The sequence below is a fragment of the Halyomorpha halys genome, unplaced genomic scaffold, assembly GCF_000696795.3.
Source record: "Halyomorpha halys isolate HHAL.00 unplaced genomic scaffold, Hhal_1.1 Scaffold343.1, whole genome shotgun sequence".
NCBI classification, from domain to species: domain Eukaryota; kingdom Metazoa; phylum Arthropoda; class Insecta; order Hemiptera; family Pentatomidae; genus Halyomorpha; species Halyomorpha halys.
Genome location: NW_027109758.1, coordinates 1,412,981 through 1,464,937, shown reverse-complemented (window position 1 = coordinate 1,464,937; position 51,957 = coordinate 1,412,981). Strand labels below are relative to the sequence as shown.

General features: G+C 32.4%; 4 protein-coding genes and 1 long non-coding RNA gene across 8 annotated transcripts in view; 3 read left to right on the top strand and 2 right to left on the bottom strand.

The window, feature by feature from the left end:
• The window catches only part of LOC106681490 (uncharacterized), a 12,725-nt gene extending 6,616 nt beyond the window's left edge, over window positions 1-6,109 (top strand). The window contains exons 2-3 of the long non-coding RNA XR_001343257.2: window positions 4,488-4,542; window positions 5,868-6,109. This is a non-coding gene — a long non-coding RNA (uncharacterized lncRNA). The remainder of the gene's footprint in view (window positions 1-4,487; window positions 4,543-5,867) is intronic.
• On the bottom strand, window positions 1,966-10,565 carry Orc2 (origin recognition complex subunit 2; the record flags this gene model as incomplete). 3 transcript variants are annotated; one of them, XM_067047953.1, is given in 8 exon segments in its annotated part: window positions 1,966-2,209; window positions 2,286-2,418; window positions 4,073-4,278; window positions 5,845-6,038; window positions 6,346-6,582; window positions 8,402-8,611; window positions 9,583-10,025; window positions 10,171-10,565. In XM_067047953.1, coding segments are annotated over 7 exon segments (1,318 nt in total), but the record flags the coding sequence as incomplete, so codon positions are not given.
• Window positions 10,566-15,333: 4,768 nt separating this feature from the next.
• LOC106681488 (myotrophin) lies at window positions 15,334-20,603 on the bottom strand. 2 transcript variants are annotated; one of them, XM_014421827.3, is made up of 4 exons: window positions 20,398-20,601; window positions 20,035-20,145; window positions 19,758-19,841; window positions 15,334-17,077 (listed from the first exon to the last, which is right to left on the bottom strand). In XM_014421827.3, exons 1-4 carry the CDS (start codon window positions 20,464-20,466, stop codon window positions 16,991-16,993), a joined length of 351 nt encoding a protein of 116 aa, XP_014277313.1. In that variant the 5' UTR covers window positions 20,467-20,601; the 3' UTR covers window positions 15,334-16,990. The 2 variants fall into 2 exon arrangements, with proteins under 2 accessions (XP_014277313.1, XP_066904052.1); XM_067047951.1 differs by lacking the exon at window positions 15,334-17,077 and adding an exon at window positions 17,167-17,311 and having other exon boundaries at window positions 20,398-20,603.
• Window positions 20,604-27,155: 6,552 nt separating this feature from the next.
• On the top strand, window positions 27,156-40,667 carry LOC106681517 (lysosomal proton-coupled steroid conjugate and bile acid symporter SLC46A3). The gene is made up of 8 exons (XM_014421863.2): window positions 27,156-27,371; window positions 29,536-29,830; window positions 33,634-33,926; window positions 35,903-36,004; window positions 36,080-36,217; window positions 36,309-36,392; window positions 37,715-37,871; window positions 40,429-40,667. Exons 1-8 carry the CDS (start codon window positions 27,188-27,190, stop codon window positions 40,541-40,543), a joined length of 1,368 nt encoding a protein of 455 aa, XP_014277349.1. The 5' UTR covers window positions 27,156-27,187; the 3' UTR covers window positions 40,544-40,667.
• A 2,930-nt stretch (window positions 40,668-43,597) lies between these two features.
• LOC106681474 (probable peptidoglycan muropeptide transporter SLC46) overlaps window positions 43,598-51,957 on the top strand; it is a 15,970-nt gene continuing 7,610 nt past the window's right edge. The window contains exons 1-6 of the mRNA XM_014421798.2: window positions 43,598-43,825; window positions 47,367-47,661; window positions 49,354-49,646; window positions 51,116-51,217; window positions 51,289-51,426; window positions 51,541-51,624. Coding sequence (XP_014277284.1) covers window positions 43,642-43,825; window positions 47,367-47,661; window positions 49,354-49,646; window positions 51,116-51,217; window positions 51,289-51,426; window positions 51,541-51,624 — 1,096 coding nt within the window. The 5' untranslated portion in view covers window positions 43,598-43,641. The remainder of the gene's footprint in view (window positions 43,826-47,366; window positions 47,662-49,353; window positions 49,647-51,115; window positions 51,218-51,288; window positions 51,427-51,540; window positions 51,625-51,957) is intronic.

Below are 51,957 nucleotides of genomic sequence, written 5' to 3'. Positions count from 1 at the left end.
AAGAAAGGGTATGTAAGGTAATGATCTGTATAGGGGGATGGAAAAAGATTGCAGAGAATTTTGTGTAGATGGGGTACGGTTTTTATAATTGTAAAAGAGTTTGTCGATGATTTTTGGAGGGAAGTTGTTGTTTAAGAGAATTTGTTTAATGCGGAGATAGTTGTCATGAAATTGGGAAACTGAGAGAGAAAAACCACAATGAATAAGATTTTTGGCTGTGTTTAGTTTATGATGGTAAGGATGTTGGGAGTGGCAATTTAAAAGTCTTTCTGAGTTAAGTTGGTTTTGTGTACCAATCGGTGGATATGGTATTATTGGCGTTTTTTATGATGAGGAGGTCAAGAAATGGTAGAGAATTGTTAGTTTCCGATTCAACTGTAAAACGTAAGCGAGGATGGTAGGAATTGAAGGCAAATAAGATATCGGTGATTTTATTGGGATTCAGTATTAAGAGGAGGTCGTCAACATATTTTTTAATAAAAATGATGTCAGTAGTGAACTGTGGGGTACCATACAATTCCACGAATATCAATCAATTAAAATTTTGTACTATTCAATTATCAGTTATCAATTTTTATCATTTATGATTTAATTCAATATTTTGTATAATTCTAAATTTGTTTGTATACTATTCCTTTTCAATTGTATGTTACTCTAAATGTTGTTGTTATCTCTTTTGTTCCTGATGAAGACCTGAAACTCAGGTCGAAACGTCGGCATAAAATAAATAAATATGGTTTTGTTTATTTATGTTGTTCTTTGCTGACCACACCCCCCAACAAACTTCTCCAATAACATACTAGAAGTGTTCACTTGCGAGAAAATTTTTTTAAAATAGAAACCTGGCTGAAATCTATAACAGCATAACAATACAGAAATAAAAGTGGAAAGGAGTGGAACTCAATACGATTTCTTCACAATGATAATGTATACATATGTACAATAAGTACTGCATTGGCCTGCTACCCAATTTCTTTAACTTTCCCATGAAATGTCTTAGATTTTCTGAATTGTACATAAACAAATTGTGATTTTTTATTTTATTTTTTCTCCTTCACAAGTTTTTTCATTCAGTTTCCTTGGTATAATTCGCAAAGCTGTCAAATCTATAAGTTTTGTTTCTTATTTTGTCTCAAGCTTTGAATTCTAAATGATGAATGCTTTTAATTCAATTTACCTTAATGTTTTGGTTACTTCCAAAACATTTCCCTATATCAAAGGTCCATTCTTTCTTGGTTAAACCATACATTTATGATAACATTATAAATGCAGCTGGGCAGTTGGTTTGATTCCTCCACAGTATGAAAATCTCAGCAACAGGCAGCCCAGTTTATTTAGTGTTATTTGAGGACAAGAAAGCCTCTGGAGAGGTTGAAGGAAGGAATGCTTGTTATTTTTCAATGTCAAAATTGCTTAGCTTGCACCTTCTATTCAAAAAATTTAAAAGTTAGAATTTAATTTATCTTTCCTCCTGTTTTTACAGAAGCGAAATGTGGCCTCTTGCACTAAGAGAAGAGCATCTTAGGGTATTTGAAAATAAATTATTACATAAAATATTCGGATTGGAAAAAAAAAGAGTTAACCTTAGAATTTGAAAGGGATTGAAGGGGCACAACTCCAATCGAGGGAACTGTACCCTAGAAATATTATTCAGGTTATAGCATTGCAGCGAATAAGATGGGAATATAAGGTTGTAGGGCTGAGTAACAAACAGGTGTCTAGAACACTAATAAGCAATGAAACGACGGGTAAATATCCCGAGGGTAGACCAAAGTGACGGTGGGAGCATTGCCTCAAGACTGATCTGGTAGATTTGGGTCTGGATGGGTCTCATAGAGTAGATGTGTGAAGTCAGCGACTAGTGGTATCAGTATCGAACCTTTAAGTTTGTTTATTTTTTTACTATGAAGGATCTCAGACAGCTATATACTTTAACTAAAAACAATTAAGATAAGCATAACTTACACAAGGCACTGTTTATGTGGTCAATTGTAGCAATCATATGAATTTTTTCAAGCCTAGCTAGCTCAGCAAAACCTCCTTGAGCCTTGTCATTTTGAAAAGGCTTGCCATCTAGATTTGAGATTACAATGAAGATTCTCTTTGTTTGTTTACTTTTCAACTTATCACTGATCACCTCTACTATCTCATGAAGTTGAGTAGGAACATTTTGAATATTCAGCATCTCAGAAGCAATACCATCTAAAATCTAAAATAATTATTAAAAGTATAAAAATAATGTTAATTATATATACATACATATTCATTTTAACTAGGATAATTACCTGTTTTATAGAAGTGTCAGGAAAGTAACCATTGATATGAATAACCTGACTGTTTTTCAGATATTTAGAAAGGAATGCATTCAGGATTTTTCTTTTAGAACCAAGTCCATAAAGCAATACATTGTAACCTTCACTAAAAAAAAAAGTTAGGGAATTAAGACCAGTTCAATGCTAGGTTAAACGCACTATACACCATATCTTGAACACAAATTACCAGCATTTGATTTAACAGCAGCAATTTAAAGAAAGTATATTTTGGGTACCGGACCAAGCAGGACAAAAATTTAAATGAGAATGACGCGATTGTTCTCAGCGACATAGAACAAAACCCTGTAATTTTAAGTGCATACAAATTTGCACCTATCACATCTGTAGATATACTAATATCATTCTCTAATTAAGAAATATTTTAAATGACGAAAAATTTGGATTTACAGAATCAAATTTAGAAATCCATCTTATAATAAATTTTAATCCGGGACAAATTGTTGACCAATTCATTTGTATTTTATTTATTTTCTCCATCTTCTCAGTTAATTTTTAAAAACAGTCATTTTGTGTATTATCCACTTCATATCACTTTTATATGTTAAATATTGTCTCACGTAGTGTTTCTTATATATTACATATAAATTCATGTATTTTCTGTTTCTACTTTGTAATTATTTGTTTTAATTATTGTTATATTAATTTGTGTTTGACTTATTTATTGTTTTATTACTATAAATTATTATCCTTTTTAAATCCCATTATTGCTGTTTTTTTTTACTAAAGTTTTCATTATTTTGATATATTCTTAACTGTTTTAATTAAAGATTAAAAATAATTTCTGTTTAAATTTTGATCCCTTATCCTATTTACTGCTTATTCAGAGTCTTTTTCAGAGCACATTACTATATTTATACTGTCTTATTGTATATTTGAAAATTTTCAGCTGTATATTTTATAATTTTTCACTGCATAATTAGTATGTTTTTTATCGCGTTTTATATATAACATATTCTGGGGAGTTTTACTGCATAAAATAGTTGGTCGGTCATAACCTAAGGCCATAAAGTGATTCGCCCCAATCCCCAATGAAATGGATTCGTTAGGGTTTTGTTTATCTTTCAAGCAAGTAAAGTCAACATTTATGATCCAATTAAAGCAGTCATAATAATAGGGTAGTTTATAACTCACAACAACAGAAAATGTATTAGTGAAATTTATTTATGTAGTGAGTAAATTTGTAAACATTTTTGACCATTATAATTAATAAAACAAAATGTTCAATGCTTTGGCTAAAACACCATCTTCTGAAACAAAATTTGGAGTTTTAGCCGAGACGTCGAACATTTTGTTTTATTAATAAAACTGGTAAAATAATTTTACCTTTATAATTAAAAAAAATATTGTTCTGTAGAGTATCTCAAATTTATATATATATAAGGGTATAATTCAAGAATAATATTTTATCGAATTATAATTTCTCATAAAAATGTCCAAGAGCTTTTATTATTGTGATACTATGATAGTAAATTTTTGTCACCTTGTGATTCAAATATCAAATTCAACTTATATCTACTGTTAGTTCACGTCTTTCTTCACTTCAATGCACCTTCATGCTTGTAATATATCCAATAAATGAAGTAATTATTTATAATTACAGTTATAAGAAATTTCGTATATTTAATTATAAGAAATAAAGAAAGTTATAGTCTTTAATTAAAAAAAAAAATTTTTTTGAGAGAGAGAAATGTTTCAATATTGATTAGAAAATGAATCAACAAAAAAAAAATAGTACTGACCTAAAACAAAACAACCAATGTCTGAAAGAATTTTTTATTCCTCCATTCAGAAAACCTAGAGATTTTTCATGAGTAGTTGGTACTGTTTTCAGCAAGGCTGTCAGCTGGCTATGTGCTAACCTAGGAGTTTTTAATTGTTTGAGAGTGTGGCTAGATGTCATAATTTTTGAATATTGACGGTCGAAATAGTCTTCAGAAGTAAATACCTGTAAATAAAGAAAAATTCAATAGAAAACTTCAAATTGTACAAAGAAATTATGTAAATAAGTTTTACAAAAGGAATAAATACCAGGAAATGAGGAAGTAAAATGAATCACATTTATTACAATTCCTTAATATCTTATATAGTAAAAAGGACAAAATAACTTGAAATATGACCATAAAGAAACCTGCTGAAAACCACATTTTGTTTCAGACAAATTCAGAACCGATAAAAGAATGCACCTGCGGTAACTAGGAATGAGGAGGAGGTAAGTTAAAAATGTATAGTTAAAATAAGTCTCTTTCTAACTGTGCCCCACAGTTTCACCTATGTTAAATATGGCTTACATAAGCCAGTTTCATACACACTATGAATACATGAGCAAGTGCATCTGATTAACTGAACAGCTTCCACAATTTACAAGACAAAAATAATTCGACAGAAAGTGCCTTCTTCTGTTTAATCACTGTTTTAAACACAATGGAAAAATACAAAACATAACATACATTTATTATACTTTATTTAAAAAAAAAAAAAAAAAAATCGAGAACAGATTTAAGAAAACAATAGCTTAATTGAGGCAATAGATTGAATTTTCAGAATCCTCGAAATCCATTTCTGTGCTTTCTAAAGTTTCTGTATTATAATTTTAAAAGTTGATAGCAACAATAAATGGGGGCTAATTTCAAACGTTGATGTATTATTTACAAAACTTTACCAGTTGATTTCTAGGAACAAGTTTTTAAGCTGCTGCCTCAATTACACACTATAGTTTGAATAGTGCATAAGCTTCCATGATTACTAAGTTATCTTTACAATTATAGACATGCTTTTTATTATATTAGTATGGGTATATTCCTCTGAGTCAGAGAGTGTGATGTTATCAAAGCTAAAATATTTCCCATTAAACGTCAAGTCAGACTGGTATTTTATCAAACCAGCAAACTCAACTCTTAAGCTTTATTTATTGGCATAGATTAATTACTAAGTTTTTAATTTCAGGATTTTTTTGAATTGGCAGTTAAGTCCTATTTTAAAAGTTTGTGATTTCTAGAAACCTTAAAAAGTTTTTAACTACATGTACTTGTAATTTTAATACTATTATGCTCAATTTAACTAAAATAAAAATTTGATTATCTTACATAACATTTTTTGGAATTCATCACACCAAAACTTCACCAATTCTATATGAATATTTTTAAGCCACAGAGATAAAGTATAAATCAAATATCTAGAGGTATATATGAAACGATAAGATTCAAAACCAACCAATCTTTAAGAGCTCTTACAGGCCATTTTTACAGGAGACACCAAAAATATGATTCTACCCTATTAGATCAAACCCCATGAGTTTGAGTCCATTTATACTATGGACTGAGGTGTTTATGGGCAGATGTCCTTTGCTATTACTAGGCTGATGTAATACATTGGGACCTCATGAAAAATAAAATAAAAACATTTTGAGAACAAAACTTGGCATGACAGCCAACACCTGGAATTAACCACAATAATTTAAAGCTTTATTATAATAAAACACATTATTAATAATAAATTACTTATAACTACTAACATAATCTTTTATTTGCTGCCTAGATTTCTTAGGTGGTGTTGGGTATTTAGTGTCTTCTTCCTGCTGTTTAAAAGTGTCTGAAGAATCTGAATCGAATTCCGATTCACTATCGGAGCTACTAGATGGAACAAAGTCACTACCACTATCCTCTAGTAACCTATCCAATTCCTGTTTTGCTGCTTCATCAACAAGTCCTAAAAATGGTTAGAAAATATCATAAATGAAACTAATACGCTAAAACACAATAAATGGATTTTATAGGGCACCTTTAAGATTAATTATCACATAGTCAATTAAGATTAAAATATTTTAATATGCCATTTATTTGTAATAGGAATAATCATTATTTAAGGATTATAAAAATATAAAGTAATTCAAAAGACACCTAATCACAAAGGTGTTACTGAGACAGAAACAGTAAAATATTAAATTTCAACAAATAAATATTATTAATAGGAATAATATCTAAAAATTAGAAAATGGTTAGGTTACTAAACTTACTTTTCCTAAGTTGATTTCTCAAACTGTAGGGCGTTTTTGAGCAATCAGTTTTCATGGCTTCAGATGAATTAGGACTCCATATTGTCTTAGATATTTTACCCTTAGGAGTTTCATTAGTCTTGGGCAGAACGTCTCCACCAGTTTTATTGGTCAATCTGTTCTGACGCTTTGGAGTTCTGAATGAAAATATATCTTTTCCATCAATATCATTAGGTTCAAACAACTTTCCTGGAACCACTGAAAATCATTGCATATGTTAAATGGATTAAGTTGTAAGAATAATTATTTTTTCTTCACAAATCTTACCTATGTAATCTTTATTAAAAGCATAGAGATGGTATGAATAAAATAAATATACAATTATTAAAAGTGGTAAAAGGTTTTCAATAATAAAGTATTATTTAGACCATTTAACCCAAAGAAAGATGAATCACTAGAACTGGAGAAGTCTGGTTATAAAATACAGAATTGTGAAGCGTACATCAGGTAAATATGATAAAATCACTTTCTAGTGCAAAGTTACAACAAACGATGGTTGACTATTTTCACATTTTACGAAAGCACATTCTATGTGGGTGTAACTTGGGAACTAATACAATTTGAGTGCTAACTGGGTTGGAGAGAGGCCAATATGTAGGCAGTGATTGTTGGTGGTATTTGTAAAAGCCTTTAGTTTCAAGGCTTATGAAGGTGTAAGAATTGACCTCCATAATAACACAACCTGAAACAAACACAAAATACAATACTTTGGGTCCTTTTAGGACAACAATAGAACTTTTGCATTTCTTTCTTGTTTTATTAATCCTAGCATCAAACTTCTTGTTTAATAGAATAAATGACAAAATGGATATAAGCAATGGATTTTAAAAATATTTAGGAAGAAAAAACATAAATAATTATTTAATTCTTGTTTTATATATATATATATAGTCACACTTGGTTCTGAGTCTCCTGTTTCAATCTCCTCGTCGGCACAATTCTTATTTCTTCAATTATTATGTATTGGTTTCCAAGACATTTTTCATCTTTTCTAAACTGTTTTTAGACTGAATGATTCAAAATAAGATTGATGGGCCGCTTAATCTTCTAGTTAGAGGTGGTTTAACTAATATTTTACTTATAGTGAGCAGAAACATATGCTATTTTTGTAAGAACCTTTTTTTTTACTAAGAGAGAATATTTTTCCACAGAACAAATGCCTTTACTACAGCAATATAGATCCAGTTCATAAACTGGATTGGGCATCTGCTGGTTTGTCTCTTGCAATTATATTCGCTGAACATTTTGTCAAGTGTGTCTACTGCTCCCTTTGATGTGAACTTGTAGATTTTACAGTATGCTCTACAACTGCCTAACATCAATCACACATTCATCCAATACTTGACAGATTTGGATTTCATATATTTTACTATTGTTACTAATAATTAACCTTCATCATACCACGACCTGAAACATACACATAATACTGTGGGGTCCTTTTAGGATAACAATAGAACTTTTGCATTTCTTTCTTTTTTTATTAATCCTAGTATCAACATTCCGTCTTGCTAAAGAGACGTCCATAAGAACCCACTCCTGTTTTTTCCCCTGTCTCTCAAGTTGCATTTTTCCGTTTCTACAAGTACCCTCTGGTAAGTATGATTCACACATTAAGTAAGTACTTTTAAAAAATGTTTGTTCACATATATCTGGAGGGACCCAATAGAGTTTTTGGTTGGAAAAAAGGAACTATGTAATGCAGTGTCCCTGTAAATGTAATGGAAACTTACTCCTGTAGTTCAAGATAGATCTGTGAAAAAAATAATGAGTGACTTGAAATATGGGGATTACTTTCATAAGTATTCATTAGAAAAGAGCTTGAGGGGTCACTAGAGACCCCCGCAGTATTATGAAGGTAAGAGGTGAAATCAAATGATTAAGTGTGAAGTATAAACCTAATATAACAATCATCCAATAACATCACTAAAAAATTAAGTATTTGCTTAAAAAATATAGCAAGTTCCAGATTAAAGGTTATCATTAACAAATTGTATAATTAATTCTTTTAGATATTTACCATCAGGCTTAGATAATTCAACTTCACCAAGGGATTCATTCAAATCACCTTTGCAATCACTATTATTGCAATTATCGTCATTCAAGGATAGCTGTCGAAATCTGCTGGTTATCTTACGACCAGATCGAGTAAATTTAACAGATGATGGCGAATTTCTTGTATATTCTTTCTCCAATGTTCCATTAAGCCTTTTGGATCTCCTTCCTCTAACTGATAATTAATGAAAATAATGAACAATTAATGATAGTTACTGGGCATAAATGAAAATTGTTTTCATTAAGGTTAATCCACAACATAACAATTGTTGAATAACTCAAGATTGCATATTATAACTTTATTTCAACAAAAAATGAATTTACCCACCAAGGGTAAACATAATAAAACTTTTTAAAATCATTGAAAATATAAAAGGTAAATTGTAAGGAGTACCCCTTTAGCTAAAATATTAATTCACATAAAAATCAATTTTTGGTATTATTCAATAAATCTTAAACTAATTTTAAAAGTTTTAAAACAGGTAATAAAGCTACTCACTAGGTCCATCAGCCTTATCTCCAACATTACTAATTATATTATCAATTAAAGTATCGGGTATATAAAACACCTCAACATTTTTTCTCTCATGCATAACATTTTCGGGGATTTCATCCATTTTATTTATCATTTAAAACAATAACATAAACCAAAAAGAACCAAAGTGGCACAAAATTAAACACCTTAAGACCAACCCATGAGATGTCAAAAACAATAACTTATCTCTTTCAAACATTATAACGCGGGAAAACTAAGCCGAAAACGATAAGTCAATGCTGTCATAATCACTTCGGTAACTTTTACTCGATGATCATTATTATTCGTTAATAAGTAGCATAAAGAAGGGATGGTATAATTTCTTACAGTCCTTCTCTAATACTGTAGTTTAGGAAACAATGGGGGCTTGAAGGTAAAAAGGCTCGCGAGTATGTAACTCACATGAGGACGGGGGGGGGAGACGAAGGGTAATGAAAAAAAGTCCTGTTTATTTTTTTTTTTTTTAAAAAGCCAGTTCATTTTTATACAAAATAGTGGTAAATAACTTATTTTTAAACATGAGTTCTATCCCTAATGCAGCTAATGAATATTACGACTTTATAACAAATCGTAAGTCCATCTGACGATTTAAAATTCAACACATGACTTACCATCGGTTCGCTGCTGGAAACTACATGGGTGCTCCCAGACTACTGGGTAGATATCACAGCTTCCTCTGGCTCCCACGCTAAGCACAATGAACATTGATAAGATTCCCTTTGGCCCAGTTGTGGAATACCGGAGACCATCTATCAGACACTAAAGGCCAAGTTTCTGAGAAAGTATTGGTTCCACGTCTTGATGGAGAGCGATCTTGCTCAGGTAATGAGCAAAAGGAATTACCCGTACTCTGTGTTCGGGCGAAAGGAAGTTGTGATTCCAAAACAGTTCTTCTTGGGTAGAATAGAAGAATCTGTACCAGGGACGCGGACAATGGAAGGGCAAAAGAGCAATCTTGTGCATAACTAGAGATAAAATTTAAATTGTTTAGTTGTAGCATTAGGTTTTAACACAGGTATACGTAGCTTCTCACTGCAGCAAACACCCACATTCCCTAACAAACAGTTGTAAATATATAAATAATTAAAAATGACTTGTTACTTGTGATTTGTTACTTGTAGGCTGCAAGATTTTTCATTCAGAAAGTATGGCAAAAACATTTTATTAATACGGAATTGAAAAATTATAGTTTTACTTACATTTAACACTTGGTAAAGAAGCCATAACCAACACAAGGTCACTTAACATCAGAGAATGACTTTTGCCGCTGTTTTCGGCATCGATCCTCGATAGAAACTAACTTCCCCAAAGTAATAAGAGTTCTTCAGGAGTTTGAAGAACTATTACTAAATAATGGGAGGTATTATAATACAAATAATAGGTATGGTCACATCAATGCGGTTTTCATGTCTGTATGTGCACCCTTGGACGTGAGAATTGAAGGTGCCTTTACAACAAACTTTTAGGTATATCTACGTCATGAAGTAATAAAAATGAATGGTAAAACAGTTACCTCCACAACGCATATTACCTCTACCCTCTTTCCCATAAAATCATTGGAATATTAGGTTGAAAAAACGTAAAGTTCTTTTGTTTTCAAGATGGCAACCATGCCCACCATCAGCTGAGCAGATGGGAAAGGGTGAAAGAGGGAAGACGTTCGAAATGTCGGTTTGACACACTCGTGCGATATTTGGTGTATTTTATTTTTGTCAATAATATTAAAGTATGGATTAAGATTTATTATTCAGAAAACATTATAAACAACCTAATATTTAAAAATTGAGCAACAGTCAGAATATGATAAAAGGTTGCTATATTATTTATAAGTTTATAGACAACTATCAGCAGGTCCCACGAAATCTCGGATTCATGGAATTTTGTCTATTTCCTACTTCCGCCAAACAGCTCTACATATTTATTTTTTATCAAATGTAACTGACACAAATAACACGAATCTTTTGATGACACGATGACAATTTTTCAAAACAATTCATCAAACGTTTTGATTTATAACCCATCGAACCCTCCATACTACATGAAATTATCGAAGTAGGGAAACATGAGATGTGTTTCTAGGAATATTTTGTGTACAAGAATGTTTTGGGAAAGGATAAGACAGGAACGTCAAAACAGATGGAGAGCAACAATTCGATGCTTTAGAAATTAGAAATACAGCCGGTCTGGGCGTATTGAAATATATTTCGTGGTGGACAGACAAAATGTATTTCTCCCTTCCCACTTTGACTAAAGTAAGTTCGTAATCACACCTAATGCCAGAAATAATCAGGTTGGAGGGGAAAACATATTTTCAGAGGAAAGCGGGTCTCTATTCTAAACGAAAGAGAATTTCCTCTGATCGTAACTTTACAATACTTTCGGTACTCAACCCCAACATTCTGGGAAGAAAAGTAACAGTTTCCTAGACTTACTAGTGTTTTAGCTTAATTTATATTATTTTATTTAAAGGAGAGATGTTGAAACAGTATTTTGAGGGACATTCCTTCACAGAAACCCTGCATACCTAATTCCAGTTTATTTCATATCAAGTGGGCCGCTGGAGTCGGATTTATTACTTGAAAAAAATGCACAAAAGTATAAATTAAAATAAAAAGGATAGACATCACATAGATAATAACGATCCCTACCCTATCGCTCTTCCCACCGATCCTTCTTTCTTCTACAGCCGTGGTTACCAACCAGGGTTCCGCGAAATATTTTAGAAATGGGTCTACGTTAATTCAACTCAGTTTTGAGCCTAATCATGTCAACTTCAGGTAGTGCTCTGTGTTGAGGTTTCGCAATCTATCCAACTTCCCATCTTCCACTACTAACCTGGTAAAAATAGTATGGATTACATTTGGCGTTGAAACGCTACATGTCTTAAGGTCTTTCAGGTAGAGCTCTGTGGTGAGGTTTCGCAACGTATCCAACTTCCCATCTCCCACTACTAACTTGGTAAAAATAGTATGGATTACATTTGGCGTTGAAACGGTCCAGGTCTTTAAGGTTTTAGGATAACGCTGGAAACCAGAGCTACCGCTACTGGTCACCAATCTTACCCAGATTTCCCGAGATCTGCATCATAAGTCATATTTTGCTCACGGAGTGTTATTTCATAGCATTAAATCATCGAATAACTTTGATAGGTTATAAAACCGATGTTCTATATTAACTGTCACTCAATAAATGTTAAGGAAGAGTATCATGGCAGTGAATTTTTTTTTCTATTTATTTATTGCAATTTATAACTGTATTTAGAAAAAAACACATTAAGTAAATTTGATGTAATATAAAAATGGAGTAATTACTGGTATACAGAGAAATTACCCAGTTATAGCACTCAAATCATATTTTTATACTAGAAGGTCTCGAGGCCATATTCTTTTCAGGCGTCTCGGAGGATTTTCAGGAGTAAAAGAAGCAAGGTTAGAACATTAAGGTCTTTGTGGATGATTTTATTTGTGATAAGGTAGGAAGCAATAAGTATTTTGGATTGGATACAAGAGGAATGCGAAGGTTTCGTGTAGCCCCAAAGCTCAACTCCATATGTCTAGATAGACCTTATAATTGTCATACAAATCAGTCTTTTGCAATGAATTGGAAGTTTGGACCGTTTGTCTAGTAAGTTTTGTAATAGTCGAAATCGACGTGCAGTTTCCTGTCTTGTGTAAGGATTCCAGGTAATTCGTTTGTCCAGATGTAGTGGATCTGTTCTACAGAGGTAAAGACACCATTATCGAAGTATACTGTAGGGCAGTCAGGAGGTTAACGACCTAGGGTAAAGGTGATTTGATGGGATTTATTTTAATCCTCCAATTATGACACCATTCTTTGAGGTCTTTGATATGGGATTGGAGAGTTAGAAATGCAATTAAAGGGTTATTATTAACAGCGAGCACACATGTGTCATTGGCATACATGGTGAGGATAGTGTTAGGATTGGTTGGGATGTTAGCTGTATAGATTGTGTAGAGGATGGGACCGAGGATACTATCCTGAGTAACACCAGCAGACTGAAAGAAGAGGGATGAATAGGAACCATTATGGTTTACTTTGAATAATCTGTCAGTGGGAAAGGAACGGATAGTGAGAAAGTATGGAGGAGGTAGGAATTTACAGAGTTTGTAAAGTAGTCCCGGGTGCCAGACTCAATCGAAAGCCTGTTCTACATCAAAAAAGACTCCCGCCCAGTGTATTCCACGCTTCAAAGAAGACGAGACAATGTCCACCACATGATGACATTGCTGGATAGTGGAATGAGATGTTCAGAATCCAAATTGGTGATCTGGTATTATGATTGGAATCTAGGATGCAGTATAGGAGTTTCAAAATGAGTTTTTCGAGGATTTTGCCCATGTTAGGTAATAGAGAGACAGGATGGGTGTCCTGCTGGCTTATGGGGTTTGGGTATCATTTAGACTATAGATAATTTCCAAGGGGCAGGGAAATATCTGGAACGGAGAACAGCGTTATATATGTAGGTGAGGAATAGGATGGCTTTTCTAGGAAGAAGTTTTAGGATGTGGGATGTTATTACATCCTATACAGGAGCTTTGTGGTTAGGTAATCTCTGAATGATACTGGATATTTCTGATAGATGAAATGATTTAGGTGGAAGGGTCATTTGGATTGGAATATTTAGTTCTGCTTCAATACATTTAAGATGAATTGCTTAAGGATATCAGGATAAAGGTTCTAGAATGGTGTTGTCCAAATATTTGCGACTTTTCTTCCTCAGTTCTGGTTTGGGTTTGGGATTCTGTGAGAAGAGGATAGTTAAACTCTTTAAGATTCAGATGATACAGTCATTGCCACTAGAACAGCATAAGAGGGAATATTCCAGGAATTCAAGATGCAGCAGCTAACCCAGGAGTTAATAAAAATAAGACTGAGTACATGAAAAGTTCAGGAAGGAAAAAGGAGATGAATAGTAAAATATCATTCAGAGATTACAGTTTCAGTTTTGTAAGCCAGTTCAGTACCTGGGAAACTTGGTTACAGATGATAAGAAAGTTGAGAACTAAATAGAGGCCAGGATCACTCTCTCTAAAAGAATGAAAATGTTCGTCTTGAAAACAATTTAAGGTCTGTGGTTATGTATATGTATGAAACAAGGTCCTTGTAAGAAAAGTGCTATGGATGCTCCATTTCAAAAAGTAAAATCCATCTAACAAGTTTAATTAAACTTGTTATTTCAAATGATACTTGATATCAGCATGTCTCATCTCCACTGAAACATTTTGAAAGGGTTTAAATGTCAAATGGGCCGCCCATAGCTCAGTGGTTAAGACACAGTCTTACCAATTTGATGTCTATTGGTGGTGCCGGTTCGAATCCGGCCTGGGACGTTGACTTTTTTCATTGAGTGGCGGTCCCACAAAATGAAGAGCTTTGACCCCCAACCATGGTTAGGCAATATAGGACTCCAATGGGAGTCTTGGCCGAAAAAAAAAAAGTCAAATGTTCTACAAATCTTCCTTTGAAGTACCTTCAATTTTGTTTATTTAAAATAATCAGATCAACCCTATTTTATAATTAGTAATAATAAAAAATGGATGGTTTTAAAATATGAAACAATTTGGTAATTAACAAAAGGAGAAAATAAATGTTTTGTGTTTTCAATGTTCTTATGATGACAGTCAACTCGAAGTAGGGTAGCAAATAAAAGTCGTATAATGCATTACCACACCATCTTCTTCTTTTATTTTTCATAGCTTTGAAAACTGTTTTTTTTTTTTAAGTGTTATTGCTATAAAAAGGGTTTATTAAGATTTGCAGCAATACAGAATGTTCGAAGCTTCATTTAAATGGTTAAGAAATGTTGGCTTTTATTGTATTTACAGGAATATACTAAGGGTGATTCAAAGGAAAAACGTGGCGCTAAAGCCTGGATTCTCTTAGATTTAATGATCTAGGCACAAGGAAGCCTCAAAAAGTTTAATAAAAAACAAAAAAAAAAACTTTAACCAATACAACCCTCAAAGGATCTTGGGTTCAGTAGTTTCCAAAGCAATGGTTGTACAAGGTGATTAGGTGCAGATCATGTTCAGCCACCCAATAAAGGTTACCCACGTTAAGGTTAAACTCCTGGATGTTCCTCAGGAGGTTCTCCTGAACCCAGGGTTGGTCTAAGGGTACTACAAAATAAATAATAGTCTGTAAACTCAAAACCTGGAGTTTGAATCTTAATCACAGGGCTAGCCCCTCCATAATCTAATTAGGTATACATTTAAGTACAACATAAATTAAAAAAAAAAAGGACTGTGGGTCCTTCACTAAATAATAAACTAAAACTAAGATTTAATAGCGACAATTTCAAGCTAAACACTCTAAAGGATGGTTTTATAGAAAAGAACAAATAAATATTTAAGTAAAAATAATACTTATTTAATTTTTAAATATTACATTTACAATATAAATATGATGCTTTATGATAAATATTTCCATATAAACTATGTTTCATAATTATATGATGTATTATTACAAAGTAGGATTATGACAAAGGAGAAGGTTTGCCCTACTTATTATTTTCTCAATCATATAAAAAATATTGTCAAAAAAGGATATTTAAAACAGTTAAGCATGTTTATTTACAATACGTAATAGTTATCTTAAGTAAAAATCTTCCATAAAGTTATTTGGCCAAACACTGATAAGATCTGTCTTATCTTTCTTAACTAAGCCAGGAATGCAGAAAACAAAATTTTACTTAAGATTAATTGCATGAAAGAAAAGCAGTCTGGAGAAGACATTATTTGATAGGAACGTTAAATAGAAGTAATCCAAAGATGTAGAATTTCAAAGAAAATATTTAAGTAGCCATTCAAGAATTAATTTCTTTAATCAGGCTTCAGGAAAATAGAGTAGTATTAGCCTATTTCATAAACTAATAACACAGTAAACTATGATAATTTGTGTTTTAAAAGTAAAAGAAACATGTATTCAAAGCAGCAAAACGAGTTACAATAACAATCAAATATCCAATTCAATCGATTAGAATAAAATAAATAAAGCAAAAGCAAAAGTAATTATAATGGTGGAATGGAATTTGATCAGTCCATAACTAAAACTAAATACTGAAAACGCATTGTAAACATGAATATACCACACTTATATTATTAGTGACTACTTATCATTGTTTCTTTGAAATCCCATTATGAACTATTTTGGCAGACTTTCTAAATTAGAAAAAATATATATATTTCTAATGCCCACTGAAATTTTTAATTTGAAACTTTTATGGCTTTGCTAATAATTAATAAACATTTAAAAAAATATAATACTGACTAACAACCTTTCCACCTTAACAAATACTATTTTAGTTTTTAAACAGCGATATTTCTACTTTCTAGAACATAACTATTTCAATTTTCAAGCATGAGCAGTTTTTAATTTCTATGATTTCAGAATTAATTTTTTTTAATAATAAAATGTTTAACTGAATTGTATTACAAGATCATTTTTTTTTTAATCTGAATTTTATGACACATAAAATAAATACTTATTTTAACAGTAAAAAAGTTAATAAACCTTAAAACAATATAATAATATTTGGAAGAAAACCAAGTTTAATTAAATACACATAATCACATACATGAAATTCTACAGATGACAATAACTGTAAGAAAAAAAGCAAACAAATATACATAGGTTTATAAAAAATATACAATCAACACAACCTTCATGATAATTCATAAACTGATTACTACCACAATTTTATTAAGTAAATATTTGATTCAGTGACATCAAGAGTTTTTGCTTAGTTCTATTTAATTCTATAACTTAATTAGTTATATCTTTGGATTTTAAGCAAGATAAAAAATAAAGAAGCTTACAAAAAATAAAACACCATCACTAAAGGATATATAAAAAGAAGAGAAAATAGATTTAGAAGTGAATATATTAAAAAAATAAAATTCAAATATCTCTCACATTATTAATAAACAAATAATTTTTTCAAATGTTATTTTTTAATAAATAATAAATAAGTATTTAAAAAAACATAAATGAGGAAACCTATTGAAGGAGCTGTTTGATTTCAGCTTTATCAGCACAGTCAAGGTAATTTGTTCCATCTGGAGCAGAACCGATCTTCTCCGCTCCCTAAAATTATTAAAGATGGTTAAGAACTTCTAAATAAAGTAGCAAAAAAATATATAATTCTATGGCTTGGATAGAGATCAAGCATACCAAAATGGTTCAGGTAAAAAGTTGGTCATGTAATTCCTCACAACCTTAATCATTCATTAAGGATATATTTTCATTAATAGGTTGGTACAAATTTCAGTTTTCAAGACCGTAACCACTACTTCACATGTGCATGATCTTCACATTTATCTGCAGGAATTAATCTTGTATTTTCAAAATTTATTCTTATGTTTACTACATTTTAAATCATTTATAACTCCACAAGAGACCTTGTAGAAAATAACAATGTCCTATCAGCACTAGAAGATGGACTATTTGACAAGATATTTTTCTCCATCGTAATAAAAAGCTAAAGCTGAAAAGTTTTCCCAAAAGATGTTATGACAACTTCACACATGTTGGCTACACAAACTTTGTAATAATAAGAGTGAACTAATAGTATGAAAACCTAAAAAAAAATTTCAATTTATGAAATTAGACCTAAATAATTAGGTGATGCTAAAAACTTTAATTAACAATAAATGTTTAATACCATGTTTTACCACTGAGTGCTTCATTTCTATCTTCATTCTTTCTAAAGGATGAAGGGTTTTATAACATGTGATATTGATGTGTCCAATATTTGACCTGGTCCAATATTTAAAATTGCTATTTCTAACAAAAATATTAAAATTTATTTTGATTACAAACATTTGATGAACATGTCACTATAGACATGAAAATGGTTTCAATTTTTTTTTTTTTTCAAATAGCTTTGTTAATAGTATTTTTTAAATAACAATGTCTAATATTTCTGGTAAAAGTTTGGTTTAAAACATACCTTAATACATCTTATATTACAAGATTAACAATTTTTCCCAAAAATAAAAGACTTTCATACTGTATCAAAGGTCATTGGAAGGGATGAGAAGGCACTTGATATCTGCTTCCTAAGCCCTAGAACACAGTTTTGGGGGTTTGGGAGATATCAGATATATACGTACATTTATTTATCCTTCTCTTACCGCTTCATTGAGCCACCTCTAGTCCTACCCCTTTGGATCAAAAAATTTGAAAATTGGGATGCAAATTTGTTTCCTTGGCAGAAATGTTAGAAAAGCGGAAATAATTTTTTAAAAAATTTAGTCATGCCCAAATATTTTTCACCTCTACAGCCCCTTCAAATTAAGTTGGAGGGTTTTAAGTGAATTGAGTTGGTGTTAATCCTTTCACTACTAATTATGAAAATAATTCTACCCATGGCAGCCTGAAGCCCTACTCCTACAGAAAATACATGGGAATGTTTCAGATAATGATTATTTTAAAGATAAGGTAGTTTAATTCATAAAAATAATACAATTTAATCAAAAACGAACATAAAATCTATTGTTAAATTGAAATTGTTTCAAAACATCTTCATAATAAATTATTCGTTAAAATTTTTGTATATTGACAAAGTACAGTGAGCCTGAAGGAGAATAAATAGTCATTAAGAGAACTCAAACATTAAATATTTCTAATAATGACAAATCAACTACTTAGAAACCATTCCAAGCTATAGATCTGACTAAAAAATAAATATTGGTCTCATTAACACAAGTTCAAATTTTTAGACAATGAACAACCATATGAACAACAGTGCAACTACAGAGTGAAAGTTTTCACAGTCATATTACCTTTTTGCACACATCTGTATGTTTGAAAATACCCAATAATACGCAAAGACTAAAAGCATTTGTTTTATTCAAAATTAAACAGAATATTTTAGATCCTAGAAGGCTATTGTGAACGAAAACAAATTGTCTTCAAGAAAAAGTAAGTCAGATTCGTTTTTAGCGTCCCCAAAAACCCTTAAATATGAATTTTCATTAAATACAAAAAATATTTTTCCTGGGCCACTTTCCAATGTTAGATGGTCTGAATTATTTCAATAGACTACCCTCATTATACAAGTTTCAGCCAACCATCGTTGCAAAGTGGGCCAGGAAAAATATTTTTTACATTTTATGAAAATGAATATAGTTGTTATATATTATAGTTTTTGAGGATGCTAAACGAATGTGACTTGTTTTTACGTAAAGGAAATTTTTTAGCTCACTGTGTAGGAAGTGATTTTTGGATTTTATGAATTTCAAACTCAATTAATCTAATTGAGTATATTTTTTTTGTTATTCTACATCTGAAAACAAATCAATCAGTACATTATTAGCTCACAATACCATAATAATAGCACAGTATTACGATAATTTGTGAGGACTGAATTGGTAAGCATTTAAATAGTTAGAAACAGGGAAGTTGGCAACAAGTGTCGTCCCTAGTTCCCCAGTTCTTTCATTACTAAGCAACATTAGTAATGATAATTTAAGTTGGTAGATACTAAGTCTTACTTAAGAGAAGTTAAAGAATTAAAATAATTGGTTAGAGCAATCTTTATTGATTATGATGAACTGTAAACAATAAGTAATATGATTCCCAACCTTTCATCAGTGAATGCTGATTTAGATTGTGGAACAAGATCAGGCAAGTGTCTGTTATCATGGCCATGACAATTTAAAAGCAAGGTAGAAGCTAATATACTATACAAGGAAATATAAAATATTGCTAAAGCCACTTAAGAGAAATTAGCAATTTTATCAATGAGGAATCAAGAAAATACCTTGTCCAAAAGAGTCCTTACACAACTAGTATGTCCTTCCCAAATAGCAGCAAGAAGAGCAGAAATACCATGTTTGTCTTTTGCCTTAAAAAAAAAAGAGGTGTAAGTATATAAAATAAGGTACTGAAAAGTAATGAGTGTTACTAGGTATTTGAAACATTAAACAATTAGTTTACACTGTTACAGAAAGTAGGTTCAGCGCCTAACCCACTTAAACATATCGAATGTTCCCTAATAATTAAGTAATTGTTATTAATAATTAATTAATTTATCTTACATTTATGTCAGCTCCTTTAGATACTAAATATTCAATTACATGGGGTTGTCCGAAATCAGCAGCATAGTGAAGGGGAGGCCTTCCATCAATTTCTTTGTTTATATCTATTTCCTAAAACATCAATAAATAAGATTACCAAAAGATATTTGATGATGATAAAAAAAATCTTAATCCAATCCTAATTAACAATTTATAGAATAAAATAACATTGCAGGAATAATGCTAATAGAAATTGGCTTTTATGCATTAAAATTAATTATAAGGTTAAAAATAATATATTTCAAGAACATCAAATTTTATAAAATATGAAGATGCAAGAGTTGGAATTCATAATAACATTGATTGATAAGAAACGAGACTAACCTTACTCTCGACTAAATCTTTAACGATCTCCAGATCCCCATTTTTAATTCCCCACACTAGTTCACTCATTTGGAAAGAGTCTGGACACTAACAGTCAATAAATGGAAAACAAAATTGCCTAAATTTAAGGACTAAAACTTCTAATCTAGTTAACGTACTACGAAACCTCTCCCAAAACCCGGTGGGGGTCGAGGACAATGGTGTCTAAATCATGTGTATAATCCTGTTAAAATATAATTGCAATTAAAAAACAAGTATAAGTGATCAAAGAGGAACTGAACTTGAACAAATAATTCATAATAATTTAACTCACCTCATGAATTTATGATCAAATGTCGATTCTTCGAAATTATGTTGAAAATATAATGCATCTATCCCCTCCCCCAAAATCTTTGAAAAATGTGATTTTCATGCCAATCTACAGTCAGAATAGGGCTAAAATTAGTTTTGATAAAACTTTAGCAAAAATTTTCATTGACATATTGTATGATTTCATTATGATATGAGAAAACAATTGCGCGCTTAGACCATGAAGGCTATGATTTTCGGTAAATTGAATAATAGTCATCATATTAAATTAAGGAGCAAGCTAAAGATTTATAGTGTGTCTAACTTACAGAGCCCATTAATTGTCTTGGGGTGAATCTGAGTTGATTAGTTACTTACTAGTAGATGAATGATATAAAATAAATTAAATCTTCTTTGTAAACTAACAATATCTATTAAGAATTAAGAAGTAAACTGTTTTAAAAAAACAGAAAAACCTACACTACTTCCTTGATGCTGTTTAATTTCATCTACGAGATCAGCTCATAATAATAATATTGGAGTAGGTATGCATTTTTATCTAGAAATATTTTCTGTAAGTGCAAATAAGTTTAGATTTTAATGAAATAGGTCATACATCTCTCATCTTATTGTTTAAGGTCAAGAATGTCCGTTCAACTATGGAGAATCTGAATGGAAAGTAAAAACAGCTAGGTAAGTCTAAGGGCATATTGGGGGCAAGCGCATAAATGGGAATTAGTATCTCACTGTTTTGGTTAGAGAGCCACCATTTATGGTAATTTGAAATTAATGGATGGTAGCTTTCCTATGAAAACAATTTTGATACAAATTCCCATTTATATCCTTGCCCCGAATATGCGCTAATTCTGACTTAAATTATTTTCGTTATTTAGGTATTATTCCGTCCAGACTGGTTGTGGCTAATAATCTGACAGTATAGTATTTATGCGAATTTAGGCTCCGACCTCTTCAGAAAATGATCTGTTGGGGGTTTGATTATTTCGCGAGTGCATAGTCCAGTGCTGTAACCCCATTTAAATGTAACAATGATGGGTTAAGTTAAAACCCACAACTGGAATTAGAGAGAATAATACTTAAGGACTATATTTTCTACCCATTTTAAAAAAATGTTTGTTAATTTGTTTATATAAAAATTAAAACATCCGGAATAAAAAATTAAAATGAAATGCTTATATTTTAAGAAATAAAGCATTGACAATAGGGAACAGATGGAACTTTTTTTTGTTATTATGGTTTAATAATTATCAAACTTCCATCATGTTTTTTTGCAAACCTGGGTTTCCATATGAAAATATAGTAGAGGGCGAGGAAGAAGGCCAGGCTCCCGATGAGGGTCAGATAGGAAACGACAGTGCAGGCCCTGATTAACTTGCGCCGCAGCTCCTTTTTTGCCTGGTTCGGTTCAGTAGGGTCTGGGCTGGCTGTGTTTCTGCTAGCCAAGAGGTCGTTAGTTGCTGGCGGGGACATCTCACACTGCTCTTTTAAGGTTATTGGCTTAGTATTTTTAGGGTTTCCTTATGTAACGGCCGTGATAATCGACCTTTCATTTGTGAATTATTTAATTTTTTTTTTTTAAAACTATTTATTCCTAATATCTAAATACCCAACTTGAAATAATATTTGAGCTTATCACCCATTCTGCTCCTATTTCTTCGTTTATCCCATTGGAAGATTCTTCGTTCATTGGTTGATTGTGCTTCAAAACAAACTATGCAGGTAAGGGTTCTATCCCAGATTGAAAGAGGGAGAACAATTTCTTTATTTTCTAGAATGGGATTAGGTCACTTAGCTTCACCTGGATTACAGATTAATATTCGAATAATTGAAGAACAACAATTCCTAAAAGTAAATGAGTCTAGTGCAAATTGCTTAAAATTTGACTGTACCTAGAATTTAGTGTAAACTAATTTATGTATATGGATTCTCATGTAAAAATGTTTGAAAAACACCATGAGAAATTTTATCTTGCCCAGGAAGTCTATATGGTAGATTTTCCACTATTTTTATTGCCAGTAAATCCAAAAATATTACAAGTGGCTGAAATATTATGATACACTGCTTAATAGTTCATTTAACGAGCTTCAATTTTAGCTCTACTAGAGTTCTTTATGTAAAACAATTCTCGAGACATAATTTTTTCAAAACTATTATTTAGTTTCCAAAAACGAGAAAAATCATTTAGTGAATTTACATTAGCAAATGCCATGAAAACTAATATTCTTGATAAAATATTCATTATGAACTACTTTATTTTGCTTTTAACAAGTTTCAAATTGAGCCCTTATAGAATTCTTTATGTATTATAAAACGAGCTGTTTCCATGTTATTTCCTAAAATAAAATTCTTTCATAAATTTCTCTTGTTTCGGAAAAAATATTATGTTTGAAACTCTGTATTTAGGAAAATATAAAACGTAAAGAATTCTATAAGAGCTCAATTTGAAACTTGTTAAAAGCACAATAAAGTAGTTTATAATGATTATTTTCTTGACAATACTAGTTTTCATGGTATTTGCCAAAGGAAAAAAAAAAAAATCGCTTATAAGGCAAATCCTTGTTTTATGTCTTACATGAACAAAAAGCTTCCCTACAGTAGTAAGGGATCAAAACAAAATTAAATGTTTCTAATCTGACTCTGAGCAAAAACCACTATTAAGTAAAAATTGATTAGAAGATCTACAATTCTGCATCTTGGATGACGCTTCGGACAAATTGTATGTTATCCAGTCCATCTTTTTTATATTTGTATGACTTATGAGATATCCTGTGAGCGTTTCGTCTTCATTAGATCACGAAATTAAAAGTGCGGAAATCTATCTCGATGTAGAACAGGCTTTTGGTCGAGTTTGGTACCCTGGACTGGTTTACAAACTCCGTGAATTCCTTCCCTCTACATACATTTTGAGTATCTGTTCCCATCTCACTGATAGATTATTCAAAGCAAATCAAATATTCATCCTACATTCTCAGTACACTGGTGTTCCTCAAGGTAGTATCCTCGATTGCATCCAATACACCAGTGATTCCCAAAGTGTGCATTGCGGCTCCCCGGGGCACCGCGAACTATTCAATTAAGCAATTCGGCAATTTTCTTGGAATTTCCAATCCTAGATTTCTTTTGCTAACAATCTTGTAAGCTAACAAAATTCCAAGTATATAGAAACTTTCAAGTCCTTCATTGTTTTCTTAACGATCTTTATGTTTTGAAACGGCTAGTGCGTATCACGCCTCCCCACCCATGCTTTGGTCACTAAATAGTAAGAAAACAGTAAGCATTTGCTTTTAATTGTGTCGCTGTTAAATGGGTAATCGCTTTTAAAAAGGAAAGTTTTACAATTTTTTAAGAAAGTCAAATATTTATTTAAAAAATCTGATGTTAATACATCGAGCCCCTTAATAGGGCGCCGTAGGAAACGATTATTTAGGGAGCCGCAAACCGAAAAAGATTGGGAACCTCTCCTCTGTACAGTCTACACAACTAAAATCCTAACACTGCCCTCATCATGAGTGCCGATGACATATGAGTGCTCTAATTGAATATTGATCTATTACTTACTTCCCTAATTCCCCATTCCCATATTACATCTTCCTTGAAAAAGATTTTTTTTATATCCCCTCACTTGCCATTTCTGGTATACGGGGTGCGGCAGCAGTGGTGTAGTGCGCTGAGGATTCCGCATTACTACCCTTAAAGAACAGTGTCGGAACTGGTGGATTGAAATAAATTTCATCAAATCCCATCAAATCATGTTTATATTCTGTTGTAAACTCATGGGATCCCTTATAGGTTCTTTTAATAATATCTCAATAATCTCTGTCGAACAAATCTGCCATCTAGAACTAAATCTGGACAAATGACTAACTTGGAAAACTGAAAAGACAGGCAACTGCTGATTGATTCTGACTGCGGCTTATTATACATACGGTCCAAGCCTCCAATTAATTAGAAAAGACTGACTTAAATGACTGTAGACTTAAAAGACCTATTTGGACTTACGCAGTTAAGCCATCGAATTTCTTTCGTATCCAATCTCTCGTAAAATTCTCAATGCTCCTTACTTTGTCACAAATAAATCATCCACAATAACCTTAGTTTTCTATATGTAGCCAATTTACCCCGAACCACGAATCAAATCTTATGTAATAAAATCCATAACCACCTAAACAGAGTTTCTAACCTTGCTCCTTCTTCTATTTCTGATAATCCGATGCGCCTAAAAAAAAGACGGTTTTGAAACATTTTAATGTACAAATGCTATTGGCGTGCTACCAATGATAGTTAGCAAATCTTCCATGTTATTATAATTTATAAATATTACCTTAATTGCATTTTCTTATTTGGTTTAAATAAAATAATTTTGAGGTTTAATTTGTCCACGACAACGGTTATTTTTTTTTCCTGGTATATTGGAATAATTTGGTAATTTGTTCAAATCCCGCAGCCGTTTCTAACTCAATAAGTCGTATGTAATTGACTTATTGAGTTAGAAATACAGTCAATTAACAGTTAAACACAGCAAAAACGTTTCCCTGACTGAAGTCATTTCCATAAATGAAGTTAAGATGTATTCGGAAAAGTGGTGTTCTGGTTCAGCCATGGCAATGAGAATGACAGGACTCATGGCTAGCAGAACTTTAGTAAATAATTGCAATATAATTAATTCATTGTCTGAATCAGAAAGAAATTTTTCCGGAGAACGTAATGTGTAGGGATCCTTTGAAACCGTTTTATTCTAGTGGGACTTGAAAATTAATTATATATCACCGTAAATGTACACCAGAAAAATCAGGAGCAACCCAATTAGGCCATACCTAATTTTCCAGGTGAGTAGGGATTGTCCCTATACAATTGAATAACCAACACAGTTTTCCCGTTCTTAACTAGGTTTAATATGTAATTTTGTTATCAAAGGTGTGTTCTAAACACCTCCTCTCTTCCAAACGCTTGTCATTATACTCTGCATTATTAGTTTATTTGTACAAAAAAAAATATTGCGGTATTATAATGTATTTTGCTTTTGATGTATGTTATTCGTCAATGGTAACTCTGGATAATGAAGAGTATAACTGTTGTAGTTATTCTCAGTTTGCCTCTGACTTTCGTAGAGTGGGGTTGCACTGTCGTGTTATACTTTTTTTTTTTAGCCATTTTGGTGTTTATTTAATTTTTATGTTTGTTTTTTCTCTCCACAAGGTTCAGTTCTTTCCCCCATTCTCTTGAAATTTTATCTTCATGATATCATACGGTCTACGGATACCTCCATAGCTGTGTTTGCTGAGGATAAATTAATCTCAACATTGTGACATTATAATGGCCAGAAATATAATGGAGACTCACCTCTATATTTTGGAACAATACTTTAAAATGGATGATCAGCATCAACAATGAAAATGCACTTCAAAAGTTTTTACCCTCAGGCGCCCTACACATAAACTTATCCTCAAAGGTAAAGAATTGAAATAGAGTTCTGCCAGTGGAACAGTAAGATATCTTGGAATTCATCTGGATCGTGGTCTTATTAGGAATAAACATCAAATTAATCTAAATCTATACAAGATTAGCATTGCTGTTAATTAACTCTATCTATGCTGTTATGAACTCTATCGTTAATAGAAAATCTGGACTAAAACCAAATACAACTAATTTTATTTATAAAATATACTAAAGCCATTAGTTATGTACGGCTGTGAAGTCTGGAAAGTTGATTCCTGTAAGAAAAGAAAAAGTATGCAGGTATTTCAAAACAAGATTCTGTGAATCGCAGTTGATTTCGCCTGGTTTGTACGAAACGGCCAGTTCACGATACAAACAGCAATCGGAATCGATAGATGATTTCATCAAAAACCGATTTACAAAATTTCACTCCAACTATCCGATAGTTAAAGGTGCAGTGATATACAATTAGGCAATCCAATTCATCCTCGTGAAGACTGAATCCCAGGTTTATCCAAGACATACTGTTATAGACTCTCTATTTTTCTTATTATCATTATTTCTATTTATTCCTTTTCTTTTTCTCTTTCTTTTGTACTAAATAGTTTTTCAGTACAAGTCAACTTTTTTTTTTATTAATTCTTTAAATATCATTTGTTATTTTATCTGGGTTATATTTGTTTTTTGTAATTGATCTTGATTATTTTTAATTATAATAGCTCTTCATGGTTATATCTTTGCAAATAGTTCGGGGTATCTTTTGCACGAGACTACATCCCTCATTATCAACTGTTAAAATAACGATCAAACTGTTACAATAGCCATGTAAAGCCAAACAGAGCGGATCTGGTAACAAATAAATAAATAAAAAATAGTAGTTATTCTAAATATTTTTTAGAAAATGCGTTTTATACTTTTAAAGAAAAATACTGCTATATCATTATGAAATAACTGAGTTAATATTAGCACAGTCGGAAGAATTTAGTTTGAGATAAGTAAAATAAATACGGCACTAGTTGACCGTGTAACATTGTCTGCAGCGGCCAAGATGAAAGCATCCGACTACTTTCGAGGGATCACCGTCGAACCATCTATTTTCCTCAATGCTTTGGCCCTTGCCTTTTCTACTCTCACGGTTCAAAACCTTCTAGTGCAAAAGACATGTTATCCTGACGTCCAACCTCCGATCGCCCTTCTATGTAATGACTCTGATAAGGTTGGAGCAGCTACAGGTGATTTGAAAGTGTCTATCATAACCAATGAAATGCTTTACATATTATGTTTCTCCCCCTCCGATATCCTATGTACATTTTATAACGATGAAAACTACCCATTTGTAAATGATTTTATACTATCAATGTTTATATACTATAAATGTTTACATCTAAAAGTGGGAATCCCTATTTTCGGTCGGATTGCTTATTATTTTATTATATACTAATAGACGATATATACACAGATCTGTGGCAGATCCAGAGGGATTTTTAAATGGGAAAGTGAATTTTAATTGTTGGCATAATTTTATATTGTAGTCAAACAGCAAACTAATAGCAGGACTAACGCGGTGCATTTTTTAGATTTTTTTTTCTATTGCTAAATTAAAACCTAAAAAGTTTGGATTCCAATCCCACATGACAGGAAAAGTTGGACTCCAGTCTTTATTGGCTGCAGAATACTGCAGACTTACAAAGTTAAGTCAAATATATTTTCTTATAAAATATTTTTTCTACACTCACTAAAGTTAATTTCTGGATTTGCTCCAGACATTTGTCCAATCTTACTATTCCGAAACTTCATTTGAGAACTACTAGTATTTTTACAGTAATATTTATCCCAAAGAGCTTGCATAAAGGTCGCTAATTTCAATTGCATTCAAATTTGAATTTTGTCGGTGGCATACTCATTTAAGAAATAAGACATAAATTTAGATGAGTCGATATAAAGAGATAAATTATATTAATACCAATTACCGACTCAATAAATTCTTTTTGAGAAACAAGTTAGATCGTAATACTACTGCTTGCAGAGTAGAAATGATTTAGGAATTAACGGTTTTTATTGTATATTTTGCATTCTTCTTATGGTTCCTTAGCTGAGTTCTTAGTTAATATTGTGCACATGATAATCTAATTTACGATTGCTGTGGAATAGTTTATTACAAACGACCGAACGTTTTCAACATTCAAATCGGACGATTTTTGATATAAAAAATTAAGGAAAATTATGAAAAGATTTTGACTTCCAATTTTTTTTAAGACTTCAACAAGTCATAATAGAATAGTGGCATTTAATACTGTGATACGGTGATTGCTAATTATTTAATTTTTTTTGTTGAAAGTTGATTTAAAAAGTATTGATTAATCGTATATATTATAATTTAATGAATATATCTTAGTTCCCACAACTCACTTAACCCAAATCGAAAGAATTGAAAATCGGACGAACAAAAAAAAAACTTTCAGAATTGAAGTTGCGATAAGAATCTGCCATCATAATTTGAGTTTCTAGCCATGGAAACTATAGTGATTCTTACTAAATAAAGGAATCAATTATGAAGATGGGTTCTTATGGAGACTTGAATTCTGAAACGATTTCGTTCACAGTTAAAATAATGAAAGTGGAGAAAATTCAAAGATAGACCACGTGACATTGTTATAACCTAATAAAAATCAAATTAAAATTGTATCAAACATGTATCGGCTGTGTATTATACACTTCGCTTAAGTAAATGTTTTCCAACATTTTTTTCAAGCTGTATTTATAAAAAATTCTAGTAATTGAAAAAGTCAAGCTATCGTTTATACTGTGTAAGAAGAGTTACATGTATTTTCTTTTTAATGATATAGTATCAATTTATAAAATCATATATTAAATTCAAGGGAGCGGAGTAGCTCAGTAAGTAAGTGTTACCAACTCACTCTTGGCTGTTGCAGATAATTAATTATTTATTCTGTTATAGCAGTAATGATTCAATCCTGTAACTATGGATTCGACAGTCCCCTTGGGGTACGCCCAGTCTCTATAAAGTGGGTACCCTTGATTGCGAGAAAAACCGGGTGGTTGAGCGTGATCATGGGCTAATGCTCAACCGTTGTTGAAGTACTAACTTACAAAGTACTAAACCCCTGACCTTTTGTGGGTTTTAGTAATGGTTATTTGTTTAGTTTTTTGTATTAAATTTAGATAAATTTATGAAGATTTTCAAGAGGTAAATGTTCAATTTCATTAGCATTCTCATTCTCAAAAATTGGATTATATTACAGTAGTAAATTAAATTTGACCAATGTTTTGGTATTTGAGAATATTTGCAAAAATAAGTAATTTCTTTAAAACGGAAATATGAATGTAATTGTATATCTGCATTAGTAATGTAAGCTGATTTTCTTATGGTTGCAGATATAGTGTTTGCCAGAAGCACTCTTAGGTCAGTGTTGTCCGCGATAGCAGTCCCTCTTTTGGGCTCTTGGAGGGACGCTACTGGGAAAAACAGATTACTTACGTATCTGGCATTGATCTCTGAAATGGTCGTTGCCTTTATGTACCTTTTAACTGCATGGAGTTGGTCAATATCGCCTTGGATAGCAAGTCTGATCGATGCTATACTGGGAGGCATATGTGGAGAAAATATCTTACATTTAACAGCAACTTGTGTCATTACTGAAAATTCAAAACCAGAAGATAGAACATTGAGGTAATTTCGATAATAAGATAATATGTAAGACTATGTTATAAAATAATGAATTCATTATTGAAATGAATGGTATGTTTTAAATTAACTGTAAAATTATATTTTATCTTTAATTTTGTTAAATTTATCTATTGATATTTATAATAGCATAATATAAATACACAAAAAGTAAATGTGATGTAAGTTATGCTACAATGGAATGATAAGTATTGTAGAAAAACTACCTATTTAAGAACTGTCCAGAGGGTGGAAGCGATTCTGTATCGGGTGAAAGAATACCTAGAAAGGAATAAGTTATCTCAAGAAATACAAAAATATTTAAGTGACCAGCTAAGGGAGCTGGCCAATATAGTAGTTGGATTGGAGGCCCAATGGGAGATGATCCCCATAATAGCAGATGACCCGAGAAATAGCAGTAGCGGTGAAGTAATTCGAGAGGCCATATAAACGAATGAACTTCACCATATTATTGGTAAAAAGGTATCGCAGCTTGTTGCTCCTATGGTAGCTGAGGCTATTGGGGACGCCATAGGAGCGGTATATGACGAGAGAAAACAAGGATGGGTGTCCCCGACCCTGAAAAGAGTAACAGGAATAATAAGGGACCTGGAAGGAAAAGTCAAAGTTGAAGAAGCCCGCGTTCTCTTAGAACAAAGGGCTAAATTAAGAGCTAAAGATAGAGAAAATCAGAAAAAGGACAAAGTGGGCCGCGAGGGGCGGGCTAACTACTACGTGGTTGCTTGAGATGCACATGGCCATGAGACTTGCCCTCATGACCATGTCCGCGAAGGACGTCAGCGGAGGATGGTGGAGCTTGACCATCAGAGACTATTTGGACCCCTTGTTCTGCCTTCGATGTCAAGATAATGAACACCCAGCTAAGTCCTGCATGAAGGAGGTGTCCTGGAAAGTAGAAGGATAAACGGGGGTCCTTGTGCTGTAGGAACTGTAAGGCGAGTAGCATAGCGGGGAAAGATCTCCAACACTGTGCGGGTAGTAGGGAGTGCCCGCTACATTTCGAGATGATGTTAAAGCAGGCGAAGAAGACCCGGCACGCGTAGGCTGCATATCCTGCAGGTCAAGATGGGTCGAAGACGAGTGTTCGCAGGCGAATTAAGATCTCTCGTTCGGAGTGTTGTCATCTTGGTGGTTCAAGAGCTATGCTGTCGGAACAATGTGGTCACAGGTTTTGGTATAATGTCGAGGGTGGTCGCGCTGGGCAGTAGTGAGAGGAGGCCTAGAGCAGCGGTAGTGGTAGTGAATTCCGCTCTTGATGTAATGGAACTGAAGCAATTCACTACAGCAGACCAGGCGGCATGCAATATCAGATTGGGCAGAGTTGCATTCGCCCTGGTTTCAGCATACATACCACTTCGACAGGCCAATGTAAATATTAATGGTGTGGAAGTTATCGCACTTAAGTATAGAAGTGTGATAGTCTGTTCCGATATCAATTCGTGGAGCACCGCCTGTGGTTCTGTCCACACAGATGCCAGAGATAGACTGCTAGAGGAATGCGTGACGAGGTGTCAACTTGTCGTTATGAACGAGCCCTCTGGTCCCTCATTTGTTGAAGCGAGGGGGCAGAGTTGGATAGATGTGACACTCGCTACGGCTCCCATAGCGAAGCGTATTGTGGACTGGAATCTACGGTCAATTACGACCTCCGACCACCGGGTAGTGGTCTTCAGTGTGGTGGAGGAGGAAGGCGGTGCCCTCCTAGCAGTTGAAAGAGGCTAGGGACGATCCGTCCCAGGATAGCGCAGAAGATAGCATGGTAAGACGCACGACGGTATACTCTCCAGGCACCGTTAGGATTTATGGGACCTTCGACTTTCCTTGGACCGACATTGGATTGGAAAGGTTCCAGGACTCGATGGCATAGATGCTGCATGAATAGTGCCCCTTATATTGAGGAATACATGTTGGAGATATTCAACGAGTGTTTAGATAAGGGGTACTTTCCCAGGAAGTGGAGGGTTGCAGACTTAAGACTAAGGCCTACTGACCTATATGCCTCCTTCCAGTAGCCAGCTCTGGTACACATCAATCAACACAACAAATCATGGAACACATGATTGTGAAAAGCTTAAGACCAATCCTAACGGCAGCAAGCCACCCACAGCAATTCGGCTCAACTTGTGGTAGGGGAACAATGGATGGGTTGCTGAGAGTAAGTAGGGACATAGAAGGGAGGGTGGAGAAATATCCCGTATTGAAACTGTTTGACATATCCTCCGCTTTCGATAGTGTTTGGTGGCCTCGTATGCTTCAGCGATTGCAAGAGCTCAACACTCCTAGTATCTTATACTCCCCAGTAGCTTTGGGAAGAACATCGACCTCCGGTGCCCTATGTGTGGAGTCCCTGCAACTGCAGAGCATGTAGTGTTGGATTGCACCGCCATGGAAGGATATCGTGCTAGGTTGTTAAGAAAAACCGGGATATTTGCCCTCGCTCTGTCAGACTTCCATCGTCTGTTGGAGGAGGAGAATTATCCCTTCTTCAGGGAGTTCATCTACGGGTGGAAAGAGGTGGTCGGCCCGTCGCACTTTACGTTAGGAAGGGCTCAACCACACTGAATCGGCGAGCAACCAATACAAAAAGATTAAGGTGAAGAAGCAGATGTAGACTGAGACCAGGAGGGCTGGACCGGCTACGTGCTGAAGGATGCACCCGGACGGATGCAGGTGGATAAGGTGCAGCCCCATCTAAAAGGCGCTCACCCGAACGCTGGGCAGCAACATGATTGACCTTAATAAATAAATATTTTTTGATAATTATAAAATCAGTAAAAGAAATAAAATTGATAATTATTGGTAGCAGTGGCATGCGTAATACTAGCGCACTACTCCACTGCTGCCGGACCCCGTATGTCAGAAATGGTGATTAAAAAAAAAAGATCAGGGACTGGTTCCTTTGAAGTTGGACCCTAAAGATTCGAAGGGGAAAAAAGCTTTATTTATCTGGGTTCATTGGCCAACTCTGGAAACGAAATATCCGAGAGATCAGCAGAAGGATAGCGACGGTTAGACGATGTTACTCCGGGCTTGCTGGGCAATTTAGAAGTGAATTACTTTTTAATAGGACCAAGATTATCCTTTATACGATCCCGATCCACCCTGTTTTAACCTACGGCTCAGAAACCTAGTCCTCTACAAAAACTGATGAGAATAAACTTCTCATCTTTGAATGATGAAAATCTGCGGCAATTATTACAATAACTGATGAAGGCTTTTAGCGGTTTCTTCAGGAGGAGGTCCAGTCACGTTAGCGGGGCGTATTGTCACTTAGTGTAAAGTATGTATGATACTTTGTTGTAATTGTCTTTGATTAATCATAGGTCAAAGTAAAACTGTTCAAAACTATCTTTGTGGCTCTCACAGCTGTTTTGAACAATTCATTATTTTACCAGTTTATTACAAGCTGCGAAAAGTTTTAGCTATCGTGCTATAAAGTGTTAATTTTATACACATAAATTACTTACTCATTTTTTCACTTTTTTGAGCATATACAGGAAACTAAGGAATTTAGAAAGTATCAGAATACTGATATAGTCTACTTTATTAAAATTGACATTATCAAATTAAACCGATGAAATTGTAGTATAAATCTGCAGTATTAGTTGATATCCTCAATAATCCCTGTAATTATTCTGAATAAGTCACATGAAACTGTAGTATAAAGATGCAGTATTAGTTGATGTCCTCAATAATCCTTGTAATTATTCTGAATATTTTACACTTAAAAATGAATTATTTTATAACTTTGTCATTAAAATTAAGTTGTATGTAAATATTTGTTCAAGGATTCAGCTAAACGTCGTAGCAACACTACTTGGAGCCGGAATAGGTGCAGCTGTGAATGGTTTCATTTTGACTCCGATGGGTTACCAATGGTTCTTTTTTCTAATTATTCTTCTCAATCTGATTGCTCTAATATTTGCTATAATATTCGTCAAGGACCCAAAGCGAGACATGACAATAAAATCGAAATGCATATTTTTTGAAAAGTTAAATTATGTATTTCAGGCAAGACCAAACAATTCTGTTATCTGGACAATGCTTATTTGTGCATCTTTAGCGGGGACTTTTCAATCAGGTAACTAACTATAAGTTAACATTCAAAATATGAAATTCACATATCAATATCTAGTATAATCAATAAATCCCATGAACAGGTTGATTACTTTATTAGGATGCACTGTTACAACGCCAACGGTTGTGCAATGAGGTGATTTGGTCGAAATCATGCCCGACCGTCAGATTTTTCATCAATTATGGGTTATTGCTTTATGTGGCTGGGGATCCCGGAGGTCTCCCGAACGCACAGGGTTGACTCTCTGCAACAGTAACAGTAATAATTGTCTACGACAGCCGAATTCGAACCCGGGTCCTTGGGGTTAGTAGAACAGTGCCATATCACATGCATACGCACACACACACACAAATTAAATATAAAGAGAGAACAAAGTAATAATTAAAAAGGTAAAAATATTCCTTCAACTGTATACCTTCTTCCACTAAATTAAATCAGAATTTTTGAAGTCAGAGCTTACTCCTATGCTCCTACTCTTACTACCTAGCTCCTAGAACGAATTAAGGACCGAATTGGGAACTATTTTTAAGATTGGCATAGCCAAGTTAATAGTTTGTAACTAATTAAAATTAATCAGTGCTTTCATTCCACATAGCCATTTGGAATGAAAGCACTGATTAATTACTAGCCTGATAATTACTAGCCAGTAATGCTGAGGCGCTATCTCCTGAGCATTACTGGCTAGACAGTTGTTTGTGGATCTCCGTGTAAATCCGTTTTATTTTACAGAAGAATATTTATGTTCTGTGTAGGGTTATTAATTAAAATCGATTAAAGGATAATAAATTTCACTTAATAAATTAAAATATTTGTAAAACATAATAAAACTACTTCAACTTATTTTTGTCTTGGCCGCGAACATATAGAGTGGTGCTTCCATAGCTTTTATTTTTTTACTCCCTCTCTGATCATTTCTGAAATAAGTGAGGGGCGTTATCCTATAGGAAACGAACGTATTCTAACCAGAATGGGAGGGTCAAGTTTTTATCCCGTGGGGCTACCACGAAAAAAAATTCAACCTCGACTAGACGAACAGCCTTACGTACATTGCCTGTCCGGCACTACAACTGTAACAGTTCATCATTCAATGATCGGTTCCTTAAAGTCGACAACTAATGTTGATGTAAATACCTAGCGTGGGCCAATAAAGTAATATATGTTAAAAAAGGTACTAAATAGGTTACGCAGAACGCAATGAACACAGAGTAGAACGTGTTGAACACAGAGTAGAACGTGTTGAAACGGAGTAGAGCGTGTTGAATTCTCAGTGGTTTTCAGAGTTAATTGCAAGAATTATATAAGGGGGACAGTAAGAGTTGTCCAATTAATAGTGTAAAGAACTTCAAAATGTTCTATAGCCTGTAAAACTCAATTCATTTCGGCCATTTTTTGATTTCTACTACAGTCCTCTCAAATATGTTTTTGAATTCTTAAAATACCTGTTTTTTAGAAAAGGAAAATAAAAAAATAATACGATTGCACAATTAGCTTATTGTTTCAAGGCTCTGTTCATAAATCAGTGGGTTGGATTCGTGAATATAAAAAACAATTCACGTTTCTAGGAAAGAATATCAAAATAATATAAGATAGAATTTTATCTCTATCTATAGATATATACTCTCTGTACATATGCATTCATTTTATTGGTGTATAAGCATTTTATTGACTGTTTACGTCGTTTTTTACTCCACAGTGAAACATGTGAACATGGAATTGGTTCTAAAATTCTCTATAACTGGAATGAGTTGAGCTCTATAATTAGTTTTAACTTTACTATTTTTCTGATGAGATATTCTTTATATATTTAGACAAAAAAAGTTTTTTTTTGTTGTTTTTTTTAACAAAGCTTAAAATAAGACAAATTACTTGCTATTCAAGTATTTGACACAGTTGACTTCGTAATTCTACTTTTTCTAATTTGATCCGTATTTCACATAACTCTTTTCTCCAGAAATATAATAGATTTATATCATTTCCAGCTGAAAATAATCTGCTTCTATATTACCTCCAGCAAGGCTTTCAATTTACAATGATAGAAACGGGACTATTTGGATCATACAAACTTTCCATCTGTGTCTTGGGTAAATAATGTAACTAATGTACACTATTTGAATTGTACTTAACTCTATTTGTTTTAATTTTTTTTTCAATTTTAGGTGCAGTTATTATGACTCCAGTATTTATGAAAATCCTTAAATGGTCAGATTTCAAAATTGGTATCATATGCTCCTTTTTCACAGTTATCTCATCCTTGCTGATGATAGGAGTAAAAACAAGAGTTCAGTTATATTTATGTGAGTCGTTTCTACAATAATATTATGCTTAATTAGCATACACCATAAACAATTAGTTCTAAATTATTATAGTACGTTTTTATACTTCCAGTCGCTTTGCTTGATGTACTGAAAATGATACCGATGTCATTGCCAAAATCTATCATCAGTAAATGCGTTCCTAGCGATGAATTGGGTAAGTTAATCCACAGTCCTCTCAGTTACTATAAACACGTTTTTAAATGTGCACTAAGTAATGATGAACTCTAAATTCTTTACATAAAATTTTACCCACAAATTTAAAACTAACTTTCCAGTTCTACTCAAAACTCTGCTTAAGATACCTAGTATGAAGAACGACACCTTAACTCAAGGCCAGGTATTGATTCCTTTTTCATTGATGCTGGTACATAGCTTGTTATGAGTGTGTACGTATGTTAGGGAGGTTAATTTTAAAGAAAATTAGCTGAAATTGGAAGAATAAAATCTATTGAATAATTATAGGTAAAGAAAAGTATTTTCTGGTTTGACCGGTCAATATACTTGGAATTTGCATCTTGTGAATATTGCAGCTGGTGATGAGTTGAATCACCAATCACCAATGGGCACTTGAGGTCAGAAGTCAGATGGAGTCTTCATATAAAAAAATATAGAACTTATTCAGTGGCGGTTGATGATTTTATTTTATATTTAATGTTTGGCTTTCCCTCTTCACTTCCTTCCCTATCCAGGAAACAGCTATTGGTGGTTTACATAAAGATGATGTTATGAATTTTGAACGACAAGACTTAACCCAAGAGACTCTCTAATCTCTTGCTCTTTGTTGTTAACAGCTTTGTCATGGTAGCAAGCTACTTTGGGGGTATTTTAATGGGGCTAGTGTTTTCTTTATATTATGGATAGATTTTTAATGAAACCCAAGTTTGGCAACATTATTTTACGAACAGACCATCAGATTCCAACAGATAACAGCCACATTCGGACCCATTATAACTTGTTTAAGATAACTTACATGGACATCTCACTTATTGAAGTCTATGACACCATCTTTATGCTCTTTTACTGCTAACTAAGGGGATCTTGTTTAATTGTCGAGGAAGGAAGAGATGTAGATAATACCCAGTACTCTCTATTTTTACCCTATTCTTGGCCAGCAAATTCTCTTATAGTGATAGGTTTTAGTGACCTATCCGTTTGACAGATTTGAGTTTAAAAAAAAAAAACAGCTTTTTATCATTTTGAAATTATTACTTTTTCAATAATTCAGTTTATTATTTTTGGCTACGAATAATGAATACTTTAAGAACATTTTGAAAAAAAAAAAATTATTATAAAATAGATTTTATGCTAAAAATAAAGAAAGATAATTTATTTGTTTTTCTTGCTGTATCTGGGATTTATAAAGTTATGATAAGCATCAAATGAATTTTGTTCTAAACCATGGTATACTTACCCCACCCAAGGGTGTTAAGGAAGTGGTCTAAATATTTAAAATTTAAAAACAGATTATTGTTTCAGGTTCATTTCTTGGAGTTGGGTCCGTGCTGGGAATATTCTTACCATTCCTTGTAAATAATTTGTACAATAAAATATTTTCTGACACATCGTCAACACTGCCTGGAGCTTTTTTCATAATAAGTGCTTGTGGGAATTTCGTTGTGCTTATTTTATACAGGTAATTCAAATTAAATTATCACTACCATAATATGAAATAATGTTATAAATCTCTATAATCCCACAGAAGTCCTCGTAACTGCGTATTAAATCATGCTCAGTGTTATAAGTGTAAGCAGGTAGGTGGGAAAGTAATAGAGTCAGGATAAGGAAGAACGGAATAGAAAGGGCACCAGTTTTTGACGTTACCACAACAGTTGAGGAATTCAGTCTTTAAACCCTACGAAACCCGCGATACCTCGCGAAAAATCGCGTCGGACGTCGGTAAAGAGATTTCATAAAAAACATTTCTTCAAAATATCAGTTGACATTCTCCTTATGTCATCTGTAAGAACTATTCCAGTTGTTAGGTGACTTTTAAAGTTCCTATTAAATAGTAGTAGGTATTTTCCTATAAACTATTATTTTTCCTGAAATAGACATCTCTATATTAATCTGTGAATTGAAACCACATTATTTAGTTTAATGCCCTTCCCCTCACAGTAATCCAGTTTATAAATAATTGACAATTTATTTTTTTTTAATTCTAATTAAAAGAAATTTAAAAGCAAGACAGTGGTTATATCTTTTTAATTTTTTTTAACGAGTAAAGTTTGGACCTTTTATTTTAGTTGAAGAAACAACTGATACTCAAATCCGATGTAATAATAAATGTTAATGCCAATAAATAAATAGTATTTCTTTAGAATTGCCAGATGGTGGAAAAATACAATTATACAACCATGGCACGGTTTTTTCATGACTCCATGAATTTTCTTTCGTTGTACGGTGTGCTGCATAAAAAACTGTTTAATTTGTAAACATGAACAAGTAAATGCAATTATGCTCAGACTATAATATTTTAAGCTAATACAAGTGAGGTTGTGAAGCTCAAAATGATGATGATGATGAATCATTACGAAGAAGTCATTTCAACAAGCTGTGAACTTCAATTCAAACACCAACAACCAATTATTTTATGACATTTATGAAAATCTTATTCCTATTTTAGAATTTAATGTTTCATTTATGTTCATATTTTAAGTTGTTTTTGTTTATATACGAAATTACATTTCTTATATAAATAAATGATGTTATGTCCTATATTTCAGGAATAAATTAGTAATAAAGCTAAACCATCAAATTCCAAATTCATTTGTCGTTCCAAGTATTTTTACGAAATAAAACTTGTAGTCAGATACAATTAGTATTTCAATATACCAGAATAACCTAAACATTAGAAAATAAATATTAATATCGACAAAATATAAAACATAACAATATTACTATGTAAGCGAGATACCAGTATAAGAAACGAGAAAATGGGAGGTAGATTTAATTAAACCAGGGGTCCTTTTCCCGGCCAATTGTTTTTGAAAAGGTGGTTGTACCTATTAGGACAGTTCAGATAATGCACACAGGTGTTTGGGCCACTGGGATGAAAGTGCCTAGAGACAGGTGGGACACCCTAAATAAACTACTGATGTCGGTAAGGACCTAGAAGATAAAATATATTAGACGTCAAAAGGAAAGCCGACCCAGAGAAACAGGCAAATAAAACAGGCGCTCCAAAACAGAGTTAACCAAGGGTTGACAGAGAAAGATAAGTGAATGGAGAATAAACAAAACTCACGGGGATGTAAAAACTGTTCCGCCCCAGAATGGACCGTAACCAATGGGATGGCGAAAAAGAAAGGGGAGAGGGCCAAAGGGACAGACACAAGGAGAGAGATAGACTGGGGACACAGTCAGGAGGAGTCACAAGTCAGGTCGGAACACAGGCAGGGGTAGTCACAGGCCAGCCAAAAATTTGTATGTGTGGGACCACCACTCAATGAAAAAAGTCAACGCCCCAGACCGGATTCGAACCGGCACCACCAGCAATCTCAAATATAGTAAGGCTGACCCTAACCAACTGAGCTACGGGCGGCCCCTTTCAGTTTTTATTTTGAATGACAATCGAAATCAGAAATTAATTAAACTTCAATATGAAGATAAAAGATCCCAAGTCGTATTTCTCAATTCACAGCATAGTAATTAAACTCTCTTATAGATTATCATAGCTCAATTGTACATAGTTGTAAATACAACCAAATGCAAACCAGACTTCACTTTTTCATTTAGAATTCTTGCATTCCATCTCATAACTATAGCATAATAAATTGGTAAACACGATACAGTTGGAGAAGATATCTAATGATTAATTATATACAATTTCATCTAGCATACCATGGCAAGGGAGTCCATTGTATCTAGCATACCATAGCAAGGGAGTCCATTGTATCTAGCATACCATAGCAAGGGAGTTCATTGTATCTAGCATACCATAGCAAGGTAGTCCATTGTATCTCGTCCTTGGATTAAATATATTAAATACATTTCTAAGAATTTGAAGTCAGTTGCCATCAGGAACCGATAGAGATACATAATATAAATATAAATACAAAAATATAGATAGATAAATAAAATGCAGTCGTGGAACTCCCATTCAGCCTTAGAACAGTTTGATTAGCCACGACATAGTAATATATATAATATATATGGGTACTTTAATCTGATATAACACTTTTTTTTTTTAGCCTCAGTTCATGCTTGTTCAAGGATCCTTTAGCAAAGCTTGAAAAAACTGACAGCTTTATGGACGTTGGCAAATGGAAACGTTTCGATTCGGAAGATAAATACAGACGATTCTAATAGTTGTCAATGGAAAGAATAAAATGTATGAAGAGGACATTTTTAATTAAAAGAGAACAGATATTTTGAAACTCATTATAGTTGATAATCCTTTTGAAAAAATATATATATTTTTTTACTTCAATCTATATTTTTTTTTACCTACATGTACAAATGATTGTATCATAATTAGATGTTAATTTTTATTATTTATGTTCAAGCTAAAAGATGTAATTAAATTCTACATTGTCAACATATTTCTAGTTCTTTTTTAAAAAGACAATTATCTTCAACTATCCAAGGTACTAGAAAAATTATTCCACTCACTTTATCCTTATTACTAGGATTGAACGTATATTTTTAAAATACGATAACAGATCTAATTCTCCAAATTAATTTAATGAAACTAGAAGAAACAATAGAGGGTCTCGTGTGAAATCATTAGAGGAAAATCAATTTATGCCCTTAGAAAAATGTTCATGACAAATTTTATAATTGGATGCATGCTAAAAACATTGAGAAAGTTCTAAATGGTATTTATTTCCAAAAATGGTAATCCATCTAAAGTTTGTCTTTAAGCCTACTGACCAAGAACTATCTCAAGAAAATCCACATTCAATAGAAAAATATATTAACTGAACAGGTGCTAGTTTAGCAAGGATATAAACGATTGAAAAAAGTTAATAAACAGAAACAGTCTAATAAAAAAAATAGCGATGCTAACCTCTTGACATGAAAATATGGCAATATATTGATAGGACGCCTTCAAAAGACATGCTTTCTGGAACAATTACTTACATACACATTGGAACATTAATTCAGTCAAATCTATTATACATTATTACATCGAAAAAAATATATTTATGTTTAGTCTCTTATCCTAGAAGTTAAGTATAATGAAAAGACCCAAGGAGATCATATGTCTATGATAAAAGTATAATGTGGAATATACAAATAAGCAGAATTTACAAACAATTATGTGTTTTAAAACATTGAACAAGGAGAACTACCAATAATAAACACGTTCATTGTTTTTATTCGAATGGTGTTCAAGCCTGTCAGTATTAAAACGAAATAACTTTATTTTATTTAAATGTTTATCAACGATACTATTTAAATATTCACTAGCTATTTACTTCGATGTGAAGGAAAATTAAATTAAATTAAATCCATAGGTAATAGTTTGCATTTATATATATATTTTTTTAGTATTTATGATAATTTATTATTGTTTGATTTAAAGCGTTAAAGTTTAGATATTATATCTATCCTGTTATCTAGTCCTGGGCACCACCACAGTAATTATGCTTATTACGAGAGAAAGAAATATTTCTGGAGGCCGTATTATCACCAACATAAACGTATAGAAATCCAGAATACAAATCTGTGAGGGCTATGCAGTCAATATTTTTCTTCTGAATGCAGATATGCAATACCAGTTCTGAACAGAAAAATAAAAAAAATAAAATAAACTTTTTTTTCATTAAACATGCGAGTTGTGAGAGTCATGTATGGTATACTAAGAAATAAAAGGAAGCACTTGAGGACTATCGAAAGAGATAAAAATTACCGAAGGTGTTCTACAAGGAGAGCCACTGAGTTCCATACTGTTCAATACCTTCCTATCAGACATCGAAGCATACTTTCGTAATCGAGGTATCTCAGGTATACTAATTAATGAGTTTGTTGATGTATTGTTCCAGCTGTTTGCAAATGATATGGTTGGTCACTTTGTCGATTCTTACCCCAACCTTGCAACAAAAAAAAAAAAAAGAAAATTAATGTTTCAGATGAATATTGCAACAATAAACATTAATTAGTAAAACCAAAATTCAAAAATTTTCAAGGGAACTAATTTAGAAAGTTAGCAGCTCAGACTTTTTCATTCCCATGGTTCAATTTTCATAAAAGGCAAGGGGAAGATTAAAGAAATCTATCAATAAATTTGACCTATTGTGTCCAGGTGTGGAGTCTTTCAAATATAAATTTATTTGAAAATCAATTTCTCTTCGTAAAAGTTTTTTTTTTTTATTCGTTTGGAAACCAACTCCCTCTTAATCTATTTTAATTGATTCTAGAGATGAATGATGCTGGATCATTAAACTTAGAAAATAAATATTGTAGTTTTTCTGAATGCGATAAATGCCTATTATCATGAACCGAGAATTTATAAAATTGAACAATTTATAAATCACTGCACACCACTATCAAACAAACCCTGCACATCCAACTATCAAATGTCGGAATATCTTTTAATTTTTTCTTCAGGAAAATTATAAATTGTTGATATCATAATCATATGATTTTAATAATGACTTTTTTTTAATATTAAGAAAACCATTGTTTTAATATCCCATCATGAAATTCGAAATTGGGGTTTTATAAAAGTTGCTTACGCGCGAACGAAAAATCACCAGAAAAATTTGATGCAGTTTGACAACCCATGGCCATATTTAATTATCCAAGTGGTTTGAAATTGTCTCTATTTATGCGTTTACATATGTAGATGTGTATAATAGTGTAAAGAAACAATTATTCCGTTCTTAACAAGCATTAAGATGTAATTTTGTTATCAAAGGTGTTTTTATCACATCTCTCCCCTCCCGAATAATCGTTATGAAACTGTATATTATTAGTTACTTTTCTGCAAGAAAAAGTATTTTATCAGTGGAGCGCCCCCCCCCCCTTGTACACCCTGGCCAGCGGCTCCTGGGCCAATATTGTAACCCCCGCGTTCAGCGGACCCCTTATAATGCCAAGTGGCAAAGGAATGGCATCAATTACGTCTGTATATATATAAATCTTAATATTGGTATTTATCTATTTAATAAAGGAGGTAAGAAAGAAAAAAAAAGTATTTTTGGGTTATTACTTATTCTGCCTTTGATTTCTGCTGCCTGTTCGGGAACTGCAGGGGCAACTGTGGATAACGGAGAGTAACCATACTAGTTATCCTATACATTTTCTAGATAATGCGTTTTATACTTTTAAAAAAAAATACTGCTATATAATTATGAAATGACAGAGTTAATATTAGCACAGTCAGAAGAATAAAGTTCGAGATAAGTAAAATAAACAAGGCACTAGTTGATGGTGCATTATAGCCTGCAGCGGACAGAATGAAAGCATCCGATTACTTCCGAGGGATCACCATCGAGCCAACTATTTTCCTCAATGCTTTGGGCATCGCCTTTTGTGCTCTAACGGTTCAAAACCTTCTTGTGCAGAAGACATGTTATCCTGACGTCCAACCTCCGATCGCCCTTCTATGTAATGACTCTGATAAGGTTGGAGCAGCTACAGGTGATTTGAAAATGTCTATCATAACTAGAGGTCGGATTTTTGTACAATTGCGTCTCCTATGACATGAGCCCTAGCTTTAGATCTTGACAAAAATGGGAATTATGGAAAAGACGTTCAAATAACACTAATTTTATATTGCAAAAAAAAAATACACCCTTGGGGTTTCTTCCCAAATTGGCATGTTTTCAGTTTTGTCAGCGCAAAATCGTACGTTTTACCTTTTATATGCTGAATGTTTTTTATATAAAATTTAATTCTAGGACTAAATTTCACATATACAAAATTGAAATTTTCAATTAATTGATTAACATTTGAGAATCGGTTTTAACATAAAAAAGAACAAGTAAACACATAACAAAAAAAGTAAAGAATATTCCTAGAATAGTATTAACCAGTGCAGAATATATATACACATGTTTAAACAAAATGTTTTAATCTATACATTTTTAATAGTTTTCTACATCGATTTTTTGTTTTGCTTCTTAATTTTATATTCTTAAAAGCAAATAAAAAATTATTATATTGAAAAGCTAAGCGAAAGAACATGGTATGTAAAATTTTAGGATAAATTAAAAAGGGGATTTTGATTGGATAAATATTTTTAAATACTCTTTCTACTTAGGGCCTTACATAATTTTTCTAAAACTTAAAATTGAGAAGTTTTAAGAAGTCGGACATCACAATAGAAATACGAAATCATTTAATATAATTAACTTCCTCAAAGCTATTCAATTATGAGCAATATTTTAGGTTTTTAATTAGAGAAGTTCAATTTTTTATGAATGTTTGTGTAAATGTAGGTGTAATTAGCGAGTTTAATTTGATTCAAACAAGATTAGGTAAGCTTTATATGTATTAACATTAAAATTAAACAATAAAATTGATAATTGGAGGATTTGAGTATGTTATACATATTTTGGATTTTTACTGTACGATTTTACATATTTCATTTTTTACTGCAAAAATATCTAGTCTAATCATAACCAATGGAATGCTTTATACTCCGTGTTTCTGTCCCTACGGTATCCTATGTACCTTTTTAAATGATAAAAATTACTCATTTGTAAATGATGTTTATGTACTATACATATTTACTTCTAAATGAGGAAATGCCTATTTTCAGTCAATTGTATGACTTATTAAAAACCTATATCTGGTCCGGAGGAGGGTGCAAGGGCTCATGATTTTATGTTTTATTCTCCATATTTTTATTATAAACAATAGCAGCCGTACAAAAAAATTATTGGGGTTTAAATTCCACGCGACACAAGTTAAGTTTCTATATTTTCTTATCTGTTTTTTCTTGACAGACATCGTTGACCATGGTTTGGATTCTGGGTAAAACATTAGGATCCCTGTCTTTATTGGCTGCACACATTACAAAGTTGAATCATATATAGAACTGTATAAAACATTTTATTTAAAGACTATTTTTCGATCTACCCCTGACCTATTTTTTTCCTTACGCCACAGGAAATATACAACTAAGCCATTTTCCCTCTTGCAGGCCAATATAAGTTTACGTTTCCGTTGAGTAGGTTTTCATCTTGTATATTTTTTAGACCAATACTAGCTAAAATATGGTCTCTATCCATGTCACCCATGCTGCTTAGAGTCCCCGATCCCTATCCTATGGAGGTGTTTTGGAGAAGATCCTGTCACAAGTCAGAAACAAGCCACACCCTCAGCTCTGCTCAGACTGCCGGGGATTCGTTCATCCTAATTCAGTAGGCACTCCTACTTCTTACCTTTCAATTGGACCTTCTATCTGGCGTTTGTCTTTATAATTATGGCGCCTGTTCTTATAATAAGAACATATGTCGGACTTTGCTGTTCAGTAAGAAAGTGGTCGAATTAACTTTTTAGCTTGTACATTATACATGGTACTCCATGTATACCAACATGGCTTGGACTCCACGGCAGAGCTATAATTCTTCCACTTTTCCTCATAATAGCAGCCATGAGTCGCTCGTAGGTTTCGGTTTCGGTTTCGTGCTTCGGTGTGTAGGAGATGCTTACATTCTGCCTTTCCTTGGTTGGTAGCTCTATTCGGTGAATCAATTCCAATACTTTTGATAGAGAAGTGAGATGGAACTTTGGTCTTTCATTTGCTTTACGACAAGCGAAGAAGTGATCTCGTCACATAAGCTTTTCAAATAGATAAAGAGCATATATGTTCTATTCTATCTTCTGTCCTTTAGAGGCTCGGCTTGGAGTGCCATAGTTGTGATGGGAGTCGATTTGCTGACATATGTTCAATCATATTTGTCCAAAACATCATTTATAATATTAATTTGTCCCAAAATTTTTACTCAAACCGTTACAAGAAATATTTTATGTCATAAATTTCAATCGTTTGTGAATATATTTATCGCCTAAAGTTTCTTCTACTTTGCGTGGTAAAACAATTATGAACCTATGACATGTATACTAAAATAATAAAATAATCGTTCATTGGACAAAAGAAAAATGTAAAGTTCCGATTTAATAAATATCCCGAAATTTTACTATTCATTTACAGTAGCCTGAGAAGTTTTTTTACTGTAATTTAAGATTATTTTCACTTTTGCACATTTTAAATTTTTTATTGTATTTTTTGTATATTTTTTCGGATTTTCTTAGAATATTATATAATTAATAATGAAGCTATAACTTAAGTATATTCCAAGATTTTTTTTTTCTTTAAAACCGACACATCTTGAAAAATGGATAAAGCGTGATATTAAGTTCTAACAGGCACAAATACCTAGTATCCAAAAAATTAGAAGATTAGAATAAAATTTGAAAAAAAAATGTATATTTAAAACATTTATATGTTTCTCCTATTAATTAGCCTTATATAAGAAGTGCCACTATCTTAGAAAAGCAGTGACATAATAACCTGATTTACGAGTGTTGTAAAATAATTTATTATAAACGACAGAGTGTAACATGGAATAAATGTTCAACTCTCAAATGGGTTGAATTTCAATACGAAAATATAATGTAACTCACTGAAAAGTATTTTACTTACATTAAAAATGTTTACTAACTATAGACATTCATAAATGTTTTTTTAAGGCCTCAAAAAAATCAATAGCTGATCATAACATGATGCCATTTGATATTGTAATATCTTATTGCAAAGTGTAAAACGTTTGTTATTTTTTCAACTTTTAAACTGGAAATACTTTCGTATTAAAAAAAAATAATAAAGCAGATTAATCGTAATTATTATGATTTAATGGATATATATCTTAGTTTGCACAACTAAATATATAGGGTGTCCCACTATACATACTCACCCCTCTAATCTATTCAATATTAATTTAAATTGTTTTTATTTATAATAATGGAATGTTGTCTAACTTTTGAGAACATTGCTAATTTAACCTTCTCTAGCGCACCTTACCCCAGAATTTCCAATAGGATGATGTAATGTTTTTTAAGAATTGTGATCATAAATCAGATCTTGTGAGCTTCTTTTTGACACATATAGGGAAGAAATATGAATATACCTGTATATCTTTTGTAATTCTTACTGTATTTCTTACGTTTGCAGAAATAGTATTTGCCAGGAGTACGCTTAAATCAGTGTTGTCTGCGATAGCAGTCCCTCTTTTTGGTTCTTGGAGGGATGCTACTGGGAAAAATAGATTGCTTACGTATCTGGCATTGATCTCTGAGATGGTCATTGCCTTTATGTACCTGTTAACTGCATGGAGTTGGTCAATATCACCTTGGGTAGCCAGTCTGACCGAAGCTATACTGGGAGGAATATGTGGAGAAAATATCTTACATATAGCAGCAACTTGTGTCATTACTGAAAATTCAAAACCAGAAGATAGAACATTGAGGTAATTTTATTGATAATATAATTTTTTTTTTTTTTATAATAAATCTATATACTATTTATTTTATTTATTTATTGATATTTACTACTTATTAAAAATATATTTATCACGTAAATGTGATATGAATTAAACAATGGCATACACATTTACAATGGTACAGAGTTGTGAAGAATCTACCCATTGATAGACCTCCAGAAAACATTTCTAGAGTCCAAGATCCCGAGGTTATCTTCTTTTCAGGCACCAAGGAAGATCATCAGGTAATGGAGGAAAAGTAAAGTTAAAAACAAGTTGGTTTGGGTGATTAGTGAGTTTATTATGGAAGGAGTAGTATCTGGCTAAACCAGCTACGTATGTAACATACATAATTTAATTTGTGACAACATAAGGAACATCAAGTATGTTATGAATGATTTTCGGATTGTAAGGATTGGATATGAGAGGAATTCGAAGATTTAGTGGTGTCCCAGAGCTCAAATCTGATAGTCTTTATTTATGGTCATATAAAAGTCTTAAATCTTTTATACTTAGTTGGAAGTTTAGACAGTTTGTGTAGTCAGTAAGAATCTATGAGCAGTTTCGTGTCTTTTCAGCCTTATAAGAGGATTCCAAGTTGGTCGTGGGTTTACAACTGAAGTGATTTGATGGGATTAAATTTGATTTTTTTTTAGTCTTCCAGTTTTGGCACCGTTCTTCAAGGGGGGTGATTTGAGAATGGAGGGTTTGGATGAGTCATTTTTCAATGATAGCACACGTGATGTATGTAGTGAGGATAGTGATGGGATGGGTTGGAGTTGTCTACTGTATAAACTACATATTTACTAAGGTGTATAAACTACACCAGTAGACAGAGAAAATGATCAGAGAATGATGAGAGGGAGGAATGATCACTATTGTGGTTTACTTTGAATATTCTGTTAGTGAGATAGGAACGGAATAATGAGAAAGTATGTAGGGGGTGAAATTTATGGATCTTGATAAGATTTTGAGGTAGATAAGACCTCTCTTATCTCAAAGTTAAAAATAGCATATGAGTGAAGAATTCAAGAACTAGTTTTTAGCTCTTATAAAGAGGCTGTAGAGGTCGGATGAAAACTCCAACCGTATTAGATACTGATCTAGTCCATCTTACTATGTAGTTCATCTTATTAGATCAGTATCTAATAAGATAAGGTAAGCTACAGGAAGGTAAGCTACATCAGTTGTATCTTACCTTATTAAATAATGATGAGGTAAGTCCATCTTATTAGATACTGATGTAATCTATCTTATTAAATACCAATTTAGTCTACCTTATGAGATACTAATGTAGTGAATGATATTAAATACTGATATAATCTGTTATTAGATACGGATGTAATCTACCTTATTAGATACTGATGTCATCCTGAGGCAGAATGCATCAGTATTTACTAAAGTAAATACCGATGTATTCTGCCTTATTAGATACTGATGTAGTCAACCTTAAAAGATACTGATGAAGTCTACTTTACTAAATATTCATGGATTATTAAAATCAACTTTATCGATTTAAACCAATTCATCTTGATGAGTTGTCTAAAGCTGAACTATTAATTGATACCCTCAATAATCCTTTTGTATCTACTTAAATATATTATATTTTATAAATAAATAAAATAAATTATTTCATAACTTTGGCCTTAAAATTAACTTTTATGTAAATATTTGTTCAAGGATTCAGTTAAATGTTGTAGCAACACTACTTGGAGCCGGAATAGGTGCAGCTGTGAATGGTTTCATTTTGACTCCGATGGGTTACCAATGGTTCTTTACAATGATAATTCTTCTCAATCTGTTAGCTCTGGTATTTGCTGTACTATTCGTCAAGGATCCTAAACGAGACATGGCAATAAAAAAGAAATGGATGTTTGCTGAAAAGTTAAATTATGTTTTTCAGGCAAGACCAAACAATTCAGTGATTTGGATGATGCTTATCTGTGTATCCTTGGCGGCTACTTTTCAATCAGGTAATTCTAAAAGTTAAATGAGAAATTAGTTGATTATCACTTAGTATGATCTATGATTTATACTTTTTATTTTAACCGTAAACTCCTTTACATTATTGTTTTATATTTTTTTAATACATACATAGATATTACATGATATATTTATATCTGTGAAATATTGCCTTCGATTGCCTTTTGGCATTTACTTTATACTCCGTGGTAGGCTTACTTATCTGACCTTAATAACAGACACTTATAGCAAGTATGTTGGGTGATGTAAGACATGTCACAATCTTGCAAGAACAGATTCATAACACAAAAAATATAAGAAGGCAATCCTTCCGAGCGAACCCGTTCCACTAAAACCCCTTTTTAGCGACGGTCCTATGTCGCTTTTGAAACATTTACTTAAAACGGAAAGGGGGGACTTGAGACAGTTAAATCGAGCTATGTTTAAATAATTGGGAAACGGTGTGATTATTTATACTCATTAATAATTATACTAATTAAAATTTAGTGCAATAGAATTTCAAAATGCTCTGTAAAATGCTATTATTTTCAGCATTCTCTGACTTCTATCATGTTTAAAGTCCATTCTAGACATGTTTTTGAATTATTAAGATAAGGCAATTATAAAAAATATAGTAGAAAACCATTAAACATTTAGCATTTTGTTTCTAGGTCCTATTCATAAATCATTGGGTTGAATTGGTGACAATAAAAAAACCTCACGTTTCAAGGGAAGGACATCGAAATAGAAAATTTTTAAAAATTGGATTTTTATATTTATCTTTACATAAATATAAATATAATACTATATATAGATATATTGAATCTATATAATAATAATTATTTATACTGGATGGTGTAATAGTTAATTATGATATTACCACTTTGTTAGTTCGGAATCAAAATAAATTGTACCAGTGTTAGGACTGGCCAACAGAAGAGAAACATGTGGAAATGAAATAATGTATTAATAATGCTATTTATAGTATATATTTATGTAATGATATTTAGTTTTCAAGATATCTTAATTCTCTAATGTCCAAAAACTCATTATTTATCTACTTTTCAAATCTATATCTCGGCGAAGCGTCAAAATACAATTTTGAACTGAAGCTTACAACTACAAAGAGGATGAAATGTTCGTCATGTCTCTCCCTTACCGTGTCCAGCTACGATTTTTAGTTTTTTAGATATTTAATTCTAAATACAAAATAAATCGACCGTTGCCACCCACCACTTCCATTTCATCTCGATTGTTCACTCGCGTCACAAAATCTATTTATTAACATAACATTTGTTTTCTTTAGTAGAACGTCGGTAAAGAAGTTTCACTTCAAAAGTGCTTAATGTTAAAAATAAGATATTTACCTGTTGTACAAACACAAGACATAATAGACTTTACATTTCCACTTTTCCCTTTTGGACCCGTATTTTACACGCTTCTGTTCTCAGGAAATATAATAGATGTTTTTCATTTCTAGCTGAAAATAATCTTCTTCTTTATTACCTTCAACAAGGCTTTCAATTTACAATGATAGAAACGGGACTGTTTGCATCGTACAAGTTTTCCATCTGCGTGTTGGGTAAATAATATGAACAATAAACACAGTTTCAACTGTACTTAACTCTATTTATATATTTTTTTCAATTTTAGGGGCATTAATTATGACTCCAGTGTTTATGAAAATTTTAAAATGGTCAGATTTTAAAATTGGCATCGTATGCTCCTTTTTCACAATTATTTCATCTTTTTTGATGATAGCAGCAAAAACAAGAGGTCAATTATATTTACGTAAGTCGTTTTATACAGTAATATTATGCTTAATAGTTTTACATCATAAACAATAGTTATTAAATTACGAGTATTATGTTTCGTTTTTATTATCTTTTATTTTTATTATTTTAGTTGCTTGGTTTGATATACTGAAAATGATACCGACGTCATTACCAAAATCTATCATCAGTAAATGCGTACCAAGCGATGAATTAGGTAAGTTAATGTATAAAATAAAAAAAAAAATATGTTGGTACCCCCGGTTATTATAGACACGTTTTAAAACTAATTGTGGGTAGTATATAATGGCGAATATTCTTAGTAAATTTAAAATTTTATCTATAAATTAATGGCTAACGTAATAAAAAAAAAATACGAATTTTTTTTTTTCCCTCAAAACTATCCTCTTCGATACTTACGTAAGTTGTTTAAATGTTTTTAAAGTTGCATGTAAAATATGTAGTTTTAAAGATTTTTTTCTGACCTTTTGTGAGTATTCTTTGATCTCACAATAAATGAAATGAAATGAAATGAAAAAATAACTTTATT

Bases quoted from the DNA above. Each gene is read 5' to 3' on its own strand.
- LOC106681517 (XM_014421863.2), top strand. From the start codon at position 27,188: ATGAAAGCATCCGACTACTTTCGAGGGATCACCGTCGAACCATCTATT. The intron at 29,831-33,633 runs GTAATTTCGATA...TATTTGTTCAAG, and splicing joins CCAGAAGATAGAACATTGAG to GATTCAGCTAAACGTCGTAG. The intron at 33,927-35,902 runs GTAACTAACTAT...TATCATTTCCAG, and splicing joins AGCGGGGACTTTTCAATCAG to CTGAAAATAATCTGCTTCTA.
- LOC106681488 (XM_014421827.3), bottom strand. From the start codon at position 20,466: ATGAGTGAACTAGTGTGGGGAATTAAAAATGGGGATCTGGAGATCGTT. The intron at 20,146-20,397 runs GTTAGTCTCGTT...TTGATGTTTTAG, and splicing joins AAGATTTAGTCGAGAGTAAG to GAAATAGATATAAACAAAGA. The intron at 17,078-19,757 runs GTATTTTCTTGA...TAATAATTTTAG, and splicing joins TAAGGACTCTTTTGGACAAG to GGAGCGGAGAAGATCGGTTC.